General features: G+C 37.0%; 3 protein-coding genes, 1 long non-coding RNA gene and 1 pseudogene across 6 annotated transcripts; 4 read left to right on the top strand and 1 right to left on the bottom strand.

Annotated features, from left to right (window-relative positions):
• Positions 1–13,779: 13,779 nt before the first annotated feature.
• Positions 13,780–15,557, top strand: LOC148914983 (uncharacterized; annotated as a pseudogene).
• A 25,740-nt stretch (positions 15,558–41,297) lies between these two features.
• Positions 41,298–42,457, top strand: LOC148914982 (uncharacterized). The gene is made up of 2 exons (XR_016122844.1): positions 41,298–41,431; positions 41,875–42,457. It is a non-coding gene; the product is annotated as an uncharacterized LOC148914982 (long non-coding RNA).
• A 1,205-nt stretch (positions 42,458–43,662) lies between these two features.
• Positions 43,663–47,313, top strand: LOC103339142 (PLAC8 family protein). Of its 2 annotated transcripts, none has more exons than XM_008242430.3 (4): positions 43,663–43,907; positions 44,474–44,723; positions 45,994–46,220; positions 46,866–47,313. In XM_008242430.3, the coding sequence occupies exons 2-4, from the start codon at positions 44,579–44,581 to the stop codon at positions 47,034–47,036; spliced, it is 543 nt and encodes a 180-aa protein (XP_008240652.2). In that variant the 5' UTR covers positions 43,663–43,907; positions 44,474–44,578; the 3' UTR covers positions 47,037–47,313. The 2 variants fall into 2 exon arrangements, with proteins under 2 accessions (XP_008240652.2, XP_008240651.2); XM_008242429.3 differs by having other exon boundaries at positions 43,664–43,907; positions 44,474–44,668.
• A 3,058-nt stretch (positions 47,314–50,371) lies between these two features.
• LOC103339143 (PQ-loop repeat family protein / transmembrane family protein) lies at positions 50,372–59,845 on the top strand. Of its 2 annotated transcripts, none has more exons than XM_008242433.2 (13): positions 50,372–50,749; positions 51,344–51,386; positions 53,440–53,466; positions 53,589–53,681; positions 54,610–54,731; positions 55,716–55,887; positions 55,986–56,105; positions 56,954–57,073; positions 57,471–57,491; positions 58,371–58,429; positions 58,601–58,691; positions 58,922–59,027; positions 59,556–59,845. In XM_008242433.2, exons 1-12 carry the CDS (start codon positions 50,505–50,507, stop codon positions 58,994–58,996), a joined length of 1,188 nt encoding a protein of 395 aa, XP_008240655.2. In that variant the 5' UTR covers positions 50,372–50,504; the 3' UTR covers positions 58,997–59,027; positions 59,556–59,845. The 2 variants fall into 2 exon arrangements, with proteins under 2 accessions (XP_008240655.2, XP_008240654.2); XM_008242432.2 differs by having other exon boundaries at positions 50,373–50,749; positions 54,550–54,731.
• A 4,264-nt stretch (positions 59,846–64,109) lies between these two features.
• Positions 64,110–69,975, bottom strand: LOC103339144 (Protein kinase superfamily protein). Its single transcript, XM_008242434.3, has 2 exons — positions 69,691–69,975; positions 64,110–66,873 (listed from the first exon to the last, which is right to left on the bottom strand). The coding sequence occupies exons 1-2, from the start codon at positions 69,695–69,697 to the stop codon at positions 64,784–64,786; spliced, it is 2,097 nt and encodes a 698-aa protein (XP_008240656.2). The 5' UTR covers positions 69,698–69,975; the 3' UTR covers positions 64,110–64,783.
• Positions 69,976–72,089: the final 2,114 nt, after the last annotated feature.

The raw sequence follows: 72,089 nt of genomic DNA, 5'->3' as shown, positions 1-72,089 counted from the left end.
TATAGCGATGGGTATGTTGCTTCGAAGAGGGTTTCGTCCACAAGGAAGTTGGTCCTTGTTGACAGATAAACAAAACTCAAGAAGGGGGCTCTGGATATGGAGGCTGGTATAGACCAGAAGATCCTTCGAAATGTGTGGTGGTTGGACAATTTTTTGGAAATTTTCTTGCTTCAATTTGACGCATAGAGTGGCAATTGAGGTCAGGTCTTTAGAGGGACTAATAGAGAAGGAAGAGCGGAAGATTTTGCAAGAAAAATGGCCTCAATCGGTATCCGGATGACGAAGTTCCGCCACTTGAAAATTGAGTGGGTAAAAAGGAGAGGGGTGGAAGAAGAAGATGAACAATACCATTTCTGGTTTTCATATATGCACATAACAAGAAGCTAATGATGAAAGAAAATTGATATATTGTGCCACTCTTTGCAAAGAGCTTTCCATCCCATCATTACAGATTGCATGATTTTCTTATTCCTAGGAAATTGATTAAAAGTATATTTAATAGATAGTCAATGTTAGAAATATGCCTTAAAAGTCAATCAATAGATGTAACATTGAATATTTTGTTTAACCAACCATTTAGGTTAACGCATAAGCGCAAATACATCAATTCAGGTAAAAGGGGCTGGTTTCTTATTTTGTAGACCATAGGGAAAATGGGTTCACATTTGCCCTACTTTTTGCTAAAGAGATTGCATCAAAGATGGAAATTGACCACGTATTTCCTGAAAAACTTCAAAGTTGTAGAAAAAAAAACAATTTGATGAAAATGACCATGAAGAGACATTTCAATATGCTGAAGAATCTTTTAGGCTTAGTTATTTTCTTGTTGTAGTAGATGCTGCAGTTTCTTCTTTGAGGACTAGATTTGAACAATTAGAAATATTTGAAGGCATTTTTGGTTTTTTGTTTTATCCTAAGACTTTATTTCAAATGAATTATAGTAGATTGCGTGAATGTTGTAGAAATCTTGAAGTTGCTTTAACATATGATAATAATGAATCAGATATTAATTACTGATGATTTGTTTTATGAATTGGAAGTATTACAAATGTATTTACCGGAAAAAGATAAAGATTGATCCAGGTGGATCTTCCGTATGTAATACAATATGATATTAAATCCATATCATATTATGTTGCTTAATTATCATTTTATTTAATTATTATAAACTCATTAAAAGTTTGCGGTTCAAATGTAATGGATTTGAAACCGCTCAAACTTGAAGGTTTATATTAATTAAACTTTTTAAACCATACATGATGTAAGGTTTAAAATCAATTGTTATTTTTAGTTTTCCATTTTTAGAAAACTCATTCTGTATATAAATTGAATGTTAGAATGAATTAACAAATCAGTTTTCATTTGATTCTATTCCATTCTCCATAATCATTGTGTTCCTTATTATTCTTGATTAAGAGTTCCGCAACAAACCTTTGATCAAGTGGTATCAGAGCGAACAGATTATATTGTAGCTTGTGGTTTATGGTCTCAACTCGCAAACAAATCGAGGTTTCAGGTGAAGAACTTGTTAGCCCATTAATTTTAGAAAAAGATCTTCAACAAAAGAAGAAGAAAGCAATGGCAGAAGGAGAAGGCACCAATGCTAAGATTGCGTCGTTAGCGCAACAAATGGAGAAAATGACGCTGATGATGGCAAAGTTGGTGGAGGATCTTGCATGCAAACCGCAAGATGAGATTCCCAAAGATTCCAGGAGGAAGACCACAAGAACTAAAGCATCCAAAATTAAGAAAAAAGTGCAATTTAGTGACGAGGAAGATTTCGATGAGGAAGAGGAGTCTGCAGAGGAGTTTGAGTACAGATCAAAGCCAAGAGAAGGAATCAGATGCTGATAAAGTTGGTAAGTCCAAAACTTCTATGAATGGTCTTAAAATTGATGTTAAGATTAATATTCCGGAGTATGATGGTGAGACCAATACAGAGAAGTTGGATAATTGGATTGACCAATTAGAAACTTATTATACTATTTATGAGTATAATAACCGTCAGAGGATCAACTTTGCAACGTTAAATTTGACCAAGCATGCTTTGACATGGTGGAAGGTTTATAACAAAAGTTATAGAATAACGACTATGACGTGGAAAAAGTTTAAGCGAGCCATAAGAAAGCAGTTTTACCCTGTTGGCTTCAAAGAGGATAGATGGTTCAAGTGGTAGCATTTGAGGCAGAGTTTTGGACAATAGGTACAAGATTATGGAGCCGAGTTTTAAAATCAGGCTATGGTGTTGGACCTAGACTTGGAAGACCATGAACTCCTTATGAAGTTTGTTGGGGGCTTGCAAGTGTATATTCGCAAAGAGTTGCGATTGTTCAAGGTTGAAGACTTTGAAGAGGCAATAGTAATGGCAACTGCCATCGAATCAAAGAACAAGAAAGTGGACAAAAAGGAGGACAAGAAGGATTCAAGGAAATTTGAAGTTGGGAGTAGAAGTAATAAAAATAGGGAGCAAAGTTCTGGAAAGAAGCACACAAATTGCGAGTATTGCACCAAGCCAAGTCATAGTAAAGAAACATGTTACATTCTTCATCTCGAGCATAGGGAGAAAGAAAAAGAGAAAAGAAGTAACCAAAAGATCTTAAAATAGCATTGAATGCTAACAAGACTGTGGAAATTCTATAAATGGTGCAACTCGACACGAAGTTGACTCTCATGACCCAGAAGCTTGTTCATCTGGAAGGTCGTGAAGACTTGTTTAATGTTCATATACAGGTAAAGCACGATTTGATAGACACTATAATTGATCCAGGAAGCCAAAGAATCTCATTTCAGAGGCATTAGTCCGGAACTTGCGGTTAACAACCACTCTTCATCCTAACCCATACCCGTTCGGATGGATACATAAAGATGTTGAGTCACAAATTACTCGACAATGTACTTTCAAGTTTGCAATTACTAGAGAATACATTGATGAAGTGACATGTGAGGTAGTACCATTGGATGTATGCCAAGTAATTTTTGGGAGTCCATACTTGTGGGATCGTGATGCAGTGTTCTATCGACAACATCAAAAGTATAGATTTCTAAAGGATGGAGTAGAGTACTTCATTCAAGCCAGCAAAGTTTCCTTGAGTAATAGTTTGATTAGTGTTAATCAAGCTAAAAGGATGGTGAATGCTTGTGGGAAGTTCGTCTTATTGATGGTTGGTCCACGAGAAAACACCCCATCTACATATGTGTTATCTACTATGATGCTTACTCCTAAATAGAAACTTGATATGAAGGAGTTACAATTGCAATTCTCAAACTTGTTTGAGAATGTTGAAGGCTTACCACCGCAGCACCCAGTAGAGCATGAGATACAACTCGTTGGAGAATCTCCATTGCCTAATTTGGGTTAGAGAATCTCCATTGCCTAATTTGGGTATGTATCATCATTCAGTACAGGAGAGCGAAGAAATCAAGAGACAAGTCAAAGAGCTCCTAGAGCAAGGAGTATTGAAGCCAAGCTGCTCACCTTGTGGATCCCCAGTATTGTTGGTCTCAAAGAAAGATGGCAGTTGGCGTATGTGTATTGATTTTCAGGCACTCAACAAAATCACTATTAAAAATCGGTATCCATTACCGAGGATAGATGATTTAATGGATCAACTACAGTCAGCTCTATGGTTCACCAAACTAGATTTGAAGTCCGGTTATCATCAAGTCAGAATCACAGAAGAAGATACATGGAAAACCGCATTCAAAACCAAACAGGGCCTCTTCGGAGTGGCTAGTGATGCCGTTTGGTTTATGCAATGCTCCGGCAACATTTATGTGTCTCATGAATGAGGTACTTCATTCATACATTGATGATTTTTTTCATTGTTTACTGGGACGATATCTTGGTGTTTAGTCCTACTTGGGAAGAACATTTCATTCATGTTGAGAAAGTGTTGGAGACATTGAGGCAATATCAGTTACGACTGAATATGAAGAAATGCGAGTCTGGGAAGAGTTCTCAAGTGTATCTTGGTTCTATAGTTGGTGACGAAGAATTGAAAGTTTATCCATCCAAGGTGCAGGCTATTATAGATTGGCCTAGACCTTGTATAGTAACTGAGGTACGCAGCTTTATGGGAGCGTGTCACTATCTGTGTAAGTTTATCCGCCATTTTTCTCAAATTTCTGGGCTAATATTTGAATTGACTAAGGCAGGAAGAAAGTTTGAATGGTTAGATAAACATGAAGATACCTTCAAATTGCTTAAAAAGAAGATCTCAAAAGCTCCAGTTTTAGCTTTGCCCAATTTGCAAAGATCATTTGAGGTAGAAATGGATGCAAGTAATTACGCCTTGGGTGGCATTTTGAAGCAAGATGGGAAGCCAGTTGAGTATTATTCTGAGATGTTTAATGTTACAATGCTAAATTATCCTACCTACGATACGGAGTTGTTTGCCTTACAACAGTGTGTGAAACATTGGAGATGCCACAAGCCTTTGTAGTACTTACAAACACAGTCCAAGTTGCGGCAAGCTCGACACATGAAGTGGATGTCCTACTTGCAACAATTCAACATCATCATCAAGTACAAGAAAGGGGTTACAAACAAGTTGGCAGATATGTTATCTAGACCTCCAGGACATTCCGCTTTATTGGTGGCTATGCAACTCCAACCTGTGGTACTTTTCGAGTACGCACTACTACAAAAAGTAAAAAAGAAGACCAGAAAAAAAACGACCGTTTAATGGAAAACCGTCATTGTGTTTGAAAAGATGATGGTTTTATAAAACCGCCGTGTATGATTAACTTAAACACCTAAAAAATGGAGATTCCAATGGGTGTTTTTAAAAAACGACGCACCTAATAAAAAGCGTCGTCTTATTGAAAAGGATTTCCTCAGAGTAAACTCTGAACCCACAAACAACGGCAAAAGGTATGAATCCACCGATGTAGAAAGTAAAGACGACGGTGTACAACAACAGTTGCCGTTTTTACTCCGTAATAATCACAACCAAGTTTTCGTATTCGGCATCTGTATAATTTCAAAAAAATCCACGTCGGTATATTACAAAATACCGCCGTATTAAATAAATGTACAACGACTGTAAATATAAATTTATCGACTTATTTTTTGTAGCGTACTACGACGATATCTATAACTCTAACCACGTTGGTTTGTTCAATTAATACCGTATAATAAAATTTACCAAGTCGTGAAGTTAAAATTACCGTCGTATTTATTCACTTTATACATCTAACCTTATATCTAAACCGTCGTCTTAATATATATATATATATATATATTTACTACTTATTTCTTGGATTTTGGAATTCTACGACAGTAGATCAACTTAATGACAAGAATTGAGAGTAACCACATGATGATTTATATAGAAACCGCCGACAGATTCAGATTTTTCTAAGATCCCAAGGGATACGTCGTGAAGTTAAAATCATCGTCGTATTTATTCACTTTATACGTCTAATCTTATATCTAAACTGTCATCTTAATATTAATTTTTTTTACTATTTATTTCTTGGATTTTGGTATCCTATGTTGGTAGATCAACTTAATGACAAGAAATGAGAATAACCACGACGATTTATATAGAAAACCAGATTTTTCTGAGATCCCAAGAGTTACGAAATCTTACGATATGGAACTCTATTCCTCATCATAATCGGACCACCAATGTGAGAGAAAGACAATATTTTAGACGTTGATGATGTGTGTATCTTTGTGTCTTTGAGATACACAAAGGCACATACACATCAACATCCAAAAATTTGCCTCTAAAATTTGACGACAGTAGCCACAGATTTGCATCCAGACAGACAATTTTTTGGAAGTTGATGATGTGTGTGTATTTGTGTCTTTCAGATACACAAACGCACACACACATCAACATCCAAACAATTGCTTCTAAAATTTGACGACGGCAGAAATAGATTTGCATTCAGAGAGACAAATTTTGGAAGTTGATTATGTGTGTGCATTTGCGTCTTTCAGATACACAAACGTGCACAAACATCAACATCCAAACAATTGCCTCCTAAGAGGTGAGACAGAGCTAAGGGCAAGAAGAAGTTGGAACCCTTATTGAAAACTGAAACTAAAAGAACGCGAGAAAAAAACTCAATTTATAAAATAATATTCACATCAACGTCGATTATATTACACTAACTGACGTGTAACAACAGACATCTACGTCGGTTCTTAAAACACGGAAGACGTATAAAACAAACGAGGTTAAAACAAACAACGTCGGTCATTAAACTAAAGTCAACGAGGTTTAGACAAACAACGTTGGTTCCACATTAAAAAAAAAAAAAAAAAAAGACGTGGTAACTTGTAAAATGTAAACCTTTGACGTGTAGCGCCCAACTAACCACGTCGTTTACAGAATACAAAAAGTCAAATGGCTTTATTACTAACCACGTCGGTTGATGTTATTTTATTATCGTGGTAAGTATATACTAGGGCGGTTTTTATGACTACTATCGTTGTATTGATCTTTGGGACACTATATAAACTTTTTGGTCACCTGACCTAAACTTTTACGTTCTCTCTAAAATTTTTAGTTTTCTCTCAGTTTCTCTCTCATTTTCTGAAAAGCTGTGTTTCTGATTCTCAATTTCCCTCTCTTTTATGTTCTTCCTCGTCTTCGTCTCCAAAATTTGATTCCAAAGAAAACTTTCTTTGCAAGCCAAAGGTATTTTCTCACTGAATGAGTCCCACTGATGTTTGAATCAAGAATCAAGTTTTAAAAGGCCAAATCTTTCACTATTCCCACTCACAGGTCATGTGAGAACAACGGGTTTTTCTCAAATTTGACGTTTTTGTTGACACACCACAACGGTAATTAAATTTGTCCTATTTCAATATCACGGCAGTTCATAATAACCGACGTGGTGTGTTAGTAAATACGACGTTTGAAAGAGAAAAACCGTCATCTTATTTGAAATGAACTTGGAGCGAGAAAACTGGGCAGTTTTTTTTATTTATGAACTTATAATACAACGACGGTTTTATTTAATTACCGTTGTTTTAAGTTAATGACCACGTCGTATTAGCACATCCACGTTTCTATAGATTAGCACGACGGTTTTGTTTTTTTGTTGTCGTCTGAACTTTCAAGGGCACAAATGGGTGAATCCAAATCTGTTCCAAGAAATCCCACAAAGAAGATGATATTTATTTCATCCTCCGAGAAAGACCCAAGCTCTGTGACATTTGATGAAGTGACGAAATCGACTCGCGGTATCAACACAGTGAGCTGTGATGTGAAAAGGAAAATCCAGAAGATTAAGCCTATGGTTGAGTACAATAAAAGTGGCAGACCACATGGCAAGGCTGCTATTGTGATGCAGAGTTACATTAGTGTTTTGGCACGCACTAGTGTCCCTCTTGTGGACAAGAAATGGACTCAATTTCCCAAGGACCTGAAGGAATAGATTTGGGAAGCTGTTCAAATGGCTTATGTTGTTGGGGAAGGGGGCAAGAAGATGGTGCTGTCATCTACTGCCAAAAAATGGAAGGATTTTAAGTCTACCTTAACTAGGCAGTTTATCCTTCCATTCGCAAATGAGAAAGAGAAGTTAAAAGAACCCCCTCAGCTTTACAACTTCATAGAGAAATCGCAATGGGATGCCTTTGTAGCTTCAAGATTATGCCCGGATGTTGAGGCTGTGCATTACAGCGATCCAGAGAAGGGAGAAATGCGAGTACAACCATAGGTTGTCTCGAAAAGGGTGTGTTGGTTTGGAGGATCAATTGGAAGAAACCATGCCCGTTGAAGAAATCAATCGATCTCTGCTACGGAAGAAGATAAGAGAAGATAAACAGGGAAACATCCATGATCCAAAGGTTGTAGAGAAGGAAAAATTAATCGTAATTCTCACTGACTCTTTTCTAAACTTGTAAAATAGAGGTTTTATTTTTCATTCAGACGTCAATCTTTTAAGTAACCGTCGTTAGACATGAAACCCCACAACGGTTTTTATTTACCGCCTTTTAAAAAACATATAATGTTAGTATTTTTATGAAACCGATGTCTGTATTGAATTACAACGACGGTTTGTGTTTCTGTGTTAGGTTTTTTAAATTAACTTTTGAACTTTCTTCATATTCACACGCACACACACTCTCTCTCCCTCTCTATTTCTCTGCAATTGGGTTGTACACTATTTATGGATCAATGAATATTTTGGTTAAGTATTTTTATCTCTAATGTCAAATAAACGATGGTTTTTTCACGGACAGAAGTTTTAATATATACAAAACGACGGTTGTTTTGGGTCGACGTATTAAATGATTTTTGCATCCGTTTTTTAAATAAACCATCGTCTTAACCTCTTTACCACGTCGGTTAATATTTTATTTATTTATTTATTTAATCCGTTTTACTATCTGTTCACTCACTAACATTCTCTCTCTCACTTTAGGATGATTTGAAAAAACAAGTCTTCGAGGGCACTCTGACTGTCTTTGAGAGCAACGATGTTTTGACCTTGGCTTTGGGAACCCCTGAGCATGGTGGGAGAGTCAGAGGTGTTGGAGCTGGGGTTTCCCCAACTTAATTCTTCAATTTGCCGAGACAACAAAGAGTAAAATTTGCTGACAAATTGAAGGAAAGTGTTATGGAGGCAGTGAGAGAGGAAACCAAAAATATGGAGGCCAAGGCAAAGGAAGGTGTTATGGAGGCAGTCAGAGCAGAGAGGAAAATTTTGTTGAAACAATTCAGTCAACAAATTCCCAACTTTGATCCCAACTTGCTCGGTAAAACTCCAACTACACCAATTACTCCAATTACTCCAATTCCTCCAATTCCTCAAGAGCAAAGCCCAAAAAATCCAATGTCTAACAAAGCAAGCTGCTCTAATGTGAGAGCCCTTGTTTTGGAGGAAGACAATCCCACGAATGATGTGGATGCTGATGCTGATGCTACCGAAAACCGTCAAGATGAAACGGTAAAATCTCTTCCATTTGATTTTTTCTGATTTTTAAATTTTAAATAGACGTCGGGTTTTATTTAACAACCTGTCGTCTATTTTAACATAGACGACCTTTCTATTGTGTAGCGACGTTATAACATTTACACCACGACTGTTATGTATTTACCGTCATCTATAACCTTTACCCCGTCAATATGTTCTAGAAACCGTCGTTGATATTATATACCACTTCGTTTTTGTTGATTTGTGGAGTCGTTAATTTTACTTCACGTACAAACTAACTTTTATTTCTTTATTTATTTCTTGTTACAGGATCTCTCAAAGCTTGACATGCCAGCTCCTCTGTTAGCCCTATGCCAATATGTCGAGACCAAGCTGAAGCCTACTTACGAGACCATTAGAATTCACATGCCAGAGGAAGTGTTTGGCACTGATCATGATACCTAGCTCTTGAGTGAAGACATTTTGTAGTTCACTTCGATGGTTGAGATTGGATCCACAGTGATTGCACTATACATGAGGTAATTCTAGAAATCCAATTTTGTTTTTTTTTTACATTTCCTTTCTTTAAATTAAAATCTCATTTAATTGAATTTCATTGACTATTTTAAAATGACAAATATGGTAAACCTTGTTGGCCTCATGGACCCTAGACAAGTTAGCTCTCAATCTGGAATGTTATCTCACCATTCAAAACATATCTCAGACTTCCTAAAAAACGCAGATGGGGATCAATTTTACTTGGTGCCTTATAATCCAGAGTTAGTCCCCTTCTATACTTGGTCCCTTGTATTTTTTTTTTTTGGTAGTATATTTAATCTATATGGATCATTTTGTGTAGGGGTCATTGGGTGTTAATAATTGTGAGACCAGCTAAGGAGAGAGTCTATTACATGGATTCATTGCCAAACTGCTCTATTGATGAGGACATGAGAAATATAGTGAATACGTAAGTTTATTTATGAAAATCTAAGATTTTTTATTTCTGCATTTTGATGATACGACAGCTTTTTCAAATACCGATGTTGTAGTGAAAACACAATGACAGTATATTACAACCGATGTTTGAAATCATTTACAACGTCAATATTTTCTTGAAACCGTCGCCTTAATTGAAATACCACGTCGTTTGTGTTTTTCATTTTATGACGTTTTAATTTTTTCTGTTCAACTTTCACTTAAAAACAACTTTGGTTATACATCGTTTTTCTTCGTCACCGACGTTAGAATGATACACAACGACGGTTCTTATTTTCCAACGTTTGAAATAAAATACGATGGCATTTGTTATACAAAACCGTTGTCTTCACTTATTTACCACGACTGTTAATATTTTTTATGCTGATTTTTAGTTTTGTCATTAACACTTTTTGTTTTCTTGAAACAGTTCAATCAAAATGTATAACTCTCACACAGGCAAACAATCATCACGTAAATCACCCATATGGAAAAATCTACAAGGCACTCCTAGACAACCAACAAATGTAGAGTGCGTCTATTACGTGATGCGTTTCATGAGAGATATAATTCATGATCCAGGCTTAGCATGTGAGAAGAAGGTAAAATTTAAGATATAATTTCTTTATTTTAATACCACGACGTTTTCTTTCAAAACCGTCATTTTAATATTTATAACACGTCGGTTTTTGTTCTTTATTTGCAGTTTGACAAGAAAAAGGAACCAGTTGTGTATGCTCAAGAACATATTGACGAAGTCAAGCTGGAATGGGCAGAATTCGTGAACAAACAATTACATAACAATAAGTTATATAATTTATTTTTAAAATGTTTAGGTTTATTTTAATTTTTTGATACTGTATATAAACATATTTTTGTAATTAATTGAACATTCATTAAAAAAATCAAATGAAATATATTTTTGTTTCTATTTTTTTATATATAAGATATTTATGTTGATAAATGAAATAAAATGAAAATAACTCATAAAAATTTAAATTAATTCCCAAAACCCGACGTCTCATATCTATAAACAACCGTCGTCTTATTATAGCGGGAAAGAAATATTCGACGGCATTTCTCGAAAACGTCATGTAAGGTTGATATACACAATGGTTAATATATAAAACTGAAATCTACAAAAAAATTTGTATAAACATACAATGTCTGTTACAAGTTAAAATGTGACATTGTATATATAAACAACGTTGTCATCAACATAATAATCGACAGTGTAAATTCTACCCACGTCGGTTATTCAGAAGAGGTTGACGTTGTAACTTACTAACCACGGTGGTGAGTACATTGCGACATCTAATGTGTTCTAGGATGACATCATGTGTTATTTAACGTCATTGTAAACTGATGCAACATCGGTTATATACATTTGTCATTTAATTTTTGTATGACTTTTATATTGTATTCCTAATATTCATAATAATTTCAAAACAAATTCCATAAAATAGACTGACAACTACCATGCACTCATTAGTAATTAAATACAACTAAAAATATTTTTCAAATTAAATTATTTAAAACTGAAATCTACGAAAAAAAATTGTATAGATATACTACGTCCTTTAGTACAACAGAAAGGACGTGTTAAAGGCATACAACGTCCATTACAGGTTAAAATGTAACGTTGTATATCTAAACAATGTCGTTCATCAACATAATAATTGACGGTGTAAATTCTACCCACGTCGGTTTCAGAAAGGTTGACGTTGTAACTTACTAACCATGTCAGTGAGTACATTACGATGTCTAATGTGTTCTAGGACAGCGTCATGTGTTATTTAACGACGTTGTAAACGGATGCAACGTCGGTTATGTACATTTCTCATTTAATTTTTGTATGACTTTTATATTTTATTCATAATATTCATAATAATTTCAAAACAAATTCCATAAAATAAACTGACAACTACCATGCACTCGTTGAAAGATTTTATTTCCTAAATCTTTAAAATATTTTTATTTGTATTTAATTACTAATATTCATAATATATTTAAAAAAATCCAAAAAATAAACCGACAAATTCTATGCACTCATTGAGACAATATCTCCCCCCTACATGCCTGAAAATTTTAATTTTAGATTTCAAAATTAGAAGTGACAACAAAATTCAAAAAGATTTAGAGACAAAGCACAACAGTCATTATACTTTCCATAACATAACCCTAAGGTTTATGTGATCCATTGGTGGTCATAAAATTCAAAATTATTTAATATGGATTTTAGCCTTCTAATATAGAAGGCATTGTTGTAAGGAGTCTGTAGCTTAGGGTTTAGGGTTTAGGTTTTATTGAAACGACGCCGGTTTTCTCTCGCTTTTTTGGTCAATTATGCGCGTTCGAATCCCAGGAAACGCACACCAAATCTAATTATTTAATACTTTAGGCGTCGGTTTTTGTATGGTCGACATCAAAACACTTTACAACGGCGTCAGTGTAACATAATTGTCGTTGTAAATCTAAAATTAAACGACGACTGGGTTGTATTTACCGTCGTCTTTAATAAACGCAGTCTTTTGAAATTTTTGACCGGGATCTAAAATTTTTAGAATTTCCCTTTAACCCTAAAGTATTTCCTTCTCTCTCTTCAACGTAAATTTGTCTTAAAGTTTTCTCTGTCTTAAAGTTTTCGCTCTCTCTCAAAGCATTGGGTATATTCTCTGAGCTCTCTCAAGCATTTGATATTTTCTCTCAGCTCTCTCTCAATATCCATGTAAGTATATTCTCTCAGCTCTCTCTCAATGTTCTCTTATTAGTTTGTATATATTCTCTCAACTCTCTCTCTCAATATTCTCTTAGTTTGTATATTCTCTCAGCTCTCTCTCAATATTCTCTTAGTTTGTATATTCTCTCAGATCTCTCTAAATATTCTATTAGTTTGTATATTCTCTCAACTTTGGTTTCTTAATATGGGTCTTTTATGTTTTGGGAGCTATGGGTTCTTGATTAGGAGTTATGTATGGGTTCTTTTATGTTTTGATGTTTGCATTCTGTTAAGGGTTCTTTGAAAAGGAATGGGGATAGAAAAATTCAGCTTTGGTTTTTTGTAAACCACGACTTTTTATTTACTACGTCGTCGTCGTTAGGTGACCATAACCCAGACCTGGTTCTTCAAAAAAAATACAAATATCTTGCTAGGTTGTTTAAAGACGACAGTAAATAGACAAGTCGTCATCTTAATCTATGTTACACGACGATTATTTTGTAAAAACCGTCGACTGATTCTTGTGGAATTTTTTTTAATTTTTTTCCACTGTGTTCTCTTCTCTGTCAATATAGTAGTGTTTCATTGTTGGTCTTTTCACTTTATTATATGTATAATTTTATAGTGTGTGAGATGGATAAGTCATGGATGCATGCGGATAGAAGATCGAAGACATATGAGTTAGGTGTGGAAGGATTTTAGAATTTTGCTGTAGAAAATCTTGGAAATACAACTCATATTCATTGTCCATGTGTTAAATGTGGGAATATTCGATTGTTTGGAGTTGGAATTATAAGGGACCACTTATACTTCAATGGAATTGACCAAAGCTATAAGATTGGACATGGCACGAAGAACCTTGGGAATGGACTACTAATGCTAGTAGAAATGTGGAATAAGATGAGCAAAGTAGGTTCAATTTTGTTTCTGAAGAAGTATGGATGAATGATAATGATTTAGGCAATATTGGATTTGATCCTTATGAGTTTGCCAATGTGATTGGGGATGGAGATCTACTCTTGTACCCTGGTAGTAGTAAGTACACGATGTTGTCGGCTTTGGTGAAGTTATATAATTTGAAAGCAAAACATGGGATGAGTGGTGTTTGTTTTACAGAATTATTGATACTTCAAGGAGAGTTGCTTTCATAAGGAAATACACTACCTTCCTCTATGTACGAGGCAAAAAATACATTGTCTGTTTTAGGGATGATTTATGAGAAAATCCACGCATGTCCCATTGACTGCATCTTGTATAGGAAGGATTATGAAGATTCAACTAATTGTCCTACTTGTGGTGTCTCAAGGTGGAAGGAAGGCAAAGATGCAATCTTGAAAGAGGGTGTGCCAGCGAAGGTGGGGTGGTATTTTTCTCCAATTCCAAGGTTTAAAAGGATGTTTCAATCACATAAGACAGCTAAGAGTTTGACTTTGCATGCTGCTAGAAAATCAGTTGACGGTCAAATGTCTCATTCAGTAGATTCCCCACCTTAGAAACTTGTTGGTCATAAATGGTCCGAGTTTGGTAAAGAGTCGAGAAACTTGAGATTAGCTCTCTCATTTGATGGATTCAATCCCCACAGTTCTTTTAAGTAGCAGATACAATTGTTGGCCAGTTATCTTAGTTACATATAATCTCCCACCATGGCTATGCATGGAACGGAAGTTCATAATGTTGACCTTATTGATTTCCGGTCCAAAACAGCCTGGAAATGATATAGACATCTACTTAGAGCCCTTAATTGATGATTTAAAATCTATGTGGAATGGGATTAGAGGAGTGTATGATGCACATATAGGAGAATACTTTACACTCAAAGGTGTATTACTGTGGACAATTAATGATTTTCCTGCCTATGGGAACTTATCTGGTTGTGTCGTTAAAGGATATAAAGCTTGTCCAATATGCGCCGATGATACACCTAGTCATAGGTTGAAAAATGGCCACAAAATTTGTTACATTGGGCATAGAAAATGGTTACCAATCAATCATCCATATCGGAGGCAGCATGTAGCTTTTAATGGGAAACCTGAATATAGCATGCCTCCCGAGCCATTAAACGGAAAAAAAGTGTTGCACATGGTTAAAGATATTAATTACATACGGGGCTCAAAAAATGGAGGAAGTGTTGGCGAGAATGATGGTGACATAGTTTGTTGGAAGAAGAAATCAAAATTTTTTGATCTAGAGTATTGGAAATACCTTCATGTAAGGTATGTCCTAGATGTTATGCATATTGAGAAGAATGTTTGCGATAGTATCATTGGTACATTGCTGGAGATCCTTGGAAAAAATGAAGATGGGATTCCTACTCGGTTATATTTATTGAACATGGGGGTCAAAACTGCTTTGCAACCCGAGTATGGACAAAGACGTACTCGCTTGCCTCTAGGGCCTTAGAATTTGTCAAGGGCAGAAAAGAAAGCGATTTGCGATTCTTTCAATGGTATGAAGGTCCCTGAAGATTGTTCAAATATAAAAAATCTTGTATCCTTAAAAGATTCAAGACTTATTGGACTTAAATCTCATGATTGTCATACCTCGATGCAACAATTGCTCCCTGTGGCAATTTCTTCTGTTTTGGAGAAGCCTTGCAAGGTATGCAATAACTTGATTGTGCTTCTTCTTCAATGCTATATGTGCAAAGACGGTAGATGTTTCCAAGCTAGATAAGTTGAAAGAAGATGTAGTAGTTACTTTGTGTTCGCGTGAGAAGTACTTTCCCCATTCATTCTTTGATATCATGGTTCATCTAGGAGTACATCTTGTCAAAGAATTTCGTTTATATGGCCCAGTATATTTTAGATGGATGTATCCATTTGAAAGGTATATGAAAGTTCTAAAAGGGTATGTTCAAAACCGTATGCGTCTGGAAGGTTGCATTGCTGAGCGGTATATAGCTGAAGAAGCTATAGAGTTTTGCACCGAGCATTTATCTGATGTTAGTATAATTGGAGTGCCTTCAATCCAAAGGTGGGAGTTTTGAAGCCATTATCAAGTTGTACAGTAAACTTAGTTGATCGGGACTCGTTGAACCAAGTACATCTATATGTCTTGTAGAATACGGAGGAAGTCCTACCTTATATCGAGTATGTATAACTTTTATTTTTCATATGGAGTCATTTTAAATATTATTATTCCTTATGGTTATCTTATGTATAAGGGACCATAATGCTTGATTTTTTCATGTCAATGTAGGGAACATATGATCCACATCAAGACCACTTATCCAAAATTTAGAAAAAGAACAAACTGGCTGCAAGATAAGTACAATAGCACTTTCATTCAATGGCTCCACTTTAAGGAATATATATGTTATTGAATGACATGCATATTCAACTTTTAATTTTCTTCCACTCTATATGTTATATTGAATTAAGATATATATGATTAATTTGCTGGTCAAAGTGAACTTAATGGGGAAGAGCATAATGGCGTATCATAAGATTTGAGGTGGCTAGCAGCTAATCCAAGCATGGCAGTGCCATCATATAGGAGCTATCTTATTAATTGTATTAAATTTAACACCAAGGCACAAGATGATGTGCTAATTGTCCAAAATAGTGGAGTTTATTTACTTGCACATACTATGCAAGTTGCTAGTGCCAAGGATTGTCTCCAATATAGGTTTTTAAGGTGTTATTCAAGAAATTTGGGATCTTGACTATCAAAAGTTTAGAATCCCAGTCTTGAGGTGTGATTGGATAGATTACACTTCGTGCCTTGTAGTCGACAAACTTGGATTTACCCTTATAGATCTTAGTAAATTGGACATAGGAATGACCAATTTGTTATGGCTTCTCAAGTCAAACAAGTATTTTATGTTGATGACCCAATGCATCGTGGTTGGTCAGTAGTGTTATCAATGCCTAATAGAGAATATAATGATGTTATTGGTGATGATGTGTTAGGTGATACTAGACTTGAGAGTGAGCCATTTACTAGAGGGATACCAAATGTTAACACATTTGATGACCTAGTGGGTGAGTTTGGGAATGAAAATATTAGAGATGGGTGTGAAGATATATGGATTGATTGATTGTTACAATGTATGGCATTAGTTATTCAGTTAATTGTATGACATTAATTAATAATTCTATACATCATTTTAATTATGATCACATTTTCATTATGCATGCTTGGGGCACGACAAATCAAAAATAAAAAAGCTGGGTTAAAGTTGTAAAGTACGATGGTCCAGTAAAAAAATTGGAAACACAGACGTCTAAAATAAAAACAACGTCAGCTTTTAAAAAGGCAAAAGACTGTAAAACAAAAAAACAAACATCTGAAAAAGAAATCAAGTCGGTTTTCTTAACATAAACCGTCGTCTAAAGCGCGAAATAAAGGCCGCTCAGTTCCATTAACTGTTGTGACAGATGTTCTGCACGTCGGCTAGTCTAAAACAACTGACGTCTCCGAGCATACATACATCAAGGAAGGTTAAACAAGCGACTTTTAAAAGGACAACCACGTCATTATGTAATCAAAACCGACGTGGTAAGCAATTACAACGTCAAACAGGTGGATCTCTAGACATAGTGAAATAATTAACCACGTCCTTTATTTTAATGCCATGGATGTTGAATATATAATCCACATGGGTTGTTTTCCTATCCACGCCTTCAATATTATTTATAACGTCATCCTTTGACAAAAACCGACGTGGGTACAATTTTGTACATCGATATTGAGTAATATTATGTCATTTTAAATCTTTTAAACGTCAGTTATTCAGAAAAAGTGATGTCTAACTCTGTCAACGGGGCCTTCTTTGTACAATTTGAACGACGATTCTCGCAAGAAACAAACGTGGAATAAACTTAACATGTCGGTTTTTATTATATTTCGCGACTTGGATAATTACATAAGCGTCGGTGATGCCAGGTGCAAGACGTGGTTATGTCATGTTACGGCAGTTATTGATAGACAAATGACATGTAATACTCTTTAAACTTCTGTTGGTTTGTGTGCACGTCGTCGTTTATGTTTTAGACATTGGTTTCTTTGTTTGTTTAACATAGTATAAATTAACCACAATGGTTTCTAGCTTATCCAAGTCTTTTTTCCTTCATTTAGGGACGTGGATAATTATCTGTACATCGGTTCTTCTTTTGATCTTGACATGTAACACTCTTTAGACGTCTCAGTTTTCATAAAACCATCGTCTAATGTTGTTGAAGATTTCATTTTAGGCTAATTATATAGTAATTACATGTCGGTTCGTAATAAATCTGGACGTTGAATGCCTTAACAACGTCGGGTATTAACCGCCGTTGTTTTTTGTACAAAAGATGGATGTTGATTTCACGACGATTGGAAAACCTTCTAGACGACGGTGGTTTCCCGTCGTCTATTTCAATTTTTGTAGTAGTGACATAACAAGTTATGATAGTGATAAAGAATTCAGAATGTTCTTTGATAAGCTACAACGTGGGAAGCCATGCCAATTTGAGATGAAGGATGGCTTAATGTTCAGGGGAAAACAACTATGCATCCCCAAAAATGGAGACCGATTGCAATGGATCAGGGAGGCTCATACTTCTAGATGTGCAGGTTACTTCGGAGTTGACAAAACCCTCCTCAATCTACAACGTTATGTTTATTGGCCTTGGATGCATTTGGATGTTTCTCGTTTTATTCGAGGTTGTGTGTTATGCAACACCTCAAAACCATCAAGGAAGTTGGGGTTATATACACCACTTTCGGTACCAAATAGGCCCTGGGAAAGTATCTCAATGGATTTCTTGGGTGGTTTGCCTACAACTACCACTGGATTTGATTACTTGTTTTTTGTGGTGGACAGATTCAGCGAAATGGTGATCCTAATTCCTTGTAAGATAACAATCTCAGGAGAAGGTGCCGCAAAGTTATCTTTCCACCATGTTTGGAAACATTTCGGGTTACCTACTTCAATCATTTTGGATCGAGATAGCAGATTTCTTGGTCATTTTTGGAAGTCTTTATGCGGATTGATGGACACAAAGCTGAAAAATAGTATTGTTTTTCATCCTCAAACGGATGGACAAATAGAAGTGGTAAATCGGACCATGGTACATCTATTGAGAGGATATAACTCTAAGCATCCTCATACTTGGGATGCAAGTTTACCTTATCTACAATTTGCCTTTAATAGGGCAATTCATAGTTCTACTTTGAAGTCACCTTTCGAAGTCTGTTTAGGCTACCTATCTTCGAGTCCATTTGATATGGTCTTCTTAGTTGGTGACAAGAAAAATGGAGAAGAAAATGATGATATGCTAAAAGCATAGCGACTCTTGGAGTGCATTTCGAAGATCCATAAAGAAGTTGAGGAGCAATTACAGAAGTCACAATAGTGATACAAACCACGACATGACAGACATAGGCTCCAGCATGACTTCAAAGCAGGTGATCTAGTTTGGTTAAAACTCAGCAAGGAAAGATTACATAGTGTAGGAAGGAAATTAAAGCCAATTCGATATGGGCCATTCAAGATCTTGGAAAAGAATGGAGAGAATGCATTTCGACTTGAGCTGCCACCTTACATGCAGATGTATTTGGTAATAAATGTCGAGTATTTAAAACCCTTTGAGCCATCATTATTGAATGATGATGAAGACGTTAAGGATTCTCGACTTCCCCCGCTGGACGATCTATGGTTTGAGAGGGAAGACCCATTAATGGAAGACTGCATTCTTGAGAAGAAAGCCACTACGACTCGGTGTGGTTAGATATAATCCTATCGCATTAGAAGAAAGGGGCAGTTGCCAAGCAAGTCAAAATGTTTTCGCAAGGAAAAAGGAATTCAAGAGTTCCCTCATTTGCAGTTTAGCTTTCGCATGAGAGCTTGACTTCCTAAAATGGAGAGCCATGATCCAGGTGGATCTTTCGTACGTAATACAATATGATATTAAATCCATATTATATTATGTTACTTAATTATCATTTTATTTAATTATTATAAATCCATTAAAAGTTTGCAGTTCAAACCTAATGGATTTGAAACCGCTCAAACTTAAAGGTTTATATTAATTAAACTTTTTAAACCATACATGACGTAAGGTTTAAAATCAATTGCTATAATAGAATGTTAGAATGAATTAAGAAATCAGTTTTCATTTGATTCTATTCCACTCTCCATAATCATTGTGTTCCTTATTATTCTTGATTAAGAGTTCCGCAAGAAACCTTTGATCAAAGATACCCATTGAAGTTCTTGAGTTTTAAAAGTTGTGGATTGATTTCCAAATGTCTCAATTGCTTATAAATTTATATTGACTCTGCTAGTAACTGTGGCATTTGCATAAAGAAGTTTTTTGAAATTAAAATAAATAAAATCTTATTTGCTATCAACTATGTCACAAGAAAGGTTAAATGGATTGGCAATCTTATGCATTGAAAATAATATGTTGGAAAATATTAATTTTGAAGAGGTTATTGATGATTTTGCTCCTCAAAATGCAAGAAGATCAAGAATTTTTTAGTGATTGTAACATCCTGACCCTAATTTAAGGAATCGTTTAATTTCATTAATTTAATAAATTATGAAATTACAATTTTGCATCTAGGGGAAAGGGTTATTTTGGTCACTTTTTAATCCGAAAGGATTCTAGGGAAAAGAATGACACCATAACGTAGATCGTATTTAGATGAGCCCATAGGCACGTAGTACGCTCAAATCAGAGTTGTAACGAAAAAAGTTACGATCAATGGAAGCATAATGGCATAATCGTAAATATTTTGAAATGGGTTTGTTAAAATCATATTTTCTTTCTTCTCTCTCTCTCTCTCTCTCTCTCCCCCCAAGCCCACCTCCCCTTCACACGACACAGCACAACCAGCCACCATCGCATCCAACCACCAATCCATGCAAGGCTGGTACCAAAACAACCAACATGTTGTCCTCTTCCTATCCCACCCCTCACACACACACCATTTGTCATTCTGAAAAAGCCAACAAAGGGCGGTTTGACCCAAAACTTCCACCTCTCATTCCTGCGATTCTAGCCACCAATTTCTTCGATCTACGTATGCTTTTTCATCCTCTGAATGTGTTCTAGCTGATGGTTGGGTTGATTAGGATAAATTTCTGCATTTTGGAACTCAAATTATCACTTAAATTTTGGCCTATTTTCGACTCTTGTTTCCGGCAAATTCCGGTCATTTTTTGGCCATGGTCCAAGAATAAAAGTTGACCTACTCATTGTCTTGATCATGTAGGTATAGGTCTTGACCGGCGATTTCGAGATTTTCTGGTCACCGGAATTTCTCTAGACACCCACACGTTACCAGAGCTTATGGCGGCGCATGGGCACTCTTTGGGTGACCCTTTTGGTCCTAAAATGATCCGCATGCCGTCCCTCGCATGACGGTATGCTCAGATTTAATTTTGGTTATCGTTTGATAGTCGATTGGATTACGCATATTAGACGTTATCCGAGTTCGATATGTCCGGACTGTTGGATCGACTCCATTTTCATATATGTTGATCTCGGCACCTCCAGGATCGTGTCGGAATTCGCGAATCGTGAATTGGTGCCCCAGATGCTTTGATTCAATGACTTAAAGTTTGTGTTAAACTATAACCATCCGATTGTGCAATCACAAGCGATCCGACCATTCAATTCGAACCAAACTTGCAGGACATGTATAATAAACCTTGTTGAACCCATTGGAACTTTTGAATCGGAAATCAGAGGTGGTGGGTCATGAGGGCCCGATTGACCAGATTTGAAAAGTTTGACCACTCGGTTGACCGAGCATCTTTCGAGGCTATTCCACCATTCGAAGCATAGTTGGACCTTAGGAATGTCTCGTTTGTCATACTCCTACTTAGAATCCCGGGAAATTAGGAAGTTATTTTAAAGTTCTCGTTCAAAGTATTTTATGTTAATCTCGCCCTCGTATTTTTAAATAGGTGCTCCGACTCAGCGTACGCAGCAGTGGACCCTCTCGAGGGTCAAGGAGCGTGGGACTACCTGTGAGTGGACATTGTTTTCAAATAATAAGCGTTATTTTTAAGACGGAAAGCTATGCATGGTGATTTAATTGCTTATTGAATATTATTATATAATTAATTGTTGAAACATAATATTTCTATAAATATTTGAATATATATATATATGGGTTTTGGCATATTGCGAATATCTGGAGTTGATATATATTATTTTTGATGATTTCTATCTATGCTTGGTTATGTGTGGGGTACGTGGGGTGTTGGTAATAAGATTATGGAAAGAGAGTGGATTATTGTTATGGTAGGTTGAAGTGCTATAAGCACTACCCTATGTATCTTCCCTGATTTGGAAATTATGGAATGGAAATTGGGAACTATGGATATTTGGGTATGTCGGAACCCAAGCACTCTTAATTGGGGTGTTTCGTAGACCTTTAGCCCGGTTAATATGCGCGCGTAGGACTTCTCACAGACGTCGGGTATTGAGGATTACATATGCGTCTTTGGTGAGCTTAGTCCCAATTGGACGGCTCGTTCCCTAGCCACATGGTCAATTGAGAATTCTTCCATATGGACTAGTCAAACAATCCCCCGGTTGGATTGTTTCCGCGGTACAAACTTGATAGTGTCATACTTATATATATATATTTATATTTATATGTATGTTATATTATATATATATATATATATCAGTCCCCTTCAGTTGAGGGATCCCTCAAATGATGGGGCGCTCAACCATGGATCTATTTTAATGATCTTGTGTGGCTGAGATTGTTTTACATCTTTTAACCTGTTTTCTGCCAAATAACTGACACATCCAATCGAGAAGACCTAAGAGCACTTCCAGCGATTGGAATCTTGCCATGGCAAGGGATAGGCGACACTATTTAAGAATAGTGTGCCCTTGCAAAAAGTAAATTGCACTTCCAGCAGATTGCCATGGCAAAGGGGTACTATTCAATTTTTTTGTTTTTTTCACAAATTTGTTTACCTAAACAATTAATTTGGACAATATTTTCGGATGAGATTTTTTGATAAAATATTCGGATAAGATTTTCAGATAAGATTTCCGGTTTCAAATTTCAGATAAATTTTTTTTTTCAAATTTCATCAATTTCAAATTTCAGATAAATTTCATTTGAATTTCAATTTCAGATAAATTTCATCTGAATTTCAATTTCAGATAAATTTCATCCGAGTTTCAAATTTCGGATAAGATTTTCACCCTATAAAATTGCGCCACATGTCATTTGAATTTCAAATTTCAGATAAATTTCATTTGAATTTCAACTTTTCATTTGAATTTCACATTTTAGATACATTTCATTTGAATTTCAAATTTCGGATAAGATTTTCACCTTATCAACTTGCGCCATGTGTCATGTCTATCGACCTAAATTTTTCTATAAAACAAAGGCTCAGCTCACAAACCTCTTACACTACATCTTCTCAAAAATTTCAGTTCTCATATTTTAGATTTCATATTTCATCTTCCATTCACAATGTCAGACATGGAGGAGGTCTTGGAGAGGCAAGAGCGAGAAATAAGAGAAAGAAGGCGTAGACGAGCAGCAAGCAAAAGAGCGCAGAGAGATCTAGATCAGCAACTTGTCATGGCTGTGGCCATGCTTGATGAAGAAAACCAGAGCAGTCGTGGTTCACATGAAGGTCGTGCCCCAAATGTTGACAGACATAGGCATTCTCGGGATAAGAATCTTATGGAAGATTATTTTATCCCAACATCTCTGTACTCTGATGTTCATTTTCGAGGGAGGTATAGAATGCAACAACATTTGTTCAATAAAATCATGCATGATATTTGCAATTATGATGAATACTTTGTTCAAAAGAGAAATTGTGCTGGTGTTTTGGGATTGCGTCCCGAACAAAAGTTCACAGTTATATCTGAATGTTGGTGTATGGTGCATCTGCGATCAGGTGGATGAGATTGCCTGAATTGGGAAGTCCACTACCTTGGAGAGTTTGGTTAGATTTTCTGATGCGGTCGAAACTCGTACATCGGGGACTACTGCCGACCCACGCCTAAGGACACGCAGCGACCTTCGCAAGCGAATGGAGAGGATTTCGGGAATGATTGGTAGCATCGATCGCATGCACCGACAATGGAAGAATTGCCCAATCGCCGGGGTGAGTCTGAAAATCGGAAAGGCCAAAAAGCATCATCCTTGAAGCCATTGCGGTTTCGATACATGGGTGCAGCACGCCTTTTGGAGTTCTTTGGATCTCAAAATGACTTGAACGTCCTGGGTCAATCCTCGGTGTTCAATGATGTTTTGAGAGGAGAAGCCCCAAAAATCACATATGAAGTCAATAATACCATATACCAAACTGGGTATTATCTAGCTGACGGGATCTACCCGAGGTGGACAACATTCGTGAAATCACTTTCGCATCCCCGAACCCAGAAGCAAAAATTATTTGCTACATATCAAGAGGGTTACAGAAAGGATGTGGAGAGGTGCTTTGGTATCCTCCAAGCTCGGTGGGCGATCATTAGGGGTGTGGCACGTATGTTTGATGAGGAGGTGTTGAGGAGCATCATGATAACATGCATCATCCTTCATAACATGATTGTGGAGGATGAGTATGATTATGAAGCTGAAGAGGTGTACGAACCCGATCCCATGAACACGGCCTTGACACGAATTTATGAAAAACCAATAGGGCCAAATGGAGAACCAGTGGAGCATGAACCGTTGGTTAGAGATGGTCATTTCATGAACCGTATGATTGATGGATATACGGAGATGCAATCTTCATATATTCATGAACGCCGTCAAGTTGACTTAATGGAGCATTTATAGGCGGTGAAAGGCAATGACGGCGAATGAAGTGAAGTGAAGAACATTTTTAAGATTTTAATGTTTATGTTTTATGTTTAGTTATGTTTGGTTTTTTTATGCTTTGGTTGTGGTTTGTTTGTTTTTATATATTTAATGCTTTGGTTGTGGTTAGTTTTTTTATGTATGGAATGTTTTGAATAAAAAGGAATTTTATTTAATAGTTTCTTTGATAGAGAAAAATTAAACTTGAACGTGAAAAAAATTTAGAGTTGAAAGTGAAAAAATTATTGAGTAGAAAGTGAATAATTAAACTTGAAAGTGAAAAATTATTGAGTAGAAAGTGAATAATTAAACTTGAAAGTGAAAAAAATTTAGAGTTGAAAGTGAAAAAATTATTGAGTAGAAAGTGAATAATTAAACTTGAAAGTGAAAAAAATTTAGAGTTGAAAGTGAAAAATTATTGAGTAGAAAGTGAATAATTAAACTTGAAAGTGAAAAAAATTTAGAGTTGAAAGTGAAAAAATCATTGAGTAGAAAGTGAATTTGTTGTTAAAAGTGAAGAGTATGGATTGGTATTTATAGAAAAAAATTCAGTATTTTTTGGGGTATTTTTAAAAAATTTACGATTTTTTTTCATAATTTTTTGCCTTGAAAAATTCCAGGCCGTTGGATTGGATGAAAATTCGAAAATCGGAAGGACCAGATCGCGCCACGTGGCAACGGAAAGAAAAAAATTGCGCTGCCGGCGTTTGCTGCCTTGAGCCAGCCCGGGCAAGTGGACCCCACGACCGGGCGGCCAAGACTTGTTCTTTGGAATGGCGTTTGGGCTCCCCCCCCCGAGCCCGAGGCAGGTGGGCTGCTAGAATTGCTCTAAGGCATGCAGGCTCTCAGATGGGAAACGAAGGAAGAGGAAGAGCCCCTTGCAAGACTAAGAGAAGACCCACTCTCTCGAGATGAAGAGATGACCCACCATTTACAACTGAGCTTGCAATATTTCTATTTCTATAAGGTATCCACTGTCGTGGTTTTTTTTTCTTTCGAAATCTGGGTTATGGTCTTTGATTTGGAGATGTACGAGAGTTTTTGGATCTTGATTTGTAGATTTCTGGGTTTTTTAAAATCTGAGTTGAGATTAATCTCTAGATTTAATGTGGGTTTGGAAAAATTCATGTGAATTATTATTGTTGTGTTGTTCTGGTATCTAACATGGGTTTTCTTAAAATCGATTTGAAGATTTCTGCTAAAAGTTGAGATTACATCTCCAGATTTGATATGGGTTTGAAAAAATTCATGTGATTTACTTATTGTTGTTGTTGTTATTGGGATATCTTATATGGGTTTTAAAATTGATTGCAGCCACAAGAATATTAAATATTATTTTTTCCTGGCATGGAACTTCTCATTCAAAGTAATAATATATCTTGAGTAAGTAAAGTCATATTCTACCTATGTAATTTGCATGTTCTTGATAAAATTGAATTAATTATTTTCATTTGCTTTTCAGAATGATGTTTTGAACTCCTAGTGAGTTGAGGCAAAAGATATCAGTTTTACTTGTGTTCAACATATTTCTTGTGTTGTATGATTGCACTGACAGAGATCCATTTTAAGGTTGTCTAAGCCGTATAGCTTCTTAGGGTCAGTTAGATGTGAGTTATTTTTTATTAGACAATAATTAATGGAATATATGAGGTTTGAAATTTTGTTAGAATTAGTTAGATGGTGCCAATGTTTCTGAATAATTGTTTATCTGACTCTATTGAACTATGAGCAAGGGTTGTGTAAGGATATCTTGTTTGATTACTTTGTAATTAGTTGTATTAATAAAAATTGTTGATGCATCTCTTCCTTGACCTCAGTTGTAAACATTAAGCTGGATCGTACCAATTATCCTTTGTGGTTGGCTCAGATCTTACCTATTCTCAGGAGTCGGGACCTGATGGGTTATGTTGATGGAACCATTGTTTGTCCTTCCCAGCAGCTTTCTGGAAGTACAACTACCAATCCGCTTACACAACTTGGGTGCAGACGATCAAATGATACTCAGTGGATTAATGGCTCTCTCACGCCGTCGTGCTCGGTCGTGGCCAGCAAGAGGACCTCTAGTGCTACTGGGAGGCTCTCGAGCAACATTATGCTTCTACGTCCCGAGAATCGCATCTTGTTTCTGCGGAATGAACTTATACAAACCAAAAAAGGTGATTTGTCGATTGCTGATTATCTTGATAAAATGAATGCTATTTCGATAACCTTGCCCTAGCTGGCAAACCTGTGGGTGATGATGAACTTGTCCAGATTATCTTGAACAATCTTGGACTGCTTATGAGATGACGATGAACGTTTGCTCGGGCACGTGATACTCCCATCACGTACCCTACGCAGGCGCTCTTCGACTACGAAAAGAGGATGTGAGCACGCTGCTCCCTTGTGGAGGCTACTACATTAATGCTTTGTCACTACAGAGGTCGTGGTGGAAGATTTCTTGGCAGCGGACGAGGAATAGTTCCGGTGGGACGTGGTGGTGTCAATCCTCGCCCCAATCCTTATAATAACAATGTGAGACCTAATTATGCAAACAATGGTGAAAGGTTTAATGTTGCAGGTGAAAGGATTACATGCCAGATTTGTGGGAAACCAGGGCATCCTGCCTAGATTGCTACTAGCGAATGAATACTGCGTATGAAGGAAGGGTCCCAGCCAAGAAACTCACTGCCATGGCCACCTCTCCTATTACTCTTAATCGACAAACCAATGGGCAGTGGTTACTTGATACTGGTGCCAATGCACATGTCACTCCAGATCTTCAGAATTTGGTTAATCCAAAATAGTATAACGGTAATGAGAATGTTGGTGGAGTAGGTAATGACTCTGGAATTTCTATTTCTCATCTTGGTTCAAATACATTACGTACTAAATCTTGCTCATTTGAATTAAAAGATATCTTAAGATGTCCCACTGCCTCCACACATATTATTTCTGCCCATAGATTTACCTTAGACAATCAGTGCTATATACTTATTTTCCCTCATTTTTTCCTTGTAAAGGACCTCAAGACCCGGAAGACGCTTTTCCACGGGAGATGTGAGAATGGCTTATATCCATTTTCAGGTGGCGGTGGACAGTTTAACTACCCTATTTCAATGTGTGTAGGCATTCGAGTCTTGGCTCAAAAATGGCATTCACGTCTTGGTCATCCTACCTCGTCTACTGTCAAGTTTTTAATTTCCAATAAGAAAGTACCAGTTCTTGGTGCTTCCAATGTAACGTTTTGTCAGTCATGTCCCTTAGGAAAGAGTACTAAATTACCTTTCAGTTTTTCCAAGTCTGTCTCTTAATTCCCTTTACAATTGTTGCATTCTGATGTTTGGTGTTCTCCAGTAAATTCAGTTGATGGTTTTCGTTATTATGTGTTATTCGTGGATGATTATTCTAGATATTCTTGGGTTTTTCCAATGAAAAGAAAATCTGAAGTTTTTGAAATTTTTGTGCGATTTAAAGCACAGGTCGAAAATATGTTCAATACTTCCATCAAAACCCTTCAATGTGATGAAGGTGGGGAATATAAAAGTCACGTTTTTCAAAATTATCTTGCATCTCACGGCATTTCACAACGATTTTCGTGTCCAAAACATCTTGAACAAAATGGTATTGCCGAACGAAAACATCGTCACATTGTTGAGTCTAGTATTGTCATGCTTTCTCATGCCCATATTCCAAATAAATATTGGGTGGATGCTTGTTTAACAGCTACTTATTTAATTAATAGATTGCCAAGTCGTGCCTTGTCCCATAAATCGCCGTATGAAAAATTGTTTGCCAAAGTTCCCAAATATGAAACTCTCAAAGTGTTTGGCTGTCTTTGTTTTCCTTGGTTAGTCCCTTATACACAACATAAACTCCAACCAAAGTCAAAATCATGTGTGTTTTTAGGTTACTCACTGAATCATCAAGGGTATAAATGCTTAGACTTGTCCACGAGACGAATCTATTTGTCTCGCCATGTCCTATTCGATGAGGACACTTTTCCATTCAAGGAACTCACATCTTCCCTGGACAGCGTTGGAACCACAGGTAATAATACTTCCCCTGACTTGTTATTTACTTTTCCTCTTTTATCTCCATCACCCCAGGCCAACCCATTGTCTCCTAGCCCGCCTTTACAGTCCCTTCATCAACCAAACACCATAGCATCTGATATTCCTAATCCTACTAACCTACTCTCCACTCCTGCCTTACTTGATCCTCTAGCCATGGCAAACCCAATGCCTTTACAAATCTCTAGGCCTACCATTTCATCTTCACATAAGCAAGAGGCGTACCAGTTCTGGCCAGACAATCCGTGCCAATGATACTCACGGTGTTCCGTCTTCCAATTAACGATCAATCCAACCTCAAAGAATGACTACCCGTTCACAATCTGGCATTCACAAACGTAATCCTAAATATGCATTGCATGTTAATATTGATCATTCTCTCGTTGAACCAACCTGTTATAGTCAGGCCTTCAAGCAACATGAGTGCAGGAATGCCATGGTTCATGAGTTCAACGCACTACAGCGTTGTGGTACCTGGAAACTTGTTCCGTATCATCCACAAATGAATTTGTTGCCTAACAAGTGGGTTTTCAAGCTTAAACAGCGTGCGGATGGCTCAATAGAAAGGTATAAGGCGAGGCTTGTTGCTAACGGATTTCATCATAAGCCTGGCATTGATTATACAGAAACCTTTAGTCCTGTGGTGAAGCACAGCACCACACAACTTGTTCTTAGTCTTGCGGTTTCCAAATGGTGGCCTATTAGACAATTGGATGTACATAATGCATTTTTGCATGGAGTTTTGAACGAGGATGTGTACATGAGACAACTTGCTGGTTTTGTTGATCAGCAATATCCTAATTATGTTTGCAAACTGCAACGGAGTATCTATGGCTTGAAACAAGCTCCTCGTGCTTGGTTTCATCGGTTCTCAGAATTTTTGCTTCAATTGGGATTTGAAGCGTCCACTTGTGATTATAGTTTGTTTGTTTACAATCACAGAGGTATTTACTTAATTCTGTTGATATATGTGGACGATATTTTGTTGACAGGAAATAGCTCACGACAAATGGGTTGCTTAATCAAAAAACTGGGAACTTTATTTTCCATGAAGGATTTGGGTCCACTACATTATTTTCTAGGAGTTGAAGTACAATATATGAATGATCAGATGCATTTGAGTCAAGCTAAGTATGCCTTGGACTTGTTGAAGCGTACCAACTTTTTGGATGCCAAACCAATTTCAACTCCAGTTCCTTGCGGCCAGAAATTGAGTGCTTATGATGGTGAGCCACATGACAGTCCAGACTTGTATCGGAGTGTAGTTGGAGCGCTACAGATATCTAACCATCACAGACCCGATCTTTCCTATGCCGTGAACAGTTGTCGGTTCATGCACTCTCCAACAACTACGCATTGGACGGCGGTCAAGAGGACACTTCGCTATGTTAAAGCCACATACAATCATGGTCTTCTATACAAACCTGGTCATTCACATCTCACGGCCTTTTCCGATGCTAACTACGCTGGGAATCCGACACTCGGCATTCCACTGGTGGTTTCTGAATTTACTTCGGCTCCAATCTTATGTCATGGAGTTCTAAGAAACACAAAACGGTGTCTCGCTCGAGTTCCAAAGAGTATCGGTAGCTTACACATTTGGGCTGTCATAGCCAAAGTCTCTTTTCCGTGACTTAAAGTTACATCTTGTTTGTCCGACCGTTTGGTGCGACAATATCTCGTCCATTGCCCTAGCTTCGAATCCAGTTTTTCATTCGCGCACGAAGCATTTGGAAGTTGATTACCATTATGTTCGTGAAAAGGTGGTTCGTGGTCAGTTAATGGTGAATTATATTTGTTCTCAAGATCAGATTGCTGATTTGTTCACTAAAGGCCTGTCTTCTTTGCATTTCAAATTTCTAGTTTCCGAAGCTTTCAGTGGCTTCCCCACCATGGGGATGTTAGACCAAGTCCTACTCTGCCTACGGTTTCAAGAGTTTGTGATCAAGTCAACTTGTTATCCACCAAGAGTTAGTTTTGGTTAAGACTCTTTTAAATATTTCATTCCATGTAAATCTAAGTGTGTTGTTTCTGTTGTATTGTTTGAATTTCAAATAGCCTTGTAAATAGGGATTTCAGTTCCCTCATGTAATCTTGAATGAAGTATAAATACATGCAGCCCTTACTGATTGGGTAAGGCAATTGAGATCACACATCCTTCTCTAAGCTTTACAGTGTTCTCTATGTGATAATATAATCTTCTAATTTGCCTCTTATCATCTTTATTTGCTTACATTTGTACTTTGTATCAAATGGAAGATTATTTCTCCAAAATATGTAGTGTTTGTGGTAATCTATCAAGCCTTAGCTTGTTTCTTGGCTGTCGATTTAGAGGATATTACTTGAGCATGCATATGGTTATTGCGAATGCCAAGAAGTTCGGATTGCATATGGCATATGGATTTCTTCTGGGCGATCTTTAGTTGTTTCGACAAATTTCATTCCATTTGGGATTGAGTTGCTTTTCGTCTTCATTGTTGTATGATTCTTGGATTAAGCGCAGGATGTTCACTTGGATTTCAACAATATGGCCATGTACCTTGGTCGAGACTGGTTCATGAATTTGTTAGCAACATGAATTGAAGGCCACAATTATCTTCTGTACAAGCACATAAGGAAAAGCCCTGTGTCCAAAAAAAAAAAAGGAAAAACCCTTGTGAAAGAAGCTAGTAAGGAACGAATGAAATATTTTCTACTTCTAACAACAAAAATTGATAACTTTAAACCTTCATCAGGCGTGATTAAAGATATATGAAATTAAATCATGGAAAGCTAATTATGAACTTCAATAAATTGCAGAAATTGACCCCAACAACTATTCATCTAAACAGAAAAGCTTACATCCACCCCCAAAAAGACTACAAACAATATAATGACAAAAAACAGAACATGTTTGTTGCCTCTTTCAAAGCTCTTGATTGGCAAATGATTCATAATGAAGAAAAATATCAATCTCGTTTGCTCCGTCCTTCAAAGCTCCTCCTCATATGGTTGCAATATTGACATAAATGGAAACCCAGGTATTCCACAAGCCACACTTGCCATTGTCCATGAAGAACAGTGTAAAGTCATCAACCAAAAAGTTCTGCACATTATTCTTATTTCAACACTGAATATGATTGCATTTTTGGTTGGATGCATATCAACAATAGCATTTTTTATATATTTAAATATTTGTGTGGCTGCAATCAATTTTAAAAGCCACATTCAAAACCCATATCAGATAACACCACAACAACAACAATAATAAGTAAATCACATGAATTTTTTCAAAACCATATCAAATCTGGAGATGTAATCTCAACTTTTAGCAGAAATCTTAAAATCAATTCTTAAAAAACCATGTCAGATACCAGACCAACACAACAACAATAATTCACATGAGATTTTCCAAACCCATATTAAATCTAGAGATTATTCTCAACTCATATTTTAAAAAACTCAGAAATCTACAAACCCATATCGAAAAACCCTCGTACATCTCCAAATCAACAACCACAACCTAGATTTTGTAGGACACTCTTTTATTCGTTTTCACTTCCGTTAAACTTTATATTCTGTTGTAAACTAAATTTTGTTGGAATGCTCTAATGTCGCCCATGTTAGGGTTGATTGTAAGGCCAGAGGCCATTGATGTTAGTGGCAAGTTATTATCTTGTGCATGCTGCTTGTTGGGATGTTTAAATGTATTTTTAACAGGTTGAGAAATTTGGGAAATATCCAATTTTCAAAGGAGACTCTCCCAAAATTTCGGCAGAAGGTCTTATTTCTTTAGTATGTGGGCCTGACATCAGTACAATGTCGATATTCCACAGATTCATCCCGATTCGAGAATTCGTGGCAGGTCCTATCAGTGATTGTTTGTACTTTTAATGTTACTGCTTTTGTTTTTTGATATGTAGATGATGGAGTGGAAGTCAAAGCAGCTTTTTGTGCCCAATTGAGGCACTTGAGAACTAAGCCCCATTGAAGAGCCACTAAGCCATTTGAGAACTTTTGTTTTGTTTTGTTGAAATTTAGAAGCTCTATGAAATATGATTTTTGTTGTTTATGGATCATGTACTTTTGTTTTTTTGTTTTTTTGGTTAGTTGAATGAAATTATTCTATTTAAGCAGTTTTAGTTGTTTTCTGGGGCTTTGACCCCTATCATAAATAGAAAAAGGCATGAGCAAAATCAAAAACAAAAAAAAAAAAAACGAAAAAAAACATATATACTAAGGGCCTCATTTAATTATTGGCCATGGGCCACCAAAATGTCGGGGCCCTACCTCCACCCACCCCTCCCTTCTCCCCTTCCACTGAGACTTTGCCCAATTCTGAAGATTCTGCTGAAACACTAACCAACGACCAGACATAATTCATATCTCTGTCATATTTTAAGCTCCCTCCAACTCCAACTCCATCTCCATGTTGCTACAGCTTTAGATCGCAAACATATATATATATATATATCAGTCCCCTTCAATTGATAGATCCTTCAAATAGTGTTATTTGAGGGATGAGGCGCTCAACCGTTGGATCTATTTTAATGATCTTGTGTGGCTCAGATTGTTTTACATCTTTTAACCCATTTTGAAATTTCAGAAACAGACAAGTTTCAACCCAACACCAACCAATTTGTCAAAGCCAATTTGAAATTTCTTCTGCCTAGCCTATCCATCCAATTTGAAAAAATTGAAGACTAGGCCATTTAGATGGTGGGCTGCCTAGCCTATCATCTTCTTTCCTAAACCCTAGCACCCCACCATCTCCTCACCGCCACCCAACCCCACCCTAACCTCTCGTCACCACCGCCCACCCTCACCCTCTAGTAGCTGCCCATCCCCTCCTCTTTCTCTCTCCTTCTATCAAGAAAGACAAAGCCATAGCCGCCATCAAGTCCCACCTTATAAGCTAATTCTTTCTCGCTCACCTCAGGTTCTCAAAGCCTCATGGTACGCAAGGTGATGAATTTGAAGGTCAATGGATTTTAGTTTTTAGGTTTCAACCATTATTAAGTCACTTTCTAGGTTAATGGTTGTGTGATAGGGTGGGAGGGAAGGAGGTAGTACAAGAAAGATTTATGATTTTTTATTTTTTATTTTTGTAAATATATATACTTTTTACATTTTTTATTAATTAATTAAATTTATTTTATTATTTTATTTTGTCAAACCATGTGGCACCATATGAGTGGGTGTACGTGGCATATTTATTGCCATGTTAGTAGTTAACATACTTATTAATGACAAGAGTAATGGAAAGTATGAAAATGGTAGGAAAATCAACTTTGTGTATGCAACTGAGACGAAAAAAACTTGACATATTGAACTCTAAAACATGGTAAACTTTAGCATAGTAAAGTGAAAATTACCCATTTGTTAACTTTGTTGTGACGTGTACGAATCTAAGTTTTGGATTGGCCATTGGCATTTTGTGTGTTGTATTATATTAAGTTAGTATTGGAAATTGATGTTTCTTTACTTGTATGTTTCCTCATTACTTAAACTAAGACATGCGTGTCTTTTATTGTCTAAAAAGACATAGTTATGGTTAGAAGATGTAGGGGCAATTATGGGGTAAGCGGCCAGGAAGGAGTCCTGAATAACATACAGGTTTTTTCCAACATGATGACTACATGGGAGAATACCATGCAAAGAGGGATTGGAAGGTCAGGCAGAGTGATGGAACAATTTAGGAAGAATCGTCCCCGGTTTTGAAGGTAAGAGAGACCCCCTGAGCGTGGATCATCGAGTTGGAGAGTATTTTCATTTATATTGACTACCTGGATGCACAAAAGGTCACTTGTGCAACCTTTATGCTTAAGAAAGGGGCAAGGCACAAAAGGTCACTATGACAAATACTTCCCATCACCCTTGAAAGCTGACATGGAAGTTGAGTTTATCCAACTCACTCAAGGATCAATGACGGTGTTAAAGTAGAGTGAAAATTAGAAGAGTTGATGAGATTTATGCCTCACTTGGTGGACATTGAAGAACGCAAGGCTATGAGGCTTGAGAGAGGTATGAGAGCTTAAATAAGAAGAGCTATTATAGTTATAGAGCTCCCAACTATGGTGTTGTCTTAAGGAAAGCAGAAATTCTAGACAAGACTAAAAAGCCAATCGTAGTTGCTGAAACGAAGGACAAGGGACAAAGCTCTGCACAGGAGAGACCATGGAACAAGGGTAACATGAAGGGGTATGATAATCAAAATGAGTAGGCAAAAAGACAAAAGTTGGTGGCATAGAGAAGAGGGACATCCCAATCTGTGACACGTGTAGTAAGAATTATGAGGAAACCTGTCATGAGAAGACTGAGGCATGCTTCAAGTTTGGAAAGATTGGACATTTCATACAAAATTGCCTAGATGCTAAGGAAGATCAGGGGGAACACATAAAGGCAGAAGTGTACAAGGAAGAGTTTATGCCCTAACTATGAACAAGGTGGATACAATCCTAATATCTGGACATCTTACTTTTACCTTATTTGATAACGGAGCTATACATTCTTTTGTATCCTCTAGATTTTCTAGAAAAATTAGTGGTATGCTTGTTAAGTTAGAATTAGAATTTTATGTGGCCACCCCTTCCGGGGAGTTATTAAATTACAAGGAGGTGCTAAAGGGTTGTGCAATGACTATAATGAATAGAGAGTTTGGAGCAGATTGGTTATCCACTCATTGCTCCATGGTGAAGTGCTTTGAGAAAGAGATTGTTTTCTAACCACCTAACAAAGTTGAGTTTTGTATTGTTGGTGCTAAAGTGTAATCACTACCAATGGTGATATCGGCATTGCAAGCTAAGAAGTTGTTATGGAAAGGGAGAGTGGGCTTCTTAAGTAATGTGTATGAGGCTAAGAAGGAAGAGACTCAGATGCAGAATAGTTCGATGGTTAGGGACTACACATATGTGTTCCCAAACAACACAAAAGGATTACCACCTGATCGCGAAAGTGAGTTCGCAATTGAATTTTTACCACGCACGACTCCTATATTGAAACCCCATTATCGATTGGCACCAAGTGTCTCACTGCGAGATGAGCACCAATGTTATTTGTTAAAAGGAAGGATGGGGTGATGAGGTTGTGTATCGACTACTGAGTACTCAACCGAGACACTATAAAGAACAAGTATCCACTCCCAAGGATAAAAGATTTATTCTATCACCTATAAGAAGCAAGTGTTTTGTCAAAGATTGATCTTAGATCGGGTTACCATTAGTTGAAAGTTAGAAAGGAGGATGTTCCTAAAACTACCTTTCGCACACAGTACATACATTATGAATTTTTGGTGATGCCATTTGGTTTAACGAACGTGTTAGCAACTTTCATGGACCTCATAAATTAGTGTTTAAAGAATACTTGGATAAGTTCGTTATTGTGTTCATCGATGACATTTTGGTATACTCCAAGACATAAGAGGAACACGGGAAGCATTTAAGATAAGTTTTAAGAAATTTTAAGAATGAAGAAACTATTTGCGAATTGTAAGAAGTGTGAATTCTGGCCTAATCAAGTTTCATTATTGGGGCATATATTTATAACCAGGGGATCTTTGTAGACCCAAGTAAGGTCAAAGCTGTGGCCAATTGGTCAACCCTACTAGTGTGGAGGAGGTAAGAAGTTTCTTCGGACTCGTTGGTTACTACAGGCGTTTCGTTGAAGAGTTTTCTAAAATTGCAACGCCACTTACTCAGCTAACTAAGAAGAATGCTAAATTTCAGTGGACCAATGGATGTGAGAAGAGCTTTCAAGAACTCAAGAACTATCACATCCTGGGTTCGGCTCTGCTTTGGGCCCCTTTCTCTATCCTCACGGTTTTGTTTCTGGGAACTCACGAGCAACTTCCTAGTGGGTCACCCATCGTGGGATTACTCTAGCCCCAACTCTCTTAACTTCAGAGTTCTCATGACTCCAAAGCCAGTGAACTCCCAAAAGGCCTCGTGTTAGATGGAGGCGGGCATGTACACATAAGGCACATCACCCCCTCTCCATTGGTCGAAGTGGGATGTTACAATCCACCCTCCTTAGGGGCCCGACGTCCTCGGCACACTCACACCACGGCAGAGTGGCTCGATACCAAATTGTCATATCCGAATCGACTCTGCGTAGCACGATATTGTCCGCTTTAGGGCCCCCTCTCTGCCCTCACGATTTTATTTTTGGAAACTCACGAGCAACTTCCCAGTAGGTCACCCATCCTAGGATTGCTCTAGCCCCAACTCGCTTAACTTCAGAGTTCTCATGACTTCGAAGCCAGTGAGCTCCCAAAAGGCCTCATACTAGATGGAGGCGGGCATGTACATATAAGGCACATCACCCCTTCTCCGTTAGTTGAAGTGGGATGTTAAAGAACCAACTGGTGACTGCCCCGGTTTTAACCATGCCATTTGGTCCGGGTGGATTTGTGATCTACAATAACGCTTCTCATAAAGGGCTTGGATGTGTCTAATGCAAAATGGGAAGGTGATTGCATATGCATGTCGACAATTGAAGAATTATGAGTAAAACTCCAACCCATGATTTAGAGTTAGTAGATGTGGTGTTTGCACTAAATATTTGGAGGCACTATCTATATGGAGAAAGATGTGAGATTTACACAGATCATAAAAGCCTTAAGTATTTCTTCACTCAAAGGGAACTCAATATGCGATAGAGGCGATGGCTTGAGTTAGTGAAGGATTACGACTGTGTGATCAATTACCATCCAAAGAAAGCCAATGTAGTAGCAAATGCCCTAAGTAAGAAGCCTACAGGCTATATCGCCGCACTGTTGACTACACAACTAGAAATCACTAGAGATTTTGAGGAGCTTAGTATTGAAGTTCAAGGAGGAGGTGATAGCTCATATTTGGTGGATTAGTAGTACAACCTACCTTGATGGATAGAATTAAGGAAGGTCAGAGAAAGGATGCTCAGATGGGGAACATCTCAAATAAGGTTTTACAAGGCAAAGAATCAAACTTTAGGATGTTAGAGGATGGGTATTACATCTTGGAAAGAGGGTGTGTGTGTACCCAACAACGACTCAATTAAGAAGGAGATACTAGTTGAGGAGCATAGTTCACCCTACTCGGTCCATCCGGGAAGTGCCAAGATGTATTGAGACTTACGAGCCATTTATTAGTGGCCTTTCATGAAAACAAAAATAGCTCATCATGTTGAATAATGTATGACCTGCCAGCAGGTTAAGATAGAGCACCAACGGCCCTCTGGGCTTTTGAAGCTGTACTATTGATCTCGGTTTGGAAATAGGAGAGGATAGCCATAGACTTTGTGGTTAGCTTACCAAGGACTAACAAGGGATTTAATGCCATTTGGGTGATTGTTGATCGACTAACAAAGTATGCTTACTTCCTCCCAATCAATAATACGTACTCAATAAATAGGTTGGCACAACTAGATGAGATCGTGAGGTAGCACGGAGTACCTGTGTCCTTTGCGTTTGATAGGGACCCCCAATTTACTTCCACGTTCTGGAAGAGCCTACATAAAGCCATGGGTACGAAGCTTAATTTTAATACACCCTTTCAGCAACAAATTGATGGCCAATTTGAAAGGACTATACAGACTTTGGAGGACATGATACGAGCTTGCGTTTTCGATTTCAAGGGTAGCTGCTATAAGTATGTAACATTGGTTGAGTTCTCATACAATAACAGCTATTATGCGACAATTCATATGGCACCTTATGGATCATTGTATGGAAGGAAGTGTCGCTCGCCTATACATTAGGAAGAGGTTGGTGAAAAGAAGGTGTTGGGCCCTCGTATAGTTCAAGAAGCTAACGAAGGGATTGAGATCATTAGAGAGAATATGAAGGTTGCCGAAAGCCGGTAAAAGAGTTATGCTAACACGAAAAGGAAAGATAGGGAATTTGTGGTTGGGGACAAGGTATCCCTCAAGGTGGCACCCATGAAGGGAATTATGAGATTTGGAAAGAAAGGGAAGTTAAGCCAAAGATTCATTGGCCCATTTGAGATCTTGGAGAGGATTAGTGAGGTGACTTACAAACTGGCCCTTTCATCAGCATTGATAGGAGTTCACAATGTGTTTCATATATCCATGCTTTGGAACCATGTACATGATGTAACTTGTGTCCTAATTTATGAGCACTACAAGAAAAATAGCCTCATAGGTTGCGCATTGTGGAAGTAGACTTTCCACAACGTGCCACAATTGCACGTTGTAGTATACAACTTTTAAGAATGTGCATTTATTGCATGTTGTCAAAACGAATTTAGAGATTTTTTTTACAACACAACCCTTGGCATGTTGTTGTATGTTTAGTTCTACAACACAGTGTGCATGCTATCAAAACTATATCACTTTCCTTCAACAACAAAATTGGTGAAAAAGACCCCTGTCATGTCATCAAATTTGACAGACTTTTGGATGGAGCTAATGGCAGGGAGCAATGTGGAACATCAAACTTGGTCAAGGAGGTAAAGTGGGTCACTTTGACTTTCAGGGGGCAATATGAGATTTGACCATATTTTCATGGGGCACTATAGTAAATCAGCCTTAAAAAAAAGAGTGCACAATGTATTAGGCAATTAGAGAAAGAGGTGAAGTGAAGTGAGAGTTGGTGAGTGGAGTTCATGATATAGTGTGAGTGTCCAGTTTGGATGCCTAATGAATCAATTTATTTTCTGGATACTTCATTAAGACATTATGATATTTTTTATTAATGGATATACTTTTCATTTTACTTTTTAAAAAATATTTGAGGGTGGTACTCAAAATATAAAACTAGTTGGCCTGTAGGTATAGCTCATTTGGTTGAGTTCTTCCATTTCTATCTATGTGGCCAGGGGTTCGAAACCCCAATCCCCAATCGCTTGTACTATATATATATATATATATATATATATGGGGACAAATCAATGGCATTATATTTTTTACACAAGTTTTGAGACAAATTTTGAAAGATACATATGAGGGCATATCAATGGCTCAGATTCAATCTTACAACTAATTTATTATTATCTTTCTAATAATAATTTTATTCAAATCAGTATTTTTTTAATCTAAGAATTATGAATTGCATAGTATCCCAAATTCTACATCTCTCCCATCCAGGTGCAGATCCGTTGTCCCCATTTTATGTGTCCCTTCATGTCCCTTGCATAATTTTTTGACATGTATCTATTAACTTAACCCCCAATTAACAATGTTAAGTTGTAGCAAGATATAAAATAAATAGAAATAAAAATCTAAAATCTAAAAACAAATAACATAGTAGTAGTCACCACAATCCAACGAACGCCACCCCATCCTCCCTCCTCCCTAGTTCATCGCAAGCGTTGCACATCAAAGCATCCCTATCAACACAACGATATCGATCATTGAAAGTCACTTTCTCTTTTAACGAAATGATAACCACTGCAGAAATACTAATTTCTCCAATAAGAATCTAGTAAAAAAAAAATTGGATCAACTTACATAGAACTAAAAGGAATCAAATCCCTAATTTCTTTTTCTAGGTTTACCATTTAAATGTTTCAACATAATTTTTAACTTTAGAGGGTGTATCAAATTCTAAGTTTTAAAGATTTTTGTAGAGTTTAAAAGTCTGGAGGTATTCAAGTGTGATTTTTAAATAGTATTTAAAAATTTAATGGTATTCAATTGTGACTTTAAAAAGTAGTTAAAAGTATTTAAATTTTTTTTTTGGTCAGAAAAGTATTTAAAAGTTTAGTGGTATTTAGTTGTGACTTTCAAAAAGTCCTTAAAAGTTTAGCGGTATCCAAAAAATTAATGACTTTTAAAAAACTTATTAAATGAATAAATTTTTCATACTTTTAAGGCTAATTGTTAATAGCAAAGATCTTGTCAATTTACTAATGACTTTTATCAACTCTATGAAAGTCACTCGCTTAAAAGAAGTCTATAAGTATGAATTGGATCTCAGAGAGAAATTGGTTTTTGGGTGGGGGTGGTGGAGGAGAAAAAAGTGAAAGAGAGGCATAAGAGGTGATGCTTCACTGGCAATGAAGAGAGGAGGAGCTCACGGCCGTTGGGGGGTTGTTTGAGATGTGGTGGGTGGCCGGTTTGCGGCAACTAAGGCGGTGGGTGCTCACGTTGATGGCTGTTTGTTTTATTTTTCTTTCAATTAATTTTTTTTTTTTAAGTTTTATTAAGTTAACAGTATTAAGCGAGTCAAGTGATTGAACACCTGTCAAAAAATTATGCAAGGGACATGAAGGGAAACATAAAGGGAAATTCTATATGAACCCCATAAATTACTCTTTACAACCCATAATTTTTTACACCCCACTAAATTTTAATAAAATTTCAAATTACTCATTAAACCCCCTTTTTTTTCCAAAATTGCCCTCATAAACCCCATTCCCATATATGCCGGAGGATAACCACCCACAAAACCTCAAGGGAGTTTTTATAGTAACTTCCTTTTCCACACAAGCCCAGAAATCAAACCTCACCGGATTTAGGAGGGCTATCGAAAGGAAAGATTTTAAAGAAGATGACATGGCCATTCAATGGCTAGCCCACTGACAGTGCCCAAAAATTCTCTCCTGAAGACTTGCAGATCAGACACAAACCATCTTTCGTCTCGCACTTTTCTTTTCCTCGCAACACCCATTTTGCTAGTGTAAGTTTATATCCCAGTTTATACAACCAATTCCCTCGCACTTCGCAAGATTTCCTTTTCGTTCTTACTTATTGCTTTTATTTCGTTCTCGCTTTATTTAATAATTGCCCTTTGCTTTACGTTTATACGCGCCTCAAAAACATCGCAGAAACCTAACCAACGAGAAAGTGAAAGAATCTAAAGAACTCATCAATCCTTTGCCATCGCAACACATCCATCTATTCTCATTCCATTCAAGCCCAATTTCGGGGCTGGTTAGTTCCTTCCGTCGGCCGCCCCGGCCAAAAGAGGGTAACACCATCGAAGAAGCCCTTTGCCATCGCCTCCAGCAAACCCGAACCATCTCTGAATAGAACCATCACACCCTATCTCCATCTCTGCAAACCCGAAAGCCATTGAAGGTCAAGTTCTCACAAATCCTTATTCAAGGTTTGATTTCAAATTTGATTTATATATTTACATTTCTAAGTGTTGATTAAGCCTACGTTTGATTTCACTTTTGAAAAGCCAAAGTCTGACATTGATTTTGATTTCGATTTCAAGGTTCTGGGTAAGTTCGAACCTGGTTTTCCGAAAATGGATTCTAGTTTCGGTGGATTGCCACCGAAATGATTACATTGCTTCAGTGGTAGTCCACCGAATTGAACTGTACTTTGGTGGGTTACCACCGAAATTGTTACTTTGTTTGGTGGTAGTCCACCGAATGTGTTTCCATTTTCAGGGGACTCCCACCGAATTTCTTTCGATTTTTCAGTGGTACTCCACGAATATGTATTCTTTTTTTCAGTGATTGTCCACCGAATTTATTTATGTTTTTGGTGATTAAGTATCGAATACGTTCTGAGTGTGTACTTAATATTGTTTATTTTTAGATATGAAGAGGATTCGCAAGGGTACTACTGAAGCTTCATCATCCTGACCTAATAGACAGTGTCCCACGGCCTCAGCGAGGAGACAGAGAGCGGCTCCCCAAGATCATAGAGGATAACTCTCGATTGGTGATAATAACACCAGGAAGACAATTATCATCCAACAAACTCCTCAATGCAGTCAATGCCCATGTGTAATTGTCTTCCTTCTCGGCATTCATATACACATATGCAACAAAGAATGTCATATTAGTAGATGTCACCCCCACAATTTGTAATAGTGGGAAACAATACCTATTAGTCTTATAGGTGCAATCCATGATAAGTACATGTGGAAATGCACGCACAATATCAATATTAGTGGGGTGTGTCCAAAACAGGTCAGTTACAATATCACCAGATGTCCTATGCCACTCAATATAATTGTGTTCGGATAACTTAGTAAGCAAATTGTTGCATTTGGGTTCTCCCAGCAAATTCTTTGGTTCTATTTCGGATCCTAGCATTGTATATTGTCTTCATAGTTGAAACATTCATTGCATCTCTATCTTTAATGGTGACCAAAATATCTCTGGGTTTCACCAAACTCTTAGACATGTCCACCAACAAGGCATTCTCCTCTTCAGTAAGTCGCCCCACAAATGAATGACCTTGAAGATACTCTGAAATAGGATGGTTGTGTACTCCACAAACCACCTCCAACTTCCAATCATCCCCATCACCAATCTTGACACCTTTTAACAAGAATGGGCATCCACATTTCTTGGTACCAGTGTCCCTAGCACATTTTTTCATATCACTATTTGCATTCCGACCTTATATCAGTTGTCTCACTATACTTGCAAGACTTATAGTTACCGTTCCTCTCACAAGCAAGTATTACACGAGGTCTCCTCTTGCCCTCACCTCCATAATCAGACCTTTTAATTACAATGACAATATTATTCAATTTTCCTTGTTCATGAGCCCATCGAAGTAATGTATCTCTACTATTGAATATCTACACATAAAACTCATATTATTTAAATATAAAATTTGAAACATTAATGCCACGTTAATGATAATAAAAAGGATTTTAGATAAATAATTACCAAAATAAGTTGTGAATTAATCACTATAGTCCATTACACATTCTGTTCCCACATTGTTGCCTTCAGTAGGGGCGTCACCTTGTTTTTGTTCCTTCAATGGAAGTAAGATCAAAATAGCTTGGATTAAATTTGTGGTCGGCAATAAGTTACTGAAAAAATAAATAAATTTCGATTGGATGCCACTGAAACGCAAGTAATATTTCGGTAGTATACCACTGAACTACGTTCCATCTTACGGTGGATCTCCATTGAATATTACGTTGCTGACCGGTCGAACCCTACCGAAAATGGTGCAACGTTTGATGGCATCCCACCGAATTTACATCGCGTTGATCGATGTCTTGAACACAACCAGTTATTACGAAATACTAAACTTGAAAACGCCAAAAAATAAACTCGTTCGAAGCCTTCCTAACTTCAATCTCACCCTTCATGAATAAATACAAGATATTTTTGCACCAGTATACGTATAAATCTAGGGTTTAGGATTTAGGAACATGATAGTTTGAGAAAAAACTTCAAACTAGGGTTGCAGGAACATATGTGGGGTGTAGTGAGCAATTTTAATTTTAATTTTAAATGTTTTTATCCTTAACGGTAATTGTGTACAAAGGTAAAATAGGTTATTTATATTTTAAATTAGTATGGAATGTAAAGAGCAAATAATGGAGTGCCAATAAAATCACCCAAACAGAAGATGGGAAGGCGGATCCCCATTAGCCTCGAGATGTGCCAAAAATTTCCATTTGCCTACTGCTAGATATATTTGAGGGTGCGTGGAGATAGACTGGGTGCAAAGGGGAATTCCTAATATGCAGATCAGTGACGATACCTAGGCCCAAAATGGGCATCTAAGCAAAACGTAAGCATTTTCTCTTTCTCAGCAACAGAAAAGGTTTGCTTTTTCTCCCACCATTTTCTTCACTCACCGACAGAAAGAGGAAGGTACGGATCTTTCTTTCTTCGATTCTTTGTTTCTTCGATTTCTTATCATTTTTCATAATTTTCTTTTAATGGTTTCACATGTCATTGCTGTTCTTCGCTTTCAATTTTCTTTACTAGAATTTATTAAACCATCTGTTAATGCTTTGTTTTAGTGTTTTCCTTCTGCCTTCGTTGTTGGTGTTGTGATTTTTTTCTTTTCTTCATAGCATTGTTTGATTTATTATCTAAAAGCGGGAACTAAATCTAAATTTTATGTTTGAAATTCGATTTTTTTTCTGCCCTGCTTGATTTTATTGATTGCGTTCAATTTGTTACTCAGAGTTTTCAATCTTAGCATTTAAAAGTAGCTGTTAATCGTAAATCTCTCGCATTAGACTCTTGTTGTGGAGGGCACGGTTCCTCATGTTATGTCGCATTGTATTTGTTTCCCCTTTGTGCTTTTTGGGTAATGCTTAACAGAAGAATATTTGTTGCTGATTGAGATGTATGGGATTGCCATTGTGGTCTCTTTGCACATTTATTGACTCAGTTTCTCTCTTGTTTATGCTTTGGGTTACTGGGTGCAGATCATTTGGGTCACAAGAGAAGGATGAAGAGCCAAGGCAGTTATGCCCCACCGGCGTACATTCCTTTAGGGATGTCGGATTCTGAATCGGCAATTGTTTTGCGAAATGAAGAGCCTCCCAAGCAGCAAAACAGTGTTGATGGGCCTGTACAATGGTCTTCTGGAATCTGCGCATGCTGTGACGATATGCAGAGCTGTACGCTACTTTCTGCCTTGTGACCTTGATTTATCAGAAGGAAAAAAAAATGAAGGTGCCTCTTGAGTAGGGAAAAAAAATTAGCTTGTGCTTGTCATACTTCATTTTCTTAGGACTTTCTTAGAAAGGCTAGGATATGAGTTCAGTTATTTAACTAACCATATAATAATATTGCTCAGCTCTTAGCTTGCTATGTGCTTAACGTTCTCTGAGTACTCTACATTATGTGGTGGACGTCTATTGTGTCTGAATTTGTGGCTGGTATTCATTTTGTATTATTTAGAAGACATTCCAAAGAAAGGAAGCAGCTTTAAGAAACCATAGGATTCGACTGACTCAAGTTAAAGCATACTAGTTCGATCATCGATGTACATGTTACATAAAATATAGAAGTTCCAAATGAAGGCTTGGACTTTTATATCAAGATATAGTAGCTCAGAAGCTAGTAAGCTTTGCATATCGTTTGGTTTTGCATTCTTATTCAAGCAGCAATATTTTGAGTTTCCAGTTTGGGCCAATTTAAACTACCTTAAGTTGGCTAGTTAACGTCATGGATGATATAGTTCTTTATTGGTCCCCATGTTTAGCAGTTTATGTATAAGAGAAATGTTTCTGGTTTATTTCTAACATTCCAGTGTTACTAGCTCTGAGAAAGTATAAGATTCGGCTAACCATTTCCTTGTATCTGATGAGTAATTTCTCTTGCGGTCTTACCCTTGATTACCATGGCGCCCATAATTACCATCACCCATCAATACTGCAGGGACAATAAAGTTACGAAAAAAGAGTTGGTCTCCTAATTTTTATTTATTAATATATTTATAAAATAGCAAACCCCTTGAATTTTTGGAGATAAATTTGGATAAATATTATTTATAAGCTTCACATCTTAAGTAATTTAAATCTGATTTTGAAGACATGAAATCCTGTCTGATGTGAGATAAAGCATTGGCTGTTGGTAAATAGTTGGTGTTATTAGTAGTGAATATAAAGATAATAATGGATTTGTAGAGGTTGAATTACAGGTGGTCATTCATTGAGCTTTGAACATAATGTCCCCACACACAAACTAATGATCTGCAGACTGGTTAAAATGTTAGTTGGCTTTTCTTGTTTGAAGAATAAGTTTTATCTATATGGGTAAAAGTTGAAATGAAGAAAATGGGAAGTAGGTGGACTGAGTATAATATGACTTGTTTCTTTTCGCATATCATGATAACGCATGATACACAGGAGCAACATTTGAATTTTGGTCAGTTACACAAATATCACTGTGAGCGCAAGCCAACAATGATCATCTAATTGCTGATTTTTGTTTTGTACAGGTTGTATAGGTCTATTTTGTCCTTGCTTTTTATTCGGAAAGAATGCAGAATTTCTGGGTTCTGGGACATTCATGGGATCATGCATGACTCATTTTATTTTGTGGGTACTCGTTAATACCGTCTGCTGCTTATTGACTGAGGGTCTTGTTTTGGGAGTACCGGGATGCTTTGTTGCATGTTATGCTTGTGGCTACCGCAGGACCCTAAGATCAAAGTATAATCTTCAGGTATAGCATTGTTTATCAGTTTTCCAGGCTATAGATTGTTAATAGTGAAAAAATTGATTATGCATATTTGAGAAATCCCAAATAAGTGGCCCTTTAGAAATATAAAAAAGTGAATATATTTTATACATGCTTGTTCTTTTCTTTATTATAACTCTCCTTTTTTTTTTTTTTTTTTTTTTTTGCTCTTTTCCTTTAAGAGCTAATCCCGTTTCAATTAACTTCGGTTGCCTTTGATGGCCAATTCTGTTTCAGTTTCATTAGAGGTTACAGAAAATGATTACCAGAGATGTGATATTTATTGGGTGACATGTTGGGCCTGAGTCGCAATCAAAGGCATCTTAAACCAATTGGAAATTGGCAATTCGTGGCCATGCATGACAATATATAAGCCTCTTCATTTTTATATTGTCATGCAAGGCTTCAAATTCCCAATGTGGGATTTATTCTCAACAAGGGAAGATATAATTACCGTGCTTGTGTTAGAGAATATGAATTTATATGGGGCTTGTTGGAAAATAGTTTATTGTATAACTTCAAAGTAATTTTGGGGGCAAGGTCACGGATTACAAACTTTGTGGGACAACTTCTTAAGTCGAGTTTTATGGCTTCACTAGGGCTTATCATTTCTTGTGATTCATTTTGTAGGAAGCACCATGTGGAGACTTTGTCACTCATTTTTTCTGCCATTTGTGTGCCATTTGTCAAGAGTACAGGGAGATCCGAGAAAAATCTGCTGATTCTGGCTTTCCTGACCTGAGTCTGGCCGTAGTTACAGCCCCACCAGTCCAGACAATGGAACCGGGTCTTGAAGAGTAAACCACTGTTTTTGTACTCATGCAGGATCAGCATTTGGTCTAGGTTATGCAACCTTCATCATGCCCCTCAGTGGATATTGTTAGTGAAGCCCTCCACAATTTATTTTGTCTTTTAAGTTCTTTGGTCTAGTCTATACCAGGGTTGATTTAATTATGCTATCAGTCCTATGGTGTGCTTGTTTCAGTGGTTCTGCTTCAACCTGCAACCTATGCGGCTTTTCCATATGAAAGTACATGATGAATTTTATGAAATGAAAAAGAAAATAGGAGTTGAAAAACGGGCTCTCTCTCTCTCTCTCTGTTATATTCCGTTATCCAGGCAGATATACTGTTCATACTGTCTCATTCCATGCTTATATTCTGTGAAAAAGGCCCCCCTCTCCCCTCAATGTTCATGGTTGCATTTGCATCATCGTGCTTGTTGAATACAAAGGTGGAAAATAAATTTTTTGCCGACCACAAAATCTGAAAATATCGACTGGCACAACAATCTCAAAATCAAAGCTTCCAAAAGACTGGAAATCAGCTTATGCAGAAAATTGATTCTGGTTAATTGCAAACCACTTGATCGAGATGACTCTAATACCAAATCTTACATAGCTGAAAAGACTTGGATAGTGAAAATGGTGACGATGAGTGTACAGCCTCTTGAGGGGAATGGCAGGATGGAGGCCTAAGGGACCTGGTTGTTTTACAGCCTCTTCTCCTTCCGGGGGGGCCCTTGGTATGCAACTTGGCTTTAGTTAGAGAATAAGTGGCCTGGGACTCAAAAGACATTCTAATAATCTTGCGTTCAAAGACATTCAGAGTTTGATGTGTCATGTTTTAGGTGGTTAAATTATTGTAATGGTCTAAATGTAATGAATTACAGGTAAATTCACACTATTTAAATGCATAAACTCGGAATTCGAGCTGGAGATACGCCATGATGCCTGTCAGGACACCAATCACTCAGGACATCTATCAACTTGTTGGACTAGTCGAGGTTAAGATTGGGCATGTGTTTTGTGAGGCCATGATGCAGTGTGGGCTATGGAGATTTTGCCTCGATTATGTTTTCCTCCTTGTTCTTGAATAAATTTTTTTATTAAAAAAAATCCTCATTGACACTGTATTCACTGTTGTCGTCATTGGGGGCTAGACTAAACGTATGTGATAATTTGTTTATCAAAAAAAAAACAAATTACAACAGAAAATCTAGATACATACATAAAATTAGAAAGCCATGCACAAGAATGAGAACTTTAAGGACTTGTTTGGTCCTATTTGGATCCAATTTTAAGCCATAAAAATCCATTTGGTAGGCCATTTTTAAAATCTCAAATCCAAGAAAAACTCAAAAACATCCCCTTATTAAAAACAAAAAAGTGATTTTTCTCTCTCTCTCTCTCTCTATCCGCCTCTTCTCCCTCTCATTCCTCTCTCCTCTCTCGCCTCTCTCTCTCTCTCTCTCCTCTCTCGTCTCTCTCTCTCTCCTCTCCTGTCTCTCGTCTCTCTCTCATCTCTCTCTCTCTCTCTCTCTCTCTCTCTCTCTCCTTTTTTTTTGTTAATTTCAATTTGGGAATCTAGGGTTTTTTTTATTTTTTTTAGATCTTAAAATCACTATTTGAAAACTCATGTTTTTAAAAAAGAATCATAGTTTTAAAATTTAATTTTTTGAGTAGGATACCAAACAGGGCCTTACTTTTTGTTTTCAATTTGTCTTTTTAGCAAAATTGTATCTTTTCTTTGTTTTGTTTTTTTTGTTTTTCAATTATTCTTATCATCTAAGATTTATTATAATTATAATTTCAAATAATTGCTTCAAAATGACAAATAAGTAAAACAATAGTTCAATTCAAATTCAAATAATTAGAAAATAAAATATGAAATATGAACCAATGTCCCAACAAAATTCTCTATAAATAATGATAAAATAAATAAATTTTTTAAAAAATTCAATATAAGCGTGACCGCAAGTCGAGAGGCTAATATGTAAATAAAACCATTCTACTAAAATAATTCATAAAATAATTAAAAAAAACATTGAGATTATTATCAACTCCTCTTATAGGTCGTTTTTCTTCGTCGCTAGAAGACTCATCAATGGCATTGGGGTCCCAAAACATGGATGCGAATCACCTTCTTCAAGTTTCTTTTTGCGTTCGTGTTCATGTTCATGTTCAAGTTCTTGTTCTTGTTCTTGTTCTTGTTCTTGTTTGTGTTTGTCTACGTGTTTTTGTTCTCCTTCATGTTGTTGTGGCGGGGCTGCTTCTTGTTTTCTCTTCCGGTTGGGGTTGGGTCGCGAGAGTAATTTTGCTCTACGGTTACAATTACTTTGCGCTTTGGTGAATGAAGGGTGCGTTTGGTGCCTTTTTTGGTCTGCGGAAGAGTGGTCGCGTTGGGAGCACCAAGAGCAAGGACGATTGAGACGAATGAGTTCGGGTTTTCTCTTGTTTCTCTTTTTGTTGAAGTCTCCATGTTCAGTGTGTCCTTCATCATGAATGTGTAGAAAACAAAGTGTGAATTGAAGAGAACAAGTATGTCTTCAATTTATAGGGATATTTGCAATCTTATGTTCAAACAAGGGAAACTCTACTAATCCGAAAGCAATAAGGAGAAAGTAATTAATTCCTTGCGGGAAAAGGAACTTAATAAATATCAACACACAAGCCAAAAAATAAAAAATATATACATAACTAACTAGAAATACAATTGAAAGAAATAAATGTGTTCCATGTAAACAATAACTGTAACTCGTTTGGTACGTCAGATCTTGACTAATTTTTTTGGAATAGTATTAATATATTTGAGAATACTGACTTTTTATCTATAATATTATAAGGCGTTTGGTGTTGTTCATAATAAATAGTCGACTAAGTTAAGACTTGAAAGGAGAAGAAAAGCTATAGGAGGGGATGTGGGAGTGGTTGAGGAGAGACCATAGATTGGACCTAAGCGCCCCTCCATGCAAACAAAAATTTGACCAAAATTTGGGATTGTCCTTGAATGGCTTGAAATTCAAATTATAAGGATAAAATTGATCAAATTAAAAGTATAGAGACTTATAGTAATAAAAATAGTAAACCACACGGACCAAAAATGACATTTTACCTAATATATATTTGTTTTCTTTTTAAGTGAATTATTTCTCGGCATTTTTGGATTTAACTCATCAAGCAGCAACACACTCCGTCATTTTTCCAAAGGAAAGAGGATTTTTTGATTGGATATTTGTTAATTTTTCCAAATAGAAATATATGGATATTTACATAACATTTTTTATTCCTAGTTATGGTCTGCCTTTGATTATTATTACTTTTTTGGGTGCATTTGGAATTCATTAGAAATTGAAATTGTCTTCTAATATTTCTCTCACTCAAAACACACAACTCAACACAAACCCACAGAGAGAGTGTGAGTGAGGGGGACATTGAAGGAAGGCTGTGTTTTGGTAGAGAAGAGAAGAGGAGAACGGAGAGAGAGAAGCATGCAATACAATACAGTGATGGGAGGAATGGCAGTGGGGCCCACGAGAGATGAGCATTGTTGGGAATGGGGGAGGAAGTACATGGAGTATGAACTTTGCAGCGTCAAAGACGGCGTTTCGCTGACACTAGGTTTAATCAGTGTGGTGAGTTGGGGTGTTGCTGAGATACCTCAAGTCATCACAAACTACAAAAACAAATCCACGGACGGTCTGTCTCTTGCTTTCTTGATGACTTGGATACTCGGGTAGGCTACTTTTATGATTCTGCGGCTTACTGCTTTTGCCCTTTTCTTCGTCTCTTTATCCTTTATTATTATAATTTTGTTGATGTTCTGTGCATTTTTACTTTTATTTATGTCCTTATCATTCATTCCAAATCCCATTTCAGACTTTTGCTTCCTGTTTGCTGTTGTTTTCAAATGTCTTCCTCATGTCATTTATGTGGTGGTGGAGGTGGACCCAGAAAGAAATTCAAAATCAAAGCTATTCATTCTTCTTTGCTTCACAATTCCCAAATTCTTGTCTTTGTAAACCCTCCACCAAACCCACCAAATTATGCTTGGAGTTCAATCCAAATATATTTTTTGATTCAGAATGCAAGCTTATCAATATCTTTGTAATTTATTTCTCTAGTTTTCTAGGATTTTCACTTTCGTCCTTGTAGTTCGAATTTTGACAATGATACCTTTGTGTTTACTTGATTAAGCCAAAACTTGGTCACTAATTGCTTCATACAGCCTGCAGCCATAATATGTGAATTTACGTTCTAACATCTAAGCTGAATTGTGATATTGACAAGAGACTAATTGCTTTGCTCTTGTAATGGAATTCTTATGCAGGGACCTTTTTAATCTTTTCGGCTGCATGTTGGAACCTGCTACGGTAAGTGTCCTTTAATGATTCGGTTTCAGTTTCTTCAATAGCTTTTTAAACTTGGTTTAATTTTTCATATACAGGGACAAGATTAAGTTTAACCAATAGAAAATGAATTCCTAGGTATTCTTGAAACTAATATGAAAACTTCTATTTTTGGTAAATTTAATTTAGCAGCTCTGTATTACTTCAGTGCCTGATATAGTTCATCTGTTTTCCTCTACCAATTCAAGTGTGGAAGTATTTTTAACTTTTACTTAATGGTGCATGTAAATGTAAGATTCTCAATGTTTGTATGTCAACATTACAACCAAGGGCAAAAATGAGAATCTACTATTTCTTCCTTGTGGCCACCACTTGGCTAGTTTGTAACAATCAAACCAGCTCTCCATAGAGCAACATGATGTCAGGTGATGGAAAAAGTCCCTCCCAAGGCGTAAGAACGGTCTTCTCCGGGCCAATGCTATGCTTAATGTCCCCTGTAGCCATGACACGGCAAGGTCTGTACTAGGGGATTATTGACTCACCCTTGGGTGGCATCAGTCTGGTTTCTCATATGATATGACAAGGCATAAGTGGCATAAAAGGAGGATGAATACATACATAAAACTGTTGTAGACTATGGAAAAAAAATTCAAACGCTGCCTAAGATACCAGAAAAGCAAAAAACACAACAGCATCTACGAGAGAAAGCAACATCACAAAGACAACATAAACTCCAAAGCTCTAGGTTGCAAAACGTTCTCCTCAAAGTTGCAAAAATGTTTATATGGAGTTCGAACTCTAAGCATCATAAACGTAGAAGATTGTAGATGGTAAGTAGGAACTCTTTGAAGCAAAATAGGAGTCCAGAAATGTAGAAATGGTTAAAATATTCTTGATGTGACACTTTCGTTTAAACGAAGAAGATTCAATGTTTGTCTTTCTACTCACTGGTGCATTTTGTCCAAAAAAAGAGGCGGAATCTGGAACTCGCTTGTTTTTACATTGTTCATATGCATTGCAGCTGCTGTGGCAGTTAGTCAGGGAGGCAAGGGTTAATATCCTTTAGTCACCTTCAAACATGCTTTGCGAACAGTTTGTTGTTTGGTGGTGGAAGGAAGGCAAGAATGTTGTGGAATCGCACTGTGTTAGCTGTCCTTTAGGTAATTTTGTTGGAGAGAAATCAAAAAATATTCGAGAACTATAGTGCGGAGGTAGAAGAGATTTCCTGGGAAAGAATCAGGCCATCGTTATGGGGTTCTCTTTCTCCAACTTATAGGAATCTTTCGTTTTCTGTAATTTTATTAGATTTGGGAGTTTCCTGTGGTATAGCTTTTAGCTTTGTTCTACAGTGTAGGAGGTATATTTTGGATTTGTTTGTTAGGGCTGTATCATTTTGATGGTGGACTTCTGGTTCATTAAGTTTTGTATTGTGAAACATGAAACCATAGACTCGTCTTAGCATGCGACCAAAGCTCGTCCTCGTCATTCTTCTTGAGATGTCATCTTCAACTTGCTCGACACAAACTCTTACAACTCTAGTGTTTCAGACATGGAATTAGCCAATACAAAGTAAACTTAACATGATGGTGTATGCTATTGCAACCTAGGGTTCTCCAGTTAGTGTTGGTCTGTTGATTGATGGTAATCCAGATTGAGAACCCTTTATCTTGGTGGGTCCTTTATCTTGGTCCTTGTGCCATATATAAATTCTGTGTTATATGGATAAAGAAGACTTGATCATATATAGAATATGCATATCAAGTTACAATTCAGAACTTGCTGAAAGTGTCTACCTAAGTTCTTGTTATCTTTGAATTGATTTGGATGATCTAGAGAATTGGTATGCAATTTCTGTTAAGTATCAATCTTCTATATAGAAAGTTTGCTTTTTGCAAGAAGACTCTGTCAACAAAATTTCTCCATAATGCTTGCTTGTTGGGATTATTTTGTTTTATTGCTTCCCAATGCATAAGGGTAATGATCTCAGATTAGCCTTGGACATTTTTGCGTACATATTGTCTTTCATAAACACAAAGTATTGGTAACTAACTGCTCCTTTGTATACTTGCTTATGCAGCTTCCCACACAATACTATATGGCAATGGTACGAATGTCAAGACTGGAGCTTCATTTTGATATCTAAACAAATAGATTTTTCATTCAAATTGATTTCATGTCATCAACAAATGAGGTGATGCGATCTTTCACTGTTTTCTTGGTATGCAGTTGTATACAATTACCACAGCTGTTCTTGCGGTGCAGACCATATACTATGGCTGCATATATCCTCGACTTAAACACAATTTGAGACAGAAAAAGGTTGGAAGCTGATGTCCTCATCTCCTCTTACATAATCGCATAACCTTAGCCACTTGCTCATTCATGTTTGCCTTTATTGTATATTTCTAGCGGAGTAGGAAAGTTAGAGCTTCTCATTTTGGGAACCAGGAAAATTTTAAAGAGCATGTAATGGAAAGCTTGTTGAAAGATCCCATAATAGATTCTAAGTTCAAATATGGCAAAAGAATCAAGATTTGGAAAAATAGGAAACTTGAATATAATCCGAACTGAGAAAGATTCAAGTGATTTGAGGTTTTCAGAAATTCATGCCCATCTGATTAATTTTTTATTACATGAAGTAGGTACACATTAACCTTATACGGATCTGTCAAATATTTTCTGTATTGTTTGTTTAACCAGCTGATATGACCTCAATTTGATCGAGATTTTATTTCAATCTTAGAAAAGAAGGAAATCTTTTCTGGTTAGCTAGCATTTCTGTACTGGTTTCTTCTTTATGTATGGGATTGAAGAAGCACCTCATTGTCTTCTTCTCTTTCTTGTGGCCATCTAATCAGATTGTGGAAATAGAACTTTTTTATCAAATAGCTTCTTCTTTCCAGTAGGTTTTACAATGATTAGTTTGCTTATAGATGTGTTGTTCTGATTTCTAAAGGCGAGTGATGGAGTGAATACAATTCCAGAGAAGAACGCAACAGTAGCACATAAGTTGGAGCACTTATTTTTCTTATGACAGTTACATTTGCTAATTCAACTACTTTATGTATTACTTATTTTCTGCTTTAGGTTTCTTTTTTGCCTTTTTGCAATCATACATCGAGTATGTTTATTGCTTGTATCAAAAAGCAAAAAGAGAATACCTTTAATGCACTAATCTGTAATGTAGGGTTCCAAGTCTAATCTGACTGAGGTTAGAAGAAGCAATACTGACTTCGTTGGGAAACAGGTCAACCATGATGGCAGGAGTATTGGGTTTGACACCCCCAGTGCAGGAAATGTTTTGAGTTCACCCATTCCTCTTCCTGGAATTTGTCCAAGTATTTCCCCCGGAAGAGAATCATACTACATGTAATTAATATTTCTCATCAGATTTCTCAAATGTGCTTCTATGGAGTGACAAATTATTATCGATTATCTCTTTTTATTTTTGTTTCTTGTAATGTATAATCGATGAAGACTTCAATTTGGCACAATAAAGTTAGATCTACATTTTGTCTATTAAAAACGAAGTAAGAGTTGGACATGTACTGGATATACATTAAACCCTACCGGGCTTCTGAAAAATAAGGGGAGCAGATGGGTTCATGTAGGAGGAAAAAAAACAAAAGAAATTACATTCAAAGCAAAACACTTGTCCTTTGTTAAAGTTTTAGTCATCTTTGTGAAGCAGCCAGTTGATAGAAAACTTACTGTTCTGGATAGTTCTTGAGGATCTAATAAGTTTCTCGGTTTGGGGCTTTTAGGCTGTTAATATATACATATATGTACATATATATTTTTTTTGTAATTTGTGTCAGTCAGTTTTTTCTGTGACCTTTTTGGGGCATGCTCTTGGAACTAGAAAGTATTGAGTAGGCTAGTTGTTATCAGATCTATTTAAGTGGGGTTCTAGCTAGTGTAACTTGGTCTTAATTTTATCTAGTATATTTATCTTAAGAACAAACCTCTCTTACTTTCTTGAAGGGTTCTGTTCATCCTTTGGGTACTTGTACTGCAGTTTGGATACCTTTCCAGATTTGTCATGATTGTAATAATGATGTTAACTGACATTTGGTGGCTGTCTCCTCAATTAATCTGCATCTTTTAAAAGAAAATGAAAGATAACTAGGGCTGCAAATTGCTCACACTTGCTACATATCTAACCTTAAAATCTTGAAATGCAAGATGTTGCTAGCTGAAATCTGCCAGCATTTTTATGAAGTCTGCAACTATAATCAGATGGTTGCTGAGATAAATTATTTTAAATTTTCAGAATTAAGTGATTTATCTAATTATCATTGTTGAAAATCATGATCATGTTGTAAGATCTCTATTTTCCTGGGAATTCATCAGATCAGCAAGATCTCTATCAAGGAGTCATACCCCTACAGAAAGGTCTTATTTGGCACAAACAACAGCTCCTACATTTAATCATATTCGGAATTCCAATGAAGAGCCCTTGCTTGGTGCACTTGCATCTACACAATCTGCACCATCTAATAATATCAAGACCGTCCTTTCTGTGGTAATCTCTATACCGGTGAATGTATAATTAGTAAGTATATTGCATTGTCAGAATATTGATCATACGATGTAAACTGTTATCTTTTCCTTCTGATTTAGGTCTCTCTGATGACCCTCTTTGGCACTTTTAATCACCGATCAGTAGATAACAAACTTGATTTAATTGTTGAAAATCCAAGTCGAGGAGTAGTGATGCGAGTAGGAAGAAGGCTGTTGCAGGTAGTCAAAAGTCCAAACTGGCAGTTTACTTTCTCTTTTACAATTCTTAAGATGCTATTGAGAAAACAGGTTAGGCGGCACTATTCTTGTTGCACAAACCACTAATGTTGCCAGTTTATAGCTGAGCAGTTTTCTCTTCTGGTTGCCTGTTTAATATGTTCTATACAAAACTTAATATAATAGATATACATGGTGTGCATCTGTCTTTCTGTAACTTCATATAATGGGTATACATGGCATATTAGTTGGAATGTTGGGTAAAACATATCTTATCTTTCATCATCATTATGGCTGGTGGAAAAAAATGCCAAAAAAATATGGGGTTGTCTGGTGATGGCTATTTTTGGTCTGGGTCATAAAGGAATCAGCAGATCTTTGAACATGTTACGGAGGTGTAAGTGGAGATATGGGAGCAGATCAAGTTCTGGGCAGTGCTTTGGGCTTCAATATTATTCTAGATTGAAAAGTTGCAGTGTCATGATTTATTTTGGTTTCTTAATCTATAATTTCTGCTATTAATGTTATTTGCTCTTCTGCTTTTGGTGGATTACCTGTCCACTTTACTGTACAGTCTCGCTTATGAAATCAAATTTAATCTTCTAGTCTAAAAAAAAGTTCATTATCATCACCATTATTGTTTTCTAGTTCAGAGTTCGGACAAAGTTTTAAGATTGGGGATACACAAAGTCATGTTTCAGGATGTTCTCTGGGTCAATATGTCTTGTACACAATTTTTTTTTTTCTCCAGTTTTATGATAATTTTCTGTAGAAGTCGTAAATGTTTTCCAAAGAGGAAGAATGAAACTCAAGCATTGTTCTTTTCTGCTGAATCACAATTTGAATTTCAGGTAAGTAGTGAGCTGTTGCAAGCAAAGGGTACTAAAGATAGCAGCAGGATAGGAAATTTGCTTGGTTGGGGAATGGCAGCTATTTACATTGGTGGACGGCTTCCTCAAATTTTCTTAAATGTAAGTAGTACCTTTAAAAGTAGCTATACTTATTGGGGAGGAGGTGCCATATTGTGCAAAGTTGACAACTTCTTTAGCTTCGCTCACTTCTGTGAGATCATTCTAGTTCTTATGTTTTTTTCTTCTGTGGGGAAACTTTAATTTTGCCACTTCTATCTGCTAATGAATACTTGGGTTGTCATTGTGCATGTAGTGAGTATGGTGTGCTCCAGCATGATATGCTGCTATCTATAAGACGTGCAAACCAGAATTAGTTACTTATATTCAACAAATATCATTGTCTTAATAAATTCCTTTTTTTTTTTGGGTATCTTATGTTATTTTAGAATATGAGCATTTGTTTCTGTCTCAGTTGTCTGAGTGATGTTAACTTCTGGTTCTTGATCAATTTTTGCAGATCCGAAAGGGCAATGTTGAGGTAAGCATTTTCACCGTCATAGATGTAGTTAATGATTAATGGAAGAAGAAAAGGAATCTGTGTTTAATGTTAGGCCTAAGCTCAAGTTTAGAGGTTAAGTTTATTTTGTATAAGTGTATATTTATCAGAATTAGGACTTAGTGGGTTAATTATTTGTGTCAATTTATATACACTAATAATAATTTAAGTTATTATTTAAATGGGTATCAATAATAAATTGAAAAATTCAAGGAAAGTATGATAATTGTTCAAAGTCCCCACTTTCCAACCTCTCCTACATTTACAGCTCTTCCTACACTAATTTTCTGTTCACATGTTGTGTTTGATAAACTCTCTAGTTAATTATGTAGGTTTCCTATTGTGTTTTGTTAAGTTATTTTAGTAATGTGTGATTGCCTCTATGAAGAGGCCTTACTGGGAATAAGTTTTCTATGATTCTTGAGAGATGATTGAGATTCTGGAAAAGCACTTGGAATTTCCTGCAGGAAGTACTAAAAGTGCTGAGCACTTTCAAATTTTTATGTCAAATGCAGTCATAACCACTTTTGGTTGTTAAAAAGTTCATGCTAATCCCAAACATGCCCCTAAGAGATGATTCTAGTTGATTCAAATTTACCGTAATTGTTCTCTTTGTTAGTTTTCTCCCTATTTTCTCTTTCAGTGGTTTCTTGTTGGCAGAGTCAGATATTGAATGCTCCTTTCATGAATTTTTTAAGTGATTCTTTTATTACAGCAGTTTAAGCATCAACTACACTTTTCTAAAACCCTTTGATCCCACTCCTCAGCCCAGAGGAGAACGCAAATATCCTTCTGTGTTGCATGCATGATGTGAGAGAGTGAGAGAGAGAGAGTGATAATATTTTTCTTTGTAATATGCAGGGGCTTAATCCTTTAATGTTCGTCTTTGCTGTTCTTGGAAATGCCACTTATGTAACAAGGTGAATGTTGGTTGTGGTTCTTTTCCTACTGTTTGGCCTTTTGTTGTACAGCCATTTAATTTACAGTTAGTTCCAAAGTTAATGATGTATTTTTTTTAACACAATATGTAGATTGTTTCAGGTGTTACTTTTATTCCATTTCACTTTTGATCTCGGTTCTTTGTTGTGCAGCATTATTGTGAACAGCTTGGACTGGTCGGAGATCAGACCAAATCTTCCGTGGCTGGTGGATTCTGGAGGATGCATGCTTCTGGATATTTTTGTATCCTTCTTGTATCACTGTTACATATGTTTTTTTGAATGTAGCGTACCTGTTTGAAAGGGCTATATATGTTTATCTTAAAATAGTACAAAGTGCATTCTCAAGCTGTCAAAAATTTGCTAATTTAATAGTTTTTCTTAGAAGGTTGAACGGTTTTCTTGTTGTACCTCTTACAGAACAAGGGCAATATCTTGAACAGTCTGAAACTCTTGTACCTTAATGCCTTTTAGATACTAATTCAATTCTTCCGATATTGGAGACACCAAGACCCAGAGGGTAAGGATGTACACTCCAATGCAGCCTAGTTAATGAAGGGATGACATAAAACTTTTCAAGGTATATATATGTATATATCTCTCTCTCCCTCCCCCTCTCTCTCTCTCTCTCTCTCTTGAACGTGAGGCATGTTTTTTTTGTGTGGCTTGTGGCTTTAAGATGTTTTGTTGTGGCATGTAGTATCATCAGTTTCCAGTTGCATCATTCCACTTAAACTTTGTTCGCATCCTACTTAGAGAGAATTGTAAAAACTGTAAACTGAAGTTACTTTTTTCTCTCTCCAAACATTGGTCATTAGCTGTCTGGTTAGATATTCTACAAATTGGTATGGTGTCTTACTAGTTATGTAGGAGCATAGAAAAACTAGAACCTGACGTTCATATGATTTTTGACATACTAGAGAGGGTCTAAATTTGCAGTACATTGTGACAGAGAAACACAATCTTATACGTTGGTTTTTATTAAGTTTGCAAATTAGTAAAGGCTAATCAAGATTCAAATGAAGTTCTATAATAACAGCTGATCTTAACCTCATTGCTGTCATATGCTATAATCTAATTTGTTTACTTTGTTGAAATCACGACGCAGATGCTTTTATGGAGCCATGGATGTTCGTAAATCTTTGAAGCTGCCTTTTTGGGGTCTCATCCGAAGTGACGCAGTCGCCGTCACGTGAGCCGGAAAACTGAAATAAGTTCATATTTGTGCAGTCAATTGAGTAATCAGCAGGCTCCGCAGCCAATGGGTCATTTTAGTGCTTTGATTTTGTACCCTACATTACCAGATCGGCAGTCTCTGCACATGAATTCTGTCCAAGCTATGTAGCTGTTGACATTATTTGTCTATTTTTTCCTTAATTGAAGCAGGTGCTTTTCTCAGAAGTGTACCCTCTCTTTTACCTTGTGATGAAATCTCTCAGGAGCTGCCAACTGGTTGGAATGATATTAACTCTTATTATTCATTTCTATGTTACATCAAAATGATTTTTGTAGCATGCATTCCAGCTTGGAAAGATCCTTCCCTTTTTGGCCGGTTGTGGGCGAGGGATCGAAGCCATTTTTTCTAAACAATGTCTTTGTCATTTGATCCAATAGCAGAGTAGAGGCTATCAATGTGATGTTCTAACTAGTCTAGTTGGTCTGTCATCTCTGAAATATGTGCCAAAATCCGTTTGGAATCAGTTTTAGGATCAATGGTAATCAATTTGATATCTGTTGAGAGAAGTTGTGTAGATAGAGCATTGACTTTGAACCTTGTTCTAATACTAGCCTTTGACCTAATTTCAGTAGGAACCAATCTCCTTGGCGGTTTGGACTACCTAGTGTGCAAGACTTCAAATCTCAATCCAATACTTATTTGAACGTATGAGAATCTTGGTAAAATCCAATCAATGTTAAGGACATTTGACTCTAATCATTAAATATATTTGCTTCTTATTTTGGCTTTTATTAATGAATTAATAAAACATTGGACTCCACTCATTAAGGCCCAGTTTGGCATTGTTGTGCTGTGAAAATAATCGTTGTCAGATTTGGTGTGAGAGAAATTAATTGTGAGAGAAAGCAGTTTGGTTTTTGGTAAATTGTTTGTTAAAAGTGTTGTTGGTATTGATTTTACGCATAATCAAAAAATGATTGTCGCATAATCATTAAACCCAGCGCCTCTTCGAAACGATTCTGCATAATCAAAAAATGAAAACACTTTATTAGCTGCTTTCTCTTATAACTTTCTCTCACAGTAATTTTTAACAATAAGTGATTTTCTCACAGTTTACTGAATGGGTTGGGTTTTTCAAATTTTTTTTTTTTAAATCACTTATCACCCCAAATAAGCAATGCCAAACTGGCACTAAGAGTGTTGCTATTCCCACTCCCTTGTCCTATTTTCTCGCCCACCTTATCTTCAAAATTTTAAAAGCAAATTTACCCTATTGTAAAATCACTTTTAAGGACTTAACTCTAAGTTAACACTGTTAAGTCAAGAAAATAAAAGTAAAAATAAAAACAGAAAATTAAAATAAATAAATAAAAGATCCCAGCAAACAACTCTCATACTACCCACCTAACCTCGTGACAACCAAACCAACCTCCCCTCCTCACCTCACCGCCAGCCACATCATCAAATGCCACCTAAACCAAATGAGTTGCTCTTGTAAGATTCCCAGTTGTCCTCCTCTCTATTTTTCTTTTTTCATAAATCTAAATTAGCGAAAATAAATTTCTTTTACTCTTTGTTTATTGTTGTCTGGGTAGGCCATAGATCTTCATACGATTGCAGCTTCTATTACATGTTAGACTTTGCTGCACTTATGACATTGATTGACAAAATCCCGGTGTCGCTTTTATGACAACTTTCTGCATTCAAAAAAAAAATTATTTTGGTTTCGGAAGGGTTGAATCCCTATAAGCTCAAACTGGGCATGTCTAGGAAATAGTTAAGAAGGAAAGAATAAAGATTGGAATGTTCTATCTCTCTCAAATTGGAAACTTGGAGGAATAAAGGGCCATGAAGTTGCTGATATTGATGAAGACTAGTATGAGTGACTTTGGCAGGCAATGCAGTCGAAATGTCGTCTCAAATCTAGGCCAATTGATGTAATATTTCTCGTGTGGTGGGTGGTTGCTTTAAATTTTTTTGGACTCAATCAATAGTGTTAAGTTAGGGTTAAAAGTGTTACGTGAATGGAAGGGTATTTTAGGAATAATGGCAGGTGCAAAGATAGGATTGTGGTTTTTCAAATTTTCATGGTGGGTAGGTGGAGAAATAGGATAGGTGGGTGGAAATAACAGCACTCACTCATTAAATAACTCAAATTAGACTCATTATTTAATAGTCAAAAGTACACATTTTGCCCTCGACAAAATCAGGTCCACAATGACTTGATCCAACAGAAGAATGCATGCCCTGACCACAGTCATTCCAATAAGTTCAAGAGTATACTATTTGGGCACACTAAGAATGGTGGCATCAGGAAAGACTCAAATGGTTTTTGGATTTTGTATTTTCTAGAACAAACCTTTTTAAATGGAAATCAATTTTTACGAAATACAAAAAGAAAAACCAAAGACAAAACTATAGATGATAATCACGGTGCTTTAATTGTCTGTAATCACTGATGCTGCAAATCATCAAACTTTTCATAAACAACAGTCTAAACAATGACTTCTAAAAACTCACAGAAATGAAACAGTTGAACTGCAAATTTACCATGCAGAATAACTTTTGCCTTTAGAAATTAGAAACTTATAAACTTAAATTTGACATGTCACAACTACATGATAAAACAGGGCAATCCCAATGTATGAAATAGAGTAAGTCATTTAACATTCAGCCATGATAATATATAAGAATTAAAGACAATGCACATTATAGAAGTTTGGTTAACAAGAAAAAGTATAATACATGCGAAGTAAATAAATTTGCTTTAAAAAAAAATTACTAAAGCTTGAAGATGTCTGGTTCATAACCATAGTGAAATCTTTAATATAACACATACTCAATTCATCAATTCAATCAAAATCAATCCTACCACATATCCAAATCATAATTTCAATGAAAAAAAGAACTCTATACAGATACTATTCTCCTATGTTTTTATCTCTCCATCAGTCATCAACGTATCATATATTGGCAGCAGTCCACATCAAATAGCTATTGACACAATTTTTAACATCTCTAACATGAAATCACCAAATGAATATATATATATATATATATTACACAAAATTAGTATAAAAACATATGAATATAAAAAAAATTGAAAAAATAAATATTAACAACAATAGATCATTACACAATTTAAGGTAACCCCAACAATAGTTGATGAATTGATTGCTTTTGTTGGAGACGAAAGCAAGTGTTTCTAAAACAGATAATAAAACAGTTTGCTCAGCAAGAGAAAATAAACTCTCATATGCCAATAACCATTGTTCTTAAAGACTTATCTTCTAAACCTATCACTGACTCTTTCTAATAACCAATTTGAGTAATGAATTAAAGGAATAAACAATTTGCTTAGCAACCCATCATCAAGTCATTAATTTGTTAAAAAGTTGATGGGATGTAAACCTGAAGATAAACAATGCAAGAACTCATAGACAACAAAGATGGAAGATCTCTCAGACCAATGTTCTACAATGTCACGACCCGACTCCCCTAGCAAGATATTGTCTACTTTGGGCCTCCCTCCTCATGGTTTTGTTCTTGGACTCAAGCTAATGTTATCTTGCCCAAAAGGCCTCTTGCTAGGAAGAGATGTGCCCACACATATAAGGCACTTCACCTTTCCCTCCCCGAGTGACGTGGGATTGCTCATCGTTCTTGTTTCCCCAAGACATGGGTCTTACAATCCACTCCACTTGGGGTCCAGCGTCCTCGCTGGCAGACTTCCGGTCGAGGTCAGGCTCGATACCATTTGTCACGACTCGACTCCCCTAACAAGATATTGTCCACTTTGGGCCTCCCCCCTTACGGCTTTGTTCTTGGGCTCAAGCTAATGCTATCTTGCCCAAAAGGCCTCTGCCCACACATATAAGACACTTCACCTTTCCCTCCCCGAGCGATGTGGGATTGCTCACCTCTATTGCTCACCGTTCTTGTTTCCCCAAGACACGGGCCTTACATACAAATGATGAAAAATCTCTCAACCAACAAACAAATCAATGAGATGAAGAGCAAAAGAAGAGTGAGATTCACAACATGCCACCCCAAATGGGAATCAACGGCCCCAAACGAATCCCGAACATCTAAGCAGCTTATCCCATCGCTGCCCCCCAACCAACTCAACCAAGCTGGTTGGAACTCAACTACGTATCTCTGCGAACCAAACAGTGGCGCTTGTAAACATCCGAAGGGGGAGTGGCAAAAAGGGAAAGAAAGAAAAGTTTTAGTGGATGGCAATTTGGACATTTTACTGTGCTATTGGGGAAAAAAGAGGTTGACTAACAGTAAAATGGGGGTAATTGCGTCATTTCACTGTGCTTAAGAATAGAGTCTAGTTGGATTTGGTTGTAGTATATATAAATTTTGTGAGAGTATATGGTAGTGCAAGGAGATTACTCTAGAGCTTAATAGCTAAGGTTGAGGGGGTTCTGATTTCAAAAAGATAGTCGAAAGACCAAAACCAATAGCGGAAATTCAAGGTAGAAGCCCAACAGAACAGATAATGCATTAAAATGGGTTTTCCATACGGGCAAACCGAAACACTAATACATTTACAGGAGAGAATGATGCCCTGGACACAATGGACTACTTATGTGAACTCATATGTAGCAATTACACAAACTTTCAACGGTTTGGATCTTTACAAAGAAATGGTAATAAATACATCACATATTCTCTTATAAAACAAACGCTTCAGAAGTGCAAAAATAAATGATTTTCTTTTTTTGGGGTCCCCTACTGTACTAGGGAACTGCATGCAAACATATCCATATAATTTTAAATTCTCAGTTCCACCACGGACACTCTACCACAAAAGCTCAAAAAATTCTTGAAAATCATGCTCATCTGTGCAGATTCCCATGAGAAGCAATCCCAAAATCATTTTCAGAGCACGGAACAGCACAAACATCACCGTAAACGAGTTTCCATGCTTGAAATTCTTCAAGGGATGCAGTCATGCCAGTCTCCGAAATTTTAAACAAGTATTCTGTCTCAATCAATGGACTCCAGATCATCACATTGGACATTTGGCATTAGGTATCAAACACTTCCAACAAAATTTCATGTCATTGCAGCCAGGAATTGTTAATGCTCCAGATGATCCAGAGGGATCACTTCAAATGGAGTGGCCCTTGAAAAGGAAAAAATAAACCTTAGCCCGACGTATCAATTTCCTTCCCATGATCATCCTCATTTATATTTCTCCTCAACCTTCTTAGCCATATATCATAGTCCATGGGATACGGTGTCCCACATAGACTATCAACATAATCGGCAAATGCTTTCAACACGGTTGACGCATCACCTAACTTCTGCTGAATCAATCTCCTAGACCAAGAAGTCTCTCTCCACTGCAGTGCCCCCTCAACCGAATCAAGATCAGGTAAAACTCCACCACAGGAAATATAAAGCATATAAACAAGGCTCTCTGCATCTGAAGCTGAGCACAGCTTTCCCTCCTGGAGAGCGTAAGTTGAAGAGAAATGAAGGTTCATTGCAGGGCGGTCCCTATCTTCAAGTATAGCACGTCCCCAACCAATAAGAACAAAATAAGGTTGCCTCACAGCAGATCTGACACAAACCACGTTCTCTGGCCTGATGTCTCCATGGCGAATCCCTGCAGAAGCAGCAGTCGAAAGTGCAGATAAGCAATCATGGCAACACCTAACAGCCTCCTCCATACCAAATCTGGCCTCACTTATCAACTGAGACACTGTTTCACCAACTGGGCTGGTCACAAGAATGGGGGTGCCACACCAGGGGTGATCACAGTTCCCACCAGAGCTGGGTCGCTGACACTGACCAGGGTGAATAATCCTGCCAGAAGCACTCAACTGAGGGAGGTACTTGCTAGATAGACCTTTCTGTTTCATAATAGTCAAAATTTTGGTCTGCCTCTGAACCTGATACCACAGATTCATATCCTCCCACGCAGGCTCCAGCTGGGAAGGATGAGAACCAACATACAGAAACAGCCTTTTCTGAGGATCTTCAACTGGAGACGCAATATAATATGGATGTTCACTGTTATTCAAGACTTGATTGATCTGGTAACCTTTTTGCCAGTTAGAATCCTCCAACCATAATACAGATCCTACTTCTAGCTTCATTAACTGTTCAGTCTCAATTTTGACAGAATCATCTTGAACTTCAACAATTTCAGGGGATACACTGCGTTGCTGGAACCGAAATAGACCATTTCCATTCACCTGGGCATCCCCCAACTGCCTCTCAGCCCTTCTTGCTTGGAGACGAGGACCATGATCAGCAGCTAAATCCTCTACTGAATGCTTGGGAAATCCAGCGAATTGCATGATACAATGGAAGGTAGCAAAAAGTAATTGTAAAGTGCCGATATCTCCCCAGTTGGCATTTCCAAGCTTGTTCCAGATCCTATCAACCGAAGAGACTGCAATCCTAGAATGTTTTATAATCCATTCAGCAGCACATTCATAAACATTATTGACATCAAACACCAACTTATTTACATCTCCTTCAACCTTTACTACCCCACCATACTGAGAATCAACAAGAAGAATAAAAACTGAGTTTGAACTCTGAGAGTAGTTCAGTCTGCTCAAGCTTCTTGATAATAATACACGTAGAGCATAGAAAAGGGCCTCACCTAAAACAGATAGAGGGAGCTGCCTGTCACTATCCATCGCAAAGTTTCTGATATCAGGCCTTAAAAGAGCCAGTTCAAGAATTTGATCCCACTTCCCATGGGGATGTCTAGGGTTTGTAAGCAATATACCAGTAGCACAAAGACCTCCAAGCTTACCATCAGCAACTGCTTTCTCAGCCTGGTAGAATTTTAAGTTTTCATCGTATAGACAAGCAACAGAGAAAGGCATCGGCTCATCCTGACTCCAGAATGCTTCCCACAAGCCCTTCACACCGGCATGCAAAAAATCTTCAATAGCAAGATAAGCAGTTGCTTCGACAGCATCAGATGTTGAAGCATAAACGGCATTGGGCATCCTAATCACCTGCTGAAATGAAATCCCTTCCAATGCATAGTCAAACTTTTGAAGTTCTATCAACTCAAAAGGCATATCAAAGGCAGGTTTCTTCGGTTCTGATTTATTGGATATAGATTCAAACCAGTCCTCAAGCTTTGCAGTCAGCATGCCACTGTCCACAAATCTATAAAGAAATTCCTTGCGATTACGAGGCCTACTGCCAGATGATGCGCTAGACCTCTTTGTCCCAGACCCAACTGATCCCTGGTCTGGGGACCCACCTGCCAAAGACAGTGTAATAATGTTGATAAGCTAATTGGGGATTCCAAACAACTATATGTACACGCATCTGCACGTGCGCGTTTGTATAGCATGTTTTCACAAACACAACAACACAGTCGATATATATCTTCGAACAAAAACAACTTTAAATAATCTTTTTTAAAATGATACAATAACTTTGGATGTCCACATCATACAAAGAAAAGTACATCCCCACAAGATTTTAGCCCTCTTCCCTCGGCCAAACAGAGCAGACTTTCCAACCAAATTACCCTTATATCACTGCCAGTATACAGGTGATATATAGCTACTGAACTCCAACTGATAATTTGGACAATTCAAAAGTTCTAACACTGACAAGTTCAATTACTGAATGAATGGACAACCATAACCATAAAACTTCGCAAAGCCTGCAAAGAAAAAGAAATTGGGAAACTCTCGCATGATTGATTGTCACAGGAATCCAAGGGTGAAACAATGGCAGATTCACTACCAAACCAGAGAAAAGGCGGCTAGGAGGGAGTTCCAGGGCCTTAGGCACCAGAGGAAATAATCCAGTCCAATAAGCATCAGGGAGAATCTTTGTAATGCAGAAATAATTATTGTTAACCGAAAATAAATTTCATTGGACAACTTCAATTTGTCAGATCAAGAAACTAAGCTAATGAGTCAATGATTTTCTGATGATAAACAGCAGTAGTGAAGACAAATAAACTTTGTTATAGAAATGATCTCGCAACAAAGTTTATCCTCTTTAAAGTTGAACATTATGGTATTATACCATAATCACCACCAGGGACGGAGCTGGGATGGGCTGAACTATGTAGGCTGTGGGCTTTAATGCAGTCCTGGGCTGCAGTCCTATACCTAGTTTCATGCTTGATGATCACTTACTAACTAATCGGCCATAAAAGAACTGCTGACTTGCTAAACATTTAGCTTAAAATTGAACAGGCGGCAGGTTTACCATTCCCAAGTATAGTCCACTTCTAAAAGTCCAGTGCATAAAACTGCATATTAAACCTTTTATTTGATGTTTCAGTGGTGAAGTTTATTTCCAAAGTAGCAGTTGGGTGCAAGTCTTTTCCTTTCCACAGGGATTCATTTTAGTTATTAAAGAAACAGATTAAAAAGTATATCAAGGTAAAAAACTAAAATTTTATTAGGATAATGCAAATAAAACAAGGTAAATTCATATCACAGAAAATCCACCCTCCTCACCCCTGAAGCTATCAAAAGTTCCTCCTACTTCTTTTCCACAAATAACTCAAAATATAGCCACCACTCCGCACCTGCCTAACATTTCAACTCTCTTACCACCATCAATATCTTTCACAAAGATGAGCATATAACATGATTCCAGACACAAATAAGTTTACTTAAATAATCTTAACCACAAAGATAAAGCAAAAGGGAAATGTGAGATAAACTGATCTGCGCTTTCTACCTCACTTTTACACATAAGAAATTGATACATCAATGAGGATGAAAGCTGCATATCCCTTAATTGTGAAGCAGAATTTTATTTTAAAAAAAGTAAAGACTTGAGTTATGAAGAATTCAAAGTGTAATTCTCTGGGTACCATTCCGTGAGAATCATAATGTGTATGCGTCACTATTATATTACACTCTGCATCTGCAATCATTTGTTGTCATCAACTGAAAGGTGTCATATACATTGAGAAGTAGTTGTCAGGTTTTTCTTGCGATTCTAGATAGAGAATAACTAAATGTAACCCCAGATTATCAAAGTTTTCAAAAATTGACTATCAGTGCTTTGGTACCTTTTCTATTCTTTTTTATAAGAATCACAAGATCTATTAAAGAATAATGATGAAAGATACAAACAAAATAGATTTGAATCCATCATAAATGTTTTTGTATCCTAATTATAATCCATGTCAACACTTTGTAGCTTTTTCTGGTCAATTGTTGTACCTATTCTTTGTTTCGTTTTTCCTTTTGTTCTTGGTCAATCCTTATCAAAGATATGTAATGCTTTTTCTCTCACACCAGACTACACTAATTTTTCTCCCTGTTGACTTGTTCAACCAGCATTATATAGACTACATCCAAATTTCTATCCAGATTCAACCAAAAGCAATATCCTTCCTCACATGGTCATCCATGTCCTCACCTCCAGCATTAGACTCGCATGGTTCCAAATCTGCCCAAAGAATATTTGTCTCTGAGCCTGTCTCTTTCTCTCATGCATCTAAGCTATTCACCCTCTTGCATCAAATTGTGGTGACATTTTTTATCTGGACCAAGTTTTTTATTGTAAAGAAAAACAAATTAAATAAATATGAACAAATTTGTTCATTAAAATTCCTGGGAAATTATAAACAAGACAACCACAAATTGGATTAGAAGACACCAACCAAGGGAATGAAAAAAAGAAAGGAAGCAGAACAGAAAGCCCAGGATAAATTTTTTTTACAGAGTGCAGTTGCAACAATGTGAACCCAATTTAGACATTTCATTTATATCCTAAACTTTCAGAGAGTACAGTCAGAAATCCCAACGCAATTGCGCTCATTGTACAAGGAAACCAATAATTTATCCACCAAAGACTCAGTTGGGCATATCAATTAATTATATCAAACTTAATTTCACTTCCTTTTGGGGAAGAAGCTTTTCAATTTACTATAAAAAATAAAATTGAGCACAAACAAACACTTGAATAAGAAATTGTCTAACATAGAAACCCTAGAGTTGACAAAGAAACAAAGCAAGAGAGACAGAAAGAGTAAGAGGAGGAGTCAAATTTGATGAGCAGAGAGAGAGTGTGTGTGTGGAGGAGATCAAAGGCTGACCTTCCATTGCGCTTAGGGCTACAGTTTATACGATGTACGGACAGTCCAACGCAGCTCATTGACCAGCCATGTCTACGCCTACTCCTTCGCCGATCAACGCTGGCAGGCAAAAACAGGGACTTCTCAAATAACCCAACTCTCTCTGCTAATATTATTATTTTCTTTTACTTTTACTTTTATTTTTTCCGAATATCAATGGATTTGATTTCGGGATCGGTTTCTAGGGATTTATTTGAGTGTTTAGTTTTGCCGGCCAAGTCTCGGATTATTCAAACCCGCACCATGCCCTACAAGTATTTGATTTTCTTTTTTATTTTATTTTTCATTTTTCATTTTTTTCTTTTATATTTTTCTTTTTCAATTTTTTTTTTTGTGTGAAAGTTAGGGAGGGGAATGGATTTTCTCACGCGCTTCAAGTTAAGGTCTTTTTTCATTGAGCTAAACCCCCATTGATTCACTTTTGCTTTTACAATTTCTTCTATGTATTTTTTTTTATACAAATTTATAAATAAACCCAATCCTAGACATATATTTATAAAAAAAACTCAAACACCATTTAAACATAGAAATATATCCAAAATCAACCCCAAAATTAACAATTGTATATTTTTTGGGTGTGTTTATAAATGGGTTTTGAGTGTGTGTAATGATGGGTTTTGTTTGTGTTTATAAAGTATTTTGGGTGTTGTGTTTTTTTATAATTTCAACTCCCATTTTGAGTGTTTTAGTAAAACTCCTATTTTTTTTTTATTAGTTTTCAATTTTATGTCTGTTCTATTTATTTTTTTATTTTTCAATTTTATGTCTGCATATAGGCTACACGCCATAGGTTGGAGAAGAATATTCTTGTTTTTCTAGTTTTCCATATAAATCCAAAATACAAGTTCTCCAAGCATTGGTAGTCTAGGTCTAGCACCAAAACGAAAAAAATTTGGGTTGGATGTCCTAATACGCAACACTCAACTACTGGTTTTTGTGTGTTTTTCGGCTCCAATCTCATATTTTGGTGTGCTAAGAAACAACAGGCAATTTCTCGCTCTTCTACTGAGGTTGAGTATCGCTCTTTTGCTCACGCTTGTGCTGGCACTATATGGGTGGCATTTGGTATCCTATTCAAATAGGGAACTAAAAAACTTAGATTTTTCTTAAAAACAAGGAGTTTTTAAATCTATTTTTGAGATTCAACTTGAAAACTGTCTTCAAATCTTAAAAATTTGAGAACTTGTGGGTTGTTAGAAAAAAAAAAACTTGTTTATACCAAAATGAGCAGCCAATGAACATTTGACACGTGGACCAAGAAGGAGCTATGGGAGCCTTCGGCATCTAGCTTCGGCATCTTATCTACCGATCGCTCTATTAGGGCAACCTTACCGCCTGGGACACGTGGCAGTCTCACAATCAATGTCCACAGTCCCACATCGAAACTCTAAACAAAATGCACACCTCCCAAGGCCTATAAAAGAGGACAACTATCCCAGCTTGAAGGTAATCAATCAGAACTAACGGCATACTGCCTATTGATCTGTAATTCAAACTTACTAAATCCGTACTTACTTAAGCATCAGAGAGTCTTTGGTCGGTACCACACCGGTACCTAGGACTTACCGAGCGTTTGCTATCTTACAGGAATAACATACTACCGATGCCATAGCATACCGAAGGTAACGAAATCACTAAGTTACGCGGGAAAGTGCAGAACCATTTTTTGCATCAACATTTGGCGCCGTCAGGAAACGATAATAATCAACCTACAATTCCTAAAAAACGTAATGGGAACCACTTCAGGACCATGGTTCCTATCAGAGGATGGATTACCGTACGGTATGCCAAGTGGAGCAAGCCCGCGCTGCACCCTAGCACCCTCTTGGTAATCCCCAAGTGCTTCGCATCATCGGCGAGCTTTGGCTCAAATGACCTCCCTTCGGAGGGAAATGGCTAAGCTCCAAGAACATAACAATCTCCTCTCGTCCAAAGTAGACGAAACACGATCGCTTAACGGCAGGAAACACAGAGCGTTCAAGCTGCCGAATCTTCCCAGTCCTGCGGACTCTCGGTCGGCAGAGGAAGGGAAAGAAGGGGGCAAAGGCAACGCTTGCGCCTTCCAAACAGTTGGTGGTCCCAGCTCCACAGGACCAGCCTCACATGCCGAAGAAGGTGTACACCGATTGTCATCATCGGATCAACGACAAGAAGGATGCCGAACGGCATAGGTCCCCAATCCGGATTAATGCCCGCCTGCGGGACTCACGGATGAAGGTCCTAGGAGATAAATCGCCCCTTAGGAAGGTCCATGGTTTGGATTCGGGAATGGAATCCGACGATGAGTACGTCCCCACCAAGGGCACCGAATCAAACTACCGTTCGGAAACTCCCCCGGAGTATTCGAAGGCAAAACCACC

The sequence above is a fragment of the Prunus mume genome, linkage group LG8 (genome assembly GCF_029339155.1).
Source record: "Prunus mume cultivar Tortuosa linkage group LG8, ASM2933915v1, whole genome shotgun sequence".
Taxonomy (NCBI): domain Eukaryota; kingdom Viridiplantae; phylum Streptophyta; class Magnoliopsida; order Rosales; family Rosaceae; genus Prunus; species Prunus mume.
This window is presented reverse-complemented; position numbering and strand designations above follow the sequence as displayed.

Excerpts from the sequence above, each read along its gene's own strand:
- LOC103339143 (XM_008242432.2), top strand. The coding sequence starts at position 50,505 with ATGCAATACAATACAGTGATGGGAGGAATGGCAGTGGGGCCCACGAGA. Across the intron at positions 54,732-55,715 it reads GGAAGAGAATCATACTACAT|ATCAGCAAGATCTCTATCAA; the intron begins GTAATTAATATT and ends GGAATTCATCAG. Across the intron at positions 57,492-58,370 it reads TCCGAAAGGGCAATGTTGAG|GGGCTTAATCCTTTAATGTT; the intron begins GTAAGCATTTTC and ends TGTAATATGCAG.
- LOC103339142 (XM_008242429.3), top strand. The coding sequence starts at position 44,497 with ATGAAGAGCCAAGGCAGTTATGCCCCACCGGCGTACATTCCTTTAGGG. Across the intron at positions 44,669-45,993 it reads CTGTGACGATATGCAGAGCT|GTTGTATAGGTCTATTTTGT; the intron begins GTACGCTACTTT and ends TGTTTTGTACAG. Across the intron at positions 46,221-46,865 it reads GATCAAAGTATAATCTTCAG|GAAGCACCATGTGGAGACTT; the intron begins GTATAGCATTGT and ends TTCATTTTGTAG.